At 40.5% G+C, this 72,089-nt stretch overlaps 3 protein-coding genes across 7 annotated transcripts in view; 1 reads left to right on the top strand and 2 right to left on the bottom strand.

Moving 5' to 3' along the window:
* Positions 1 to 8,906, bottom strand: part of niban2a (niban apoptosis regulator 2a) — a 34,666-nt gene extending 25,760 nt beyond the window's left edge. The window contains exons 1-5 of the mRNA XM_058415869.1: positions 8,539 to 8,906; positions 2,416 to 2,546; positions 1,113 to 1,241; positions 774 to 879; positions 30 to 197 (exon numbers count right to left, since the gene is read on the bottom strand). Coding sequence (XP_058271852.1) covers positions 30 to 197; positions 774 to 879; positions 1,113 to 1,241; positions 2,416 to 2,546; positions 8,539 to 8,593 — 589 coding nt within the window. The 5' untranslated portion in view covers positions 8,594 to 8,906. The remainder of the gene's footprint in view (positions 1 to 29; positions 198 to 773; positions 880 to 1,112; positions 1,242 to 2,415; positions 2,547 to 8,538) is intronic.
* A 3,353-nt stretch (positions 8,907 to 12,259) lies between these two features.
* stxbp1a (syntaxin binding protein 1a) lies at positions 12,260 to 49,492 on the top strand. Of its 2 annotated transcripts, XM_058415464.1 has the most exons (20): positions 12,260 to 12,418; positions 31,296 to 31,345; positions 33,122 to 33,203; positions 34,160 to 34,236; positions 34,654 to 34,732; positions 35,572 to 35,675; positions 37,221 to 37,369; positions 38,306 to 38,390; positions 38,471 to 38,601; positions 39,652 to 39,759; positions 39,856 to 39,916; positions 40,181 to 40,246; positions 40,352 to 40,432; positions 40,855 to 40,993; positions 41,402 to 41,511; positions 41,609 to 41,710; positions 41,890 to 41,975; positions 42,655 to 42,809; positions 44,686 to 44,878; positions 47,861 to 49,492. In XM_058415464.1, exons 1-19 carry the CDS (start codon positions 12,382 to 12,384, stop codon positions 44,793 to 44,795), a joined length of 1,812 nt encoding a protein of 603 aa, XP_058271447.1. In that variant the 5' UTR covers positions 12,260 to 12,381; the 3' UTR covers positions 44,796 to 44,878; positions 47,861 to 49,492. The 2 variants fall into 2 exon arrangements, with proteins under 2 accessions (XP_058271447.1, XP_058271448.1); XM_058415465.1 differs by lacking the exon at positions 44,686 to 44,878.
* akna (AT-hook transcription factor) lies at positions 42,715 to 71,640 on the bottom strand. Of its 4 annotated transcripts, XR_009207230.1 has the most exons (27): positions 71,121 to 71,640; positions 69,583 to 69,763; positions 66,122 to 66,446; positions 64,996 to 65,179; positions 63,568 to 64,360; positions 62,757 to 63,057; positions 62,037 to 62,111; positions 59,608 to 59,764; positions 59,347 to 59,471; positions 58,068 to 58,127; positions 57,854 to 57,975; positions 57,633 to 57,777; positions 57,052 to 57,227; positions 56,682 to 56,846; positions 56,334 to 56,562; positions 55,717 to 55,820; positions 55,284 to 55,552; positions 54,969 to 55,125; positions 54,234 to 54,410; positions 52,949 to 53,082; positions 52,702 to 52,830; positions 52,461 to 52,580; positions 52,292 to 52,381; positions 51,431 to 51,584; positions 50,760 to 51,069; positions 49,851 to 49,926; positions 42,715 to 42,842 (listed from the first exon to the last, which is right to left on the bottom strand). XR_009207230.1 is itself a non-coding variant. In XM_058415461.1 (25 exons), exons 3-25 carry the CDS (start codon positions 66,299 to 66,301, stop codon positions 50,829 to 50,831), a joined length of 4,287 nt encoding a protein of 1,428 aa, XP_058271444.1. In that variant the 5' UTR covers positions 66,302 to 66,446; positions 69,583 to 69,763; positions 71,121 to 71,640; the 3' UTR covers positions 49,940 to 50,828. The 4 variants fall into 4 exon arrangements, 3 of the variants coding, with proteins under 3 accessions (XP_058271444.1, XP_058271445.1, XP_058271446.1); XM_058415461.1 differs by lacking the exons at positions 42,715 to 42,842; positions 49,851 to 49,926 and having other exon boundaries at positions 49,940 to 51,069; XM_058415462.1 differs by lacking the exons at positions 42,715 to 42,842; positions 49,851 to 49,926 and having other exon boundaries at positions 49,940 to 51,069; positions 69,649 to 69,763.
* Between the last annotated feature and the right edge of the window lie 449 nt (positions 71,641 to 72,089).

The following is a 72,089-nucleotide window of genomic DNA, read 5'->3' as shown; positions in this document are numbered from 1 at the left end:
ATAAAGTGTGTGTTTTTACATGAACTCACCATTGTTGGCGTGTCTGATGCAGTCCTGGAAAACAGCAAGCCACTTGGTCTGCTCTTTCTCAGTCCTCACAGTGAAGTAATGATGGCGAGCGTAGGGGTGCCACAAGATCAACAGAAAGCTGGAGGCGTATTTCAGAAATGGGGAAGTTTCTTGTTTCGCCTTTAAGTCTACAATCCAAGAAGAATACATAACATCAGATTGGACTTTTTTTTGGTCTATTTTTGACCTTAAGTTCCATTTTATACAAATGCATAAGCATGCTATCATACACTGACGAGGCATAACATTATGACCACCTGCCTAATATTGTGTTGGTCCCCCTTTTGCTGCCAAAACAGCCCTGCCCCGTCATGCCCTGTGTGTTCTGACACCTTTCTATCAAAACCAGCATTAACTTCTTCAGCAATTTGAGCAACAGTAGCTCATCTGTTGGATCGGATCACATGGGCCAGCCTTCACTCCCCAAGTGCATCAATGAGCTTTGGCCACCCATGACCCTGTCCCCGGTTCACCACTGTTCCTTCCTTGGACCACTTTTGATAGATACTGACCACTACAGACTGGGAACATCCCACAAGAGCTGCAGTTTTGGAGATGCTCTGATCCAGTCATCTAGCCATCAATAATCCACTAATCCACTCAGCTCCGTTTAAGAGCTAGGGCGTATCAGGGTTTGTTACTCAAATTCCAGCTAGAATATATATCTTCCTCATCCTGATTCATCTCTCACACTCATCTCTCACCAGGCAGGCAGCTGCTCAGCAGGTCCAGGTACTCATCCATGGAGGTCAGGACTTTGTATCCAGCACAATTAATGACTCCTCTGGGATGCAGACCCCTTTCAAAAGCCTGAGGAAGAAGATAATGAAGATATAATATTCACACTACACATGAGAGTGTTATCTTGACTCCATATAGCACTATATACTATTTGCAAATGAACTGATATTGAAAAATGTACTTGTATGCAATAATGAAGAGAACAGATGCCTGTGCACTTTATTCCATGGAATTGTTTTGAAGGACATAAGCAGTAACACTACTATAACATCAGGTCATGTGACCCGCAAGGGTTTCCTCACCAGTCTGCTGTCGTAGAAGCCGATATTGTAAGAGTTGGCCACGTATATGAAGCGGTTCCTCCATTTCTTATTCTCATCCAAATACTGAAACAGATCTCCAGAGAAGATGGATTTGTCCTGAAGTGGATCCTGAATTTAAAAAATAAAAAAAAAAACGTATAAACAAAGTTCTTTCCATCCTGTCATTTTTCTCATAATAAAGAAATGTGACAGAAAAGCTAGGATAACATTCTTGCAAATTTTGGTCTGAAGACTAAAATAGCTGCAGTCTTGTGTTTTTTTTTCCACCAGGCTGGTGTATAATAAGAACTGGGCAGCAGGCCTAGGAGACAAATTGTATGCTATGTACAATTTCTATGTGCTTTTGTTTATGTCTGGTGCTCAGAGCTATGAATCGAGATGGAGATGACGAACGCCGAAGCAGGGCAAACTGAGCAGATCTGTGTTACTGCTGTCTTTGGCACATCTGTACATCATTCATAACAGTCACGCTGTTCCAATACTGATCTGCATTCATATACAAATTTATCATTTTCCATACTTTCCTACCTGTATAGTAAACTCTATTATTATTGAATGACTATATTCTATTTTTATGAATAAGCATAGGTACGGAGGTTTTCATATGTGTGCATGTCACCTCAACAGAATCAACTGTAACAGTGGAAAGTTCAGGAATTCTAATCTGGCACCAGTAAATATGATGGTATCTATTTGCATACTGTGGTTTATACTTTTACTGGAATACCGGATTATACTCTTAAAATAAATCAGTTATGGGATAACATCATGGCCATGGACTGGAAAGAAACCAAAACTGCAAATTGTACAGATATTACTACTGCAATGGGCTACCTTATTTCTTTAAAATACATAAATAAATAAATAAAAATAATTAGATCCCATTTTCCCCCTCAGACTTTGCATGTTCAACGTCTTGCTTATTTTTAAATGGCTTTAAGCGCGTCATTAAAATCGGGACATGAAATTTCCAACTTTTTTTTTTAGCGCCGCAAATGGGTGCCTTTATATGATTCCATATTTTTCCAGACATCTTTCCATGAACCCTGTGCTACTAGGAATAAACCACACACCCATTAGGCATAAACGGGACGTTAGGCATTGTGCTGATTCTGCCGTTTATGATTTATGCATCGGGATCTAATTGTCCGTATCAAAAGGGGGAAGAAAAAAAAAACAAGCTTTGCACTTCATTTCAATTCAGACTCACCAGATCACCACACTGAGCTGAGTGTAAATGAACCAGAGATGTGGTAGTATGGTAGGTGGATCAGGACGTTACCTTGCGGTGTAAGAGCTGCGTCTGTGTGTTTCCTCCTCCCTCGATCTCGAACCGTACGCTGTTAAAAAGAGCCACTGCATACTGCTGTCTGTAAACCCTCCCGAACTCTGTCATCACCTTTCTGGTATGAGCTAGAACACACACACACACACACACACACACTTTATCAAGTTGTAGAAGAACAAAGTTTATAACCAAACAACAAGTTTTCAATTAAAATGCAGGTGTGTATGCGTGTGATCACTTATTGTATGTAAAGAACAAAGTCCTCTCTCCGTCATGCATTTATCTACGAAAGCTGCTTTTATAACAATAAGACGAAATGACACATGCGATCCCTCTCACACGATTCAAAGCGTTTGTTTTGGCTGCACACATCCCACAGACCCGGAGTTAGACAGATATGACGCATGGAAGAGGGTCTATTGAGAGTCATCCTGGCATTACAACGGTGTGTGTGTGTGTGTGCCCGTCCTTAGGTGTATGCATCCTAGCTCAATCTTCAGACACTCTGATCATCAAAGCTATAAAACAAGTATTTAGTTAGAGCTGTTCTAATATTTATGAACCTTAAAAAAAAAAGATCAGATGATAAATCTTTTGTTTATTGCTCTGTTAACATCATGCTAGCATTAATGGCTATTTTCATGGAAGATCAGGGTAGGTAAAGAGAGACATTTTAGTAATTCGTCTAGTATTTCAACCGTGTCTACAACATCAGCTACATATATACGCAATACGACCTCCAGGATTTTCCTTGCTGAGATTTTAGAAGATTCCTAAACACATATTTTCTCTCTTAATGTCACTGCTTAGGTGAGGCTCAGGCAATCTACAGCAGCATGAAAAGAGGTGATAAAGTAAAAGAAAAGACTTCAGAATAGTAATAAGTATATAGAGTATAGAATACGCGTGGAAATTTATTTATATTCAGTATTAGCATACTGAGGTAGTTAGATGCAGATGCTTATCGTAAATGAAAAGGCAGGTTGAGGAGAAGTCTTTCATTTATAGCAGGGTTGATTTTGTGTAGTTAGGTCTAATGGTGGGATATGATAATCTGCGATGCCCATACTAAAGGCTTAAGATGATAAAACTACATAACTTTCTGAGGCACTACTAAACATGGGGTATGAAGGTGTTATTGCGTCATAAAATATCCCAGCCAATTACAGTCCAGTATGCAAACGCAGGCATTTTACTGAGCCGTTTCTGTCATCGATTATTTTTATTTTCAACCCAGGATAAAACAATGTCGCTTAAAGACACTCCCACAAACAGTGTTACACATAGAGACACAGTTAAGGCTCTAGATAAGAGGCAGAATAATGCCTGAAGGGAGAAATAAACTAAAATTTGCGTGCTTAGTGTGTCACTTATATAACTAGGCAAAAGCAATTTATTTCAAATACCAAGACAGGCCATTGTCTCCGCCCTTGATTTACGTGACGCAGTTTACGTCAGTGTACCTTATAATGGCAGAAAAACAAGTTCAACATTTCTCTCTCTGTCTTTCAATGTGACTCAGAGCTAAATCATATATTGGGGGAATGTTCTGGTTTGTTAAAGGTGGTCTGGCCAGATAGTGTGTGTATGTGTGTGTATGTGTGTGTATGTGTGTGTGTGTGTGTGTGTTCATCAGCAGGAAGGAATCAACTGTTCGCAGAGGAAGAGAAGGAAGGTTCTGTGTATATATCTGTGTGTGTGTGTATGCGTGTGTGACTCATATAGTAACATCCTTTATCCTCTAGAACTATATACCAGTGCCTTACAAGTGCACTAATCTAAACATTTTTTTTGTAAAAACACACACACACATACACAGTATAGTCGATGTTGCTTAAGATTTCTCCTGAATTGTTTTGTCAATTTGTGTGTTTGTGTGTGTATGTCTATCGTAATTCCTCTGCACATGAAGATAACATGCAGTTTATTATGTAACACAGCGGAAAGCCTGGATTTCCAAAACACCTCTTCTCTTAAAGGCGACAAACCCGAAGTGGAAAACTGAAGCCAACACACATTTGATCCAGAGGAGAAAACTCCTTGCAGGTATCGTACCATATAATGGTCCCGTCACTCTGCATTACATTATATGAGCAGAAAAGCATCTCAGAATGCACAGCACACACATCTTGAGTCTCCTCTACCTTCCTGTCCAGTACAGCCTGTGCCCAGTGTATCCTAGGGATGTGCTAGCTTAGTGGTTAAGGTGTTGGACTACTGACTGGAAAGTTGTGTGTTCAAACCCCAGGTCCATCAAGCTGCCACTGCTTGATGGACCTGAAGGCCCTTAACCTTCAATTGCTCAGTTGTGTAAAAAATGAGATAAAAATGTAAGTTGCTCTGGATAAGGGTGTCCATCCCAGAACACACTGATATAGCCAAGCCTCCTCCTGGTTCTGTATTCTGAGATGCTTTTCTGTGCACCATGGATATACAGAGTGGTTATTTGGGTGATCGTATCCTTCCTCGACAAGGTGTTTCCCTCCACAACTACAACTACCACTCATCATACTGGAAATTCTGTAATACCGGAACCAACAACCATACCGAGATCACACATCAACATCACCGAGTGTATGCTGTCAACCTCCATAATTGTGGCCATAACATTCAGCTGTACGCCTTTCCACGTTTCGAACGTCAAGTCATTCTGCCAGCCTGTAATCAGTGCTGCTGGAGCTCGCTCATTAATAACCGCATTTATCACTACACTCAAGCCCCCTAGATATTAATCAGACTCCTTCGTACCAGTGTGCGTGTGGGTGTGTTGATTCAGCTGCCCACTGCGTCATTACCTCTCTAGGGGATGCGCTTTAATAATAAATACCACTCGGTCCTGTGAGCTCCCTCACGCTTGATTAATTTCAATGTAGAAAGGGCTGACTAACCCTCCGCTCCCTCATACCTGCTCCCTGAGTCAGCACCATTTCACTCATTTACTCTCACACACAGATTTAGCCCCAGTGGGGAAAAAAGAAAGAAAAGGAAATAGCAACTATGAAGCCTTAAATCATTCCCTAACCCTAACCCTCCGTCATGTCACATTTCACAATGATGCTCATCTGAAAGTAGACACTCAGAGACTTTAAGAACTTATAGTATATTTTATACATTTTTCTGGGTTTTTTTTCCTAGCCTACTAGGGATAATATACTCATAGAAAGATTAGTTTTTGGAAGTAAATGATGACATCAAACCCATTTCTGCTCATGGAGATGCCTCAAGTGCTTCCTCATCACCACTGAAATTCTGTGTAAGGTCATCCCAACAAAAGCACTTGAAAGCCAACGACGTTCTGACTCGCTTCATATCAGACATGCGACGATAAAACGATTCATTCGATTAAAATGAAAGAAAAAGTCGACTGCTATTCAGAAAGGAACGCCGGCGTCGTGGTAGAAAAGGTTAAAATCGCTGTCCATCTATAATGTATGAAGCTGAATGGAACATGTGTGTGTATTAAGCTCCGTTCAGAAGCCTGCAGTCGTTCCTACTATTGGTTGTCATAGTAACAGTGTTTATCTGTGGGTGGAGTTACTACATTCCACTTGACAATCAGTTTCCTTGCTGCTGGTACGAAACATTCTAGAGAAAGGTTCGGCGTAATTTGGTGTTTGGGTATAAAATTCAGCAGTGTGTATATGCATCAAATCCTAGGAGATGAAGGCGAAGCAGTGTGTGTCTGTGCTTCACTCCCATTGGTAGTCACTCTATATTCGCATAAAGTTCTCACTGCTCTGGACACACCCCTGTCTTTTCGTCAACGCTCGCTGTCGCACATTTTGGTAGAAATCTCCAGCGCTCCTTTAAAATGAACAATCTCTGGTCACTGTGAGTGTGTGTGTTAAACGCAGCATCACTCTCAAATCAGGTGCAGATACTGGATACAATACAATCAGTCAATCAATCAATAGTTAACCGTTATCTCGGAAAAAGCCACTCCCATCTGAATAGAAAAGTTTTATTATTATAGGGGGAAAAACGGAGTTTCGGTTGATTTGTAGTAATGCTCTTATCTAAGATAAAGGGATGATCTGCTATATTAGTAATGCATTACTGTGTTAAAGGTTTAGGCACTCATTCATCCGTCATCCTGAATAATTAGTCAGTATTCTCTACACAGACAAAGCAGTAGCCTGTACAAAAAGGATTAACTTGTGAAAAATTTGGGGTCTGGCAACGAATATTTGTGGTAGGAACAATATGCTATTTTTCACTTGAGCAATTATACTCAGAGAGCAGAAACTCACTGCTAGAGGTCCACACACACACACACACACACACACAACCAACAGAGAACCCCGAGCTCACAGCTTGGCCACATTTCCTGCGTCTCAGACTCATGCATTCTGTAAGCTTCCTACAGAGCTCCAAGAAGAACAACTCCACTTCACTGGACAAACTCTGATGTGTAAAAACCCCTCAACTTCTCGCCAAATGACCCCCCCCTTAGTCAAGAAGCTCGCTGAAGCATGTCTGTACATGCAAAGGGTTCAGTCTGACACCCGAGAGACTCACCAGACCTTAAACACACCATAACAAATTGGGTGAAAACATGGGGTATCACCTTAACATCCGTTCCAGTGAGCACAAAAGACATTTGTGGAAGTCAATCTTATTTCAGTCCACAAAAGCACAGCTTCCCATGCTAAAGGAATAATTGAATAATAATCTTTGGAATAAACACAGGACCTTAGATATAGAGTATATAAGAAAGAAATTCTACAATCCTACATTACCCACAATGCTGTTTGACTATCTGCTGATGGTAAGAGTTAGTTCTTCACTTCATCTCTACCTTATTAAAGGGTTAGTGTTGACCAGAAGGTTGTGAGTTCAAATCTCAACACTGGGCACCATCGGGCCTTTGAGAGACCTCCTTAACTCTGTGCTCAGTTGTATAAATTAGACTGTATAAGGATGTCTGCTAGATACTATAAAAGTAAACGTAAGTGATGCAGCAGCACTTTAGTGCCTCCATCTTCCCAGCTCTCACATCTCCGCAGCCTTCAGCTTTCATGTTAATGCAGCCATCCACACGCTCATGCTTATCATCTCACAGACAGCAAACTAACTGAACTGAGACTGCCGTAAAATGGACAAATGGACATCTCTGACATTACTACTACTACACTCATATTCATGCTGTTCCACACCTTCCTGAACCCAAGCTGCAACCTTCTGGATATTTTGAATATCGTGTTCCATCATTCAAGCGCATTTACATTTATTTGTCATTTATCATACCTATCAGACGCTAAGGCTTTTATTGAAAGGGAGCGGACAGGCGAGGCAGATTTCACGTCCACTCAAAACGAGGACACAAGTGCAGACTTAAGCGAGTGCATGAACAAGAGAGGGAGCAGCAACTAAACACAATAGCTGGATTAAGGTGCAAGTGTGCAGGCGTGCTGTACATATTAGCCACAAAGCAAAAGGAAAGTCCTGCTATAAATTACACAGGATTTTATAGAGTGATCTTCCACAATACGCACTGATTAATTGCGAGAGCAGTTGATTGAAATGGGATACGAGTATAACATTTCAACATAAACACATAGGCCCAGGCTGAAAGGGAGGGGACGAGACTGTAAAGCATTTATCAGACAGGATTTCTGACAATAGTGCCGATGAAACTCAAAGCTGGGTTCTGATAAGTGTTTTAAAGTCAGAAATAATGGAAGCACTTTTCATTTTATTTTAATTTATGGCCTGGAAAGAGCTTTATCTGTTGCACCTTTAACTTTGTACCTTCATATTCGTGGGAAGGTGCATGTGGAGCAGCTTTAATGAGCTTTTAATGCTTCAGTGGTGTATTAGTGGCCCTTATGGTCCAATTATGTCCCTTGTATATTTATGTTTCCAGGTGAAAGATAAATCTTCACGGGACACCCTCGAAGGTCCGACACCAGCAATTACAATTACAAAAAATATAGTTTGCAGTAAATGAAGGGCATTTGAAGATACAGATGATTATAGGGAGACATTTCCTATTTAATTAACAAGACTGGTATATATAAATGTATGTGTCCTACTCTTCATGGCTGAATACCCCTGATGGCTCAGGAACTGAACAGCATCCACCTGCAAAGGTGTGTGTGTGTGTGTGTGTCTTACCTGTAATTATCCGTCTCCTTCCCTCGTCCAGGTGTGTAGAAACTATATCCCCCATGATGAAGATATACTAAAACCCAAAAATAAATAAATAAAAAGATTCCAGAGAAACTGGTCCTTGCAATGAGTTTAAAAAAAAAAAAAAGCAAACTGGATAATTAGTGGAAACTATTCAAAAACTTAAAATAAATCTCCTCGGCTCCTTCCATGAGAACACACCAGACACTGCAAATCAGCAAAGTCTATAAACTTCCACAGGTGTGTGATGAAGTGCAATCAAAATCAACAGCACTCAAAATTACAGCTGAGCTCGCTCACACACTCTCACACACACTCACTCTCACACACACACACTGTCTCTTTCTTTCTATGAGAGTCCAGACTAGTCTAACGTGTTCAACAGGTTGCCAAATATTGTTCCATAATTCTCAGTCAAGTATAGATTGAAATCTCATTCAGAATACTTTTTCAACTCTCAAAGCCATACAAGGTTTTGACAATTTCCAACAAACTCGCGCCCACAAAGAGATTTCCTGTAGTCCGAATGCTATCAGAGATCTTTCAGATTTTAATCATATACATAAATCTGGCAACCTTGCGGGTTAACCTGGTGTATTGCGAGTGGGCGTGGCTTGTGGGTTGTGGCGCAGTAAGCGGAAGGAAACGCCCTAATTTTTACCTCTCTGCTTTTTGTATGTATTTATATGAAATGTGTGGACGTTGGGAAAATATCTGGATTTTGTTTATACCAGCTGTCAAAATTGAATAACCTGCGAAAACAACATCATGAACAAAAATATAACATATATATATATATATATATTTTATAATATATAAAAATATAACTAAACAAAACTGGTGATAAGATGGATCACTGCATGGGTTAAGCTTAAATCATTTTATTTAGTTATAAAGATTAATATTGCCGATTTGTAGTCAAGAGGGAGGCATATAAACTGTGTAATTAAGGAAATAATAGAAAATGGCAAGAGGACGTGTTCTGGAAATAAAATACCGCCCTCTGGTGGACAAATGTTGCAATTAAAACGCTATAATCCACTACAATATAACCTAAATGCTTAATTTTAAGGCGAATTAGCAAGAAATTAAGTTTAGCTTTTTACTAAAAACACCATCACTATTTCATTTTTAAATTATATCCTTTCAGTGTATTATTAAATATGACCAGTTTGTTAATCCAAAAATAATCTAACCATCGTCCCATAAATGTCTGGCTTTGGGATGGCTTTACAGATTTGCTCATTCTTTCATGGGACAGCAGTTTAGTCAGTGTACAGAACCAGCCATCAGCATCATGGGAGAAGCAGGACAGAGCAAAGACACTATTGTTATGGAAGACCAAAGGTATCAAAAACAGCTAAAAACACTTAACCTCTTCTTCACATGCTAACTACTGTATTCATATATGTCTAAACATAGCATTTTTACATTAGAGCTACAGAAAACTAAATACATGAAACTTTTGCATTGAAAATAATTTAATAAGCTACTTAATATACTTAATAAACATTTCATATTTGTAGATATTGTGAATATGCTGTATAATTCAGTTAGTCACATGCTCAAATGTGTACTCCCCCCCCCCTATATATATACAGCTCTGGGAAAAAAAAGAGACCACTGGCCAATCTCCAGATTTGAACCCTATTGAAAACCTCTGGAAGGAGGAAGATGGATGGTCACAAACCATCAAGCAAAGATGAGCTGTTTGCTTTTTTGCAAAAAGAGTGGTATAAAGTTCCCCAACAGCAATGTGAAAAACTGGTGGAGAGCATGGAGCCAAAACACATGCTAATATGTGTTATGCTAAATGCTAATTTGTTTACAAATTATTTGCATTTAGTTTTATTTGAGTTATTAAAGCTCTGTAAATACTGCATGATCTTGGGTTATTTTGATGTGTTGTCATTTCCTTTAAATATACACTCTGCACAATTAAATAAATTAAGCATATACTAAAGTAAATCAATTTTCTCCTGCGTACCTAATAAAGCAGGTATATAGAATATGGAATAGACATTGCATGGAGCAGGCATAGAATAGATCACAACAATATTTCTATGAATCTATGTAGCTAGTGAAATAATTAACAGACAACACCAACAGTGGCTCTTGACTTTTTATTATTGCATTATTGACATTAACAATTAGTTTGTGGATTTGGTCACCTGCCAATTCCCACCCACTTACCAGCCAGCCCTCTGTTATCAAACATCTACTAGTCATAGAGGATTAAGCCTAACTCCTTGAAGCCACATGAAGCCAGCCAACAGCATCATTGCAAATTGCTGCTACATTACAGGTCGGTCCTCTTCTGCACATATATATATATATATATATATATATATATATATATATATATATACAGTGAACCCCTGTGAAGTTGTGCCTCAGTCTCTCATGGAATTTTCTTTGGAAGCAAACTAATACTGTTTGTGGAAATCCCCACAATTTTGTAGAAACTGCTGATTGGCTGCTGCCCTGTGAAGCACCTCTGGTGTTCGCTGAGTGTTCTCCATTTTGTTCTTCTTGAAGCCCTAAGATGCCGAACAAACACCCTGCACCTTCTAAGGCTTCTAGCAATGAACTTAAGCACCAGAAGAAGTTTAAAACACTCCAGGAGAAAATTGAACTACTGGATTTGTGGGTTTAAACTATTAAAATAGACATTTTTTTTACCACATATTTAAAATTCGAGGTTTTTCACAATTCACGGGTGCTCTAGGAACGCAACCCCCACAAATTTCGGGGGACTACTGTACTGCTTAGTGAATTGGATGACTTTAAATGATTATGTTTGGTTTGTAGTACCGTTTTATATTACTCCTTTTGACTAGCACCATGATTTGGGGTGAACAAATGCATTTTTTTTTGTTTTGTTCATTTGCCTTTATAGGTACACTAGTAAAATCTTCTCCCTTAACCCTGGCCTTTGCAAATGTTCATCAAGTTGCTGAGAAAATCCATTTGGAAAACTGACTCCTGGTCCAGAATGCTTGTTTGTGCTGGGATGGTCTTTTTGTCAGTCATTTTAAAGACACTCTATTCCATAAACACCAGTGATCCGAGGTGGAAATGGGCTCAAGGAGTAAAAAAATAATTGTCAAATCAGTTACACACCTAATCTTGGTATGGAAAAAAAAATACCTAATGTGCATTTAAGCAGTCTGTTTAGAGCCATGCTGTTGTGCTTAGTCAAATGGTCTCTCCCGAAATGGGCAAATGCCACGCCTTACCAAGCACCCATGCCTTGCACGTAGCCCCATCTAAGCAAAAATAAAAAAATAAATAAACAAGTCATGCTGTCACTGTGCTAATCAGACCAGAGGATGTCAAGAAAAAAATAATCTATGCAAGTCTGTGAAACCTCTCCATTTCCTGACCCAATGTCTAAGGCCTGTAACTCGTCTCTGATCTGCTGAGCATCCTGAATCTAAATCATTTAAATAATTTGAATAAACCACAACAGGTGATCTGCAAAAAAAAGTGCTGGAGTGCTGAAATAGTTTGTTGAGCCTGCATTGAAAATTGTGGTGTGCCACGTGACAGCCCTTAGTTTCTTTGTCCTGGTGGTAGTAAGTTGCACACATGTTCACCACATTGGCCTTCCATACCGTAGACAGCATCCTGTAGGGGAGGGGCGGCTGTGCAGTGACGTTTCCATCCGAGTCTCTGCAGTGAGCCGCTCTCTGAGGACCCTATCCACACACACACACACACACACACTCAGTCTCACACACAAACACAGGAGCGCAGTAGAGAGCAGGAGGAGAAGGGAGGAGAGGCAGAGAGCGGAATATAGCCTTAGCGTTCAGTAAGAGCATCATGGCACCCATTGGATTAAAGGCGGTGGTCGGCGAAAGTAAGTGGATTTGCATTCATTTCCTTCTATATCTCTTTATAAATATATAAATATTTTAAACATCAATAAATATATAAATATTTGGAAATGAAATGCGTTGCGGATGTGCGCGTCCTCCGCGGTCCTTCATGCGCATTTTGGTGGCCGCTTCCATGGATGCTGTTAAATAGTAATGTGGTTTGGAGCAGGGAAGCTGAGATATTTTGAGTTATTGCGAACAGGATGCATCAATCAATCTTTTTTAATCCTTAAAAAAATTAAAAAACAAAACAAAAACAGCAACCTGTCTACACAGAGAATACGAGAAACGCCCGTATTTCTGATAGACCTGAACGCACTAATGATGCGGCGTTTCCTTATAGCACTGTAAAAGATATATATGACCTTTACAAACCAAAAATCCTAGCGCCAATAGCACTGATCATCTCGTGCTGTTGATGTAGGGATGCAAAGTGATTAACATTATTCACATTTCAGCCTCACCCCTGGAATAAAGGACAGGGATATAGATAAGGGTTGGTCATCACCCCCATCACTATCATGTCCCATGGTGGCATGAATCCTCTGCATTGAACACATCACATGTCGTAAAAAAAAATTGCACAATTTTAATTGAGATCCCCCTTTTTTTATTTCCTCCATCCCCCCGGATGCTTGTGATAAATGGCGGTGGTGGATGGGAGAGCAATGCACAAAATGCGCATCTCTCTGATGCCTGCCTCTTTCCGCTCCCCTTATTTATCTACTCATGCATCATGCAGTGACTAATGTGCGAGGAATAATGCCACACACCGTCGATGTGGCCATTTCCACAAATGATCAAGCTTCCACTTTCAGCAAGCATCCTTAGAGAAATGAGAAATGATATCTTTAACCCCTCCCTTACGGACCCTAGGCCTCGGAATTGCAGTCAGCAACCTTTATAAATATTCTATACAATGTACAGTACTGAGAGGTCACATCAGATCATTGTCACCGATCACAGACATCTTCACTCTCAGATCTAATTCACCTTGGCTTGGCGTCTTGGCATGCTTTCACCCATCCATGTATTATTCTAATATTTCTTGCGCGTGACATTTTCAGCTGTAAATGATGTACTAACCCTGAAGCCCTTTATTATTCTGAAAGCATTCCCTAGGCTGTACACATTTATTTATATTATTATATTTAGTTACAATGCTTATAACGAGTTATAATCACCAGGCATCACGGATTTTGGAGTCTGCTTTGTGTTATACTGTGAATCGGTTTGTTTGAATCGTTGCTGTTTTCCGCAGTGAGCACCTCCACGCCTTTATTAAGTCTGTGCTTTGGATTAATGTGGTGTTTAATGTTCATTCTGGGTGATGATGGCGGTGCATATCCCCCCCCCTTTCTTCTCGTCCAATTTATTGCACGTCGCCTGGCTCGGAAACGGATCATTTCCGAAAACGCATCGGTTCTTTTTTTGGAGTGAATCGATTCTCATGCACGAGCGGAATCGGAGGGGGTTTCCACCTAAGAACAAATCAAGTAGTCTTGCTAAAGCTAAAGCTTTACACCATCTGTGTGTGTCAGTGTGTGTTTAATGTGCACCAGGGTGCTGTAATGCTCAGTGACCGTGGAGTGGGACCATCCATGCATTTTCTGTACAGCTTATCTGACCCAGGGTCCCAGAGAACCTGGAGCTTATCTCAGGGGACTCGGGGCACGAGGAGGGGTGTCAACCCATCACAGGGCATAATGCGGACAATTTAGAGATGGTAATCAGCATACATGTCTTTGGACTGGGGGAGGAAACCGGAGTACATGGAAGAAACACCTGAAGCATGAACTCAGGAACTGACCCCAGAGGTGCCAGACTAACCTTAATGTTATGGACACCAATATATAGTTTACTTAAATGAAATACCAAAATAGTTTTGAAGAATTTTTAATTTTATAGTTTTATGGGATAAAGATTAACATTGAACTGTGTTTGCCCATTTAAATGTGACCCTAGAAAGTATACACTATATTGCCAAAAGTATTCGCTCACCCATCCAAATAATCAGAATCAGGTGTTCCAATCACTTCCATGGCCACAGGTGTATAAAATCAAGCACCTAGGCATGCAGGCTGTTTTTACAAACATTTGTGAAAGAATGGGTCGCTCTCAGGAGCTCAGCGAATTCCAGCGTGGAACTGTGATAGGATGCCACCTGTGCAACAAATCCAGTCGTGGAATTTCCTCGCTCCTAAATATACCACAGTCAACTGTCAGCTGTATTATAAGAACGTGGAAGTGTTTGGGAACGACAGCAACTCAGCCACGAAGTGGTAGGCCACGTAAACTGACGGAGCGGGGTCAGCGGATGCTGAGGCGCATAGTGCGAAGAGGTCGCCAACTTTCTGCAGAGTCAATCGCTACAGACCTCCAAACTTCATGTGGCCTTCAGATTAGAACAGTGCGCAGAGAGCTTCATGGAATGGGTTTCCATGGCCGAGCAGCTGCATCCAAGCCATACATCACCAAGTGCAATGCAAAGCATCGGATGCAGTGGTGTAAAGCACGCCACCACTGGACTCTAGAGCAGTGGAGACGCGTTCTCTGGAATGAGGAATCGCGCTTCTCCATCTGGCAATCTGATGGATGAGTCTGGGTTTGGCGGTTGCCAGGAGAACGGTACTTGTCTGACTGCATTGTGCCAAGTGTAAAGTTTGGTGGAGGGGGGATTATGGTTTGGGGTTGTTTTTCAGGAGCTGGGCTTGGCCCCTTAGTTCCAGTGAAAGGAACTCTGAATGCTTCAGCATACCAAGACATTTTGGACAATTCCATGCTCCCAACTTTGTGGGAACAGTTTGGAGCTGGCCCCTTCCTCTTCCAACATGACTGTGCACCAGTGCACAAAGCATGGTCCATAAAGACATGGATGACAGAGTCTGGTGTGGATGAACTTGACTGGCCTGCACAGAGTCCTGACCTCAACCCGATAGAACACCTTTGGGATGAATTAGAGCAGAGACTGAGAGCCAGACCTTCTCGTCCAACATCAGTGTGAGACCTCACAATTGCGCTTCTGGAAGAATGGTCAAAAATTCCCATAAACACACTCCTAAACCTTGTGGACAGCCTTCCCAGAAGAGTTGAAGCTGTTATAGCTGCAAAGGGTGGACCGACGTCATATTGAACCCTATGGATTAGGAATGGGATGTCACTTAAGTTCATATGCGAGTCAAGGCAGGTGAGCGAATACTTTTGGCAATATAGTGTATATCCAGCCCACTGGAGCTGGTCTTGATCTTCAGTAGTAGCTCACTATTTAGAGTAGCTTACAAAGACGGCTGGTCAGAACGTTTTTGGCTAATCATCTTCCAGCTCACTGTAACCTTTTCTGATAAACCCTTAACGGAGAAATAAATGATTGGAATTCACAGTTATGTGAGGAGAGTTTTACTAACTTGGGGCTGTTCAGTATCAGAATGTCTTGCTATCTCTGATCGACTGTTTGAGAATGCGATTCCATGTTTTTTACACACCACCAGGGCTTGGAAGAATATGTAATGTCTTATCAAGTAGTGAAATATTTAACTAACCCCTACCTATTAGCTATAAACTTACCATTCAGACATATCAGTCAGTCAGGTTTGGTTAATTGTTAATTGGATTTGTTACTTTACTGATTCAGACCTATCTTGACATTTTAAGACGGCAAAATATTATTCTTATTAATATTATGGACCCCCTGGCTATGACTCACGGACCCCAAGGTCCCTGAATGACACTTTGAGAACCATGTGTGTAAGCTATGGACATTATACCCTGTGCTTATCAAAGAGATCATTTTTGAAGGGTTAATATTGCAGATGTAATAAACGTACACCAGCATGACTGTTCAGGACGTGGTGATTTTTTAAGTATTCTTCGTAGTATGGCTGTGTTCTTCAGGTTAGTGGTGCTTTGATTGGGAGAATCTGTTGTTGTGGGTTTGAAAATTATTTTTATTGTGAAATGTGGATCTAAGATACTATCTCTAAGCATCTCACCAACTACAGTTGCCTGATTAAGGGGGGTAAAGTTGAGAACAGAAGATCTGAGGGTGCCATTACTTTTGTCTTGGAGAAATTTTAGGTAATTATCTTAAAATGTTCATTCTTGAGTTGTGGCTTTTGTCTGAGATGAAATTTGCAAAATACGCTGTATGAAAGTGTGGCTGTATAATCAGCTATGAGGGAACAGAATGAATCTTTGTGACATTTTAAACAGGCATGGTACTCCAGGGCTAATTTGCGGTGAAATGTTGGACACTTCATGGGGCAGGACTACCAGGCGCTGACGCTGTTCAAAATGGCAGATGACACTTCTGGTGGACAAGACATCTTACAAATGTCTTTTAAATTAGCCCACATTGTGTGATTTATTTGTCAACACTAAAAAATAATCACTGTATTCTGCTAGCGGCATCACGTTATGTATATATTTGACATCATACTTTATTCATGGAGGGATTTGAAGGAGGAAGACGTTTCAGATTGCGTCTCATGAGATGAGGAGTAGCTTTCATCCAAGAACTTTGCTAGAGCTTCGTAGGCTGGCTAAGAAAACATCCAAAGTGGTAGCTAATGTAAGCTAATAATATATGGTGAGCTAGTTTGCTAATTAAGGGCATTAATACAGAGTAATCAAGTTGTTGTCCAGTGCTTTATTTTTCCTTTATATATCTATGCTTGTGATGTGAATCCATGGTGTGTTGATGGCGTTGATCCGGTCTTTGTTTTGCTATTTGTATCCAAAAATTGATCATTGGTCAGTGATTTCAGGTTCCTATCAGCACATCAGCAAACCGCTTTCACACTATATATTTAAAAGACAGTTTGTTCACATTGAACGTAATTTCCTAGAGCGGTATTGCAGTTTAATAATGAACAAATGAGCTAAGATACAGAAACTTTCACTCCCAAACGTCAAAGTAGTATGTAACATAGCCTGTAGATTTTGGTACATGATAACTTTAGAACCATTTTAGTTCCTGAGTACTACTGGATTGATTTGCAGTCACTGATTGGTCAAAGATATGATTTACAGAAGGACAGAAGGCATTTGTTTTACCTATTCAGTGTGTTTTATATAAAATCCCTAGAGAGAAACTACCTGAGAGGACCATTTCAACACCTTTATGGTCAGTCAAAACAGTAAAGAACAACAACTTTAATTCTTTACCCTCATCAGGTTTGCTTTCCTAACAGACTTTTGCTGGAAAGTGACGTAGCTGTTGTATAGTTTGTCACTTCCAGTTATTTTACATTTAGTACTGCAAGCACTGGGAAACAAAGTCATCCAGGAACTGTGCTTTTCCTTGTTCAGGATAGTTCTTGTACCGTTTGGTCCCTCAAAAAGTTCCAGTACGTTGCAGGTGTCATTTTAGAATAGTGATGCTCCTTTAATGTGCCCTTGATTCTGTAATAGATCGAGACTATGTTGTGTTATCATTGAAAGTGTTGCGTTCAGCACAGCGCTAGGGCAATAATTAATCTCCCTGCAGGATCTCTGAGGAATACATTACCCAGAATTCATTGTGTGCAAACAGATTGCCTTTCTACGAAATCAGCCTAAGCAGAGAGCCCACAGGAGAGATACATCAGACAAGCTGATAACCGATAAGAGACATGGTTGTGTCCAAGACTTTCAGGCTTTGGGTTATTAATAGATATGTCGAATTCTCTAATCTGATTGGACAGAGGTGAATTCTTCTATCCCAGCAGCTCTAGTTTTTGCAAGGTTTATATACATTTCTAATATGCTACCTATTTCTAGTATGTTTCTATAGCAAAAGCTTACACAGGGACATGTATGGTGGGCGTACTACATGATTAAGACTTAATAATAAAGACATGAAATAAGACGGATTTAAAATACCAAAGAACAGCATCTAATTGCCTCAGATGTTTAATGCAACTATTAATGGATAAAAGGTATGCGACATTCTCATTTGCAGGGGATCACGTCCTGTTTTGGATTATTTTCCTGTAACTGCACGGTTTTATTCCTTACTTACTCCGTGGCTCATTGCTGGAGATTTACAAAATGCAATACTGGCTTTGTAAAATGGATAATGCACCAGATAGCATGCAGGAAAAAGCACTATATGTAAACATTACTGAGAGTCCTGATAGCAGGCACTGAAAGCATATGGGCTTCATACATATTCCATGAGGAGTGGGCTTGGATCGAAGGATAGAAACAGCCTGGACTAGAATATCACATTATTTCCCATACACAATGTAGGTCAGATTATTAACTGTATGCATTTACTGGTTTGCTATAATTTTTGCATGACTATGATTTCTGGAAATATATTATTCAGCAAGAGGGAAGCTCAGTTGTCCTTTGTTATGCACAGAGTTTGTATTTTCTTTGCATGCTTCGGGTTTCCTACAGTACTGCGGGGTTTCTCTCTCAGTTTAAAGACATTATAGGCTGATTGGCATCTCTAAAATTGTCTGTATATTGTGAATGGGAGTGTGAGTGTGTATATTGTGTGCCCTGTGATTGGTTGGCACCCCATCCAGTGTATCTCTTGCCATGTGCCCTGAATCCACTGGAATAGACTCCGGGTTGGATGGATGTATGGATGTATGGATGGAAATCTCCCCAAATTAAATGGTTACCTGTTACGTCAGTTTAAATTTGAAGATATACCTATATTCAGAACAGCCCATCATGGCCTGAAACAGCTGCTGGATCCAGGACAGACTTTAGTTCCTAGTCTGTAATTCAATGAGTAGAGGTTAGGCTTTGGTGTTCTCACCACCATGGCCTGGGTTCGATTCACAGCCAAGGAAGCGGCCACAGACACTGGGGTCGCATAACAGACAATACAGTGTACTCAGAGTGCTGGTAAACTGTGGAGAGATTGCATCAGGAAGGACATCTGGCATAAAACTTGTGCCAAATTAAATACGTGGATCCATCATCTGTCATGGTGACCCCTAACGGGAGCAGCCAAAAGAAGCAAAAGTGTTTTGGCAGACTAGGAAATACTGTGGTACTGTGGTTTGGCATGTTGACCAGAACTAATTGGTCAAACACAAACAAAAAATTTTGTTTGTCTATGATTACTAAAGCTTGTTTTATATGTGATGCCACATAGCTGGCAAAGCTAAACTTTCCAGACATCACTGTAGTGGTTGTTGTACTATTTTGGAGAAAAAAAGGTTCAAAATCTGGAATCTGTGTGGACATTAAGTATGATAAAAACACAATAAGGTTGAATCATACAACAAACATCATGGAATTTAAGATGTTTGTGATATTCCTTGAGCTTATGTTCTGTTATGTTATGTTCCTGAATTCTAATTCAGGAGAAATCTTTACTTGTCATGTAAACACATCTTAATGTAGAGGAAGTGAATACATGATGTCAGAGCCACAGTGTTTTCAAGTATCTGCTTCTACTCAGGTAATGACTCAGCATGAATCTACAGAAACCTAGCTCACTGATTGTGTGTGTGTGTGTGAGAGAGAGTGTGTGTGTGTGTGAGTGTTCTGTCCTTGGACTCTATAGGGCTAATTCGAGCATCCTCTGTTATATCCCTTCTCAAGGGCAGTGTTGCACAACCATAACAGGACAGTATCTCACACCAGAGCACACACTACAGTGGTGCAGTAGATACACCTTAAACCAATTACCTAGAATATAACCTTCATATACATCACAGCAGGTCATCTGCAGGACTTACTGTCCGCCTGCTATGCAGTGATACAGGATCTATAAATATACAAGCAGCTGTCGGAGCTGAATTTCCAAGCAGTTGCTTTCGTATTGAAACGTGCGATTTTATTTATTTATTTATTTATTTATTTTTTCAGTTTAATACAAAATTAATGTCACAAATATGGATCTAGAAATAGCAACAGAAGTTATGGGATGTCTGATGTGATGAATGCAGCAGCTTGAAATCACCTTGGAGAGCTGAACAGTGGGTGTACAGCACATATTTTCTGGAAATTTCTCTTCTCTTCTTTTGTCATCATGATTGCGAAAGTTTGTGGAATACAACCAGCACAACAAGTTCTGCAAGATGAAGAGAGAATTATATAATTTACCAAGTTATAATGATTTTATAAAGAAGTTTTTATATTTAAATCTGTCCGGGAGCCGATCAAAACTTGTTTGCATCAGTGGAAAGCCAAGCGAAGCCAACCAAAGTGAATTTTATGATTTTTATTCCAGTCAGCGAAAGCTGTTTCAAAAGAGTCAACCCACAATACCAAAATTGCCTTCGGCATGTGTTCAAAAGCTACGTGTATTTTTGTTGACAGATTGGTGATGTGGGTGGTCTGTTCTATTTTTAGCCCAAGCTTGGTGGCACGACTTCCTGTGAGGACCCTTGACATGGAATGCTTGGCTTGGGTCAGATCTTTGTAAGCAGCTATACAGTGCTTCTTATTGGTAATATTGGTGTTATTTGTGGCTGGCTGGAACAGATTACCTGCATTTACATTATTTGTTATGGGAAAATTCGTTTCTCAATACAAATTTTCGCCTTAGGAACTCGCCTCCAGAACGAACTACATTCATATGCTGAGGTTCCACTATAGTTCTCTAGCTGCCATTACAGTGTCTCCTCTAATCAGCCTACAGGATATTGCTTTTCTTAAAGCAATGCCAAGAATTTGGTTGTTTTTAAGCATTGATTTTTTATTTCAGGCGATGTTTAATATCTGGTTGAGTGTCACTGATATGAGCACTAAGAGACTAAATAAGGCAAGTAGCAGCAGGCGGACATCTTTAATTCCAGTGCAAGGTGACATCTGCATAGAAAATCATAGCCTGGTGTGTTTGATGGACATAAAATTATCGGACGGTGCTGAGGTAACAAATAAACACCACCATGGCCGATCCAGGAGGAAATAAAATCACAGAGTAGCATAGGTAAAATAGGAAAATACCCCAGAGCCTCATGTAAAGTTAATCCTGTTCGAATAGGGCTTACATACTTTATGAACAGAAAGCTCACACATGTCTACACTCCTGTATTAAATTCTTCTGGTGTATTAGATTTTCTCGTCTTGCAGAGACGCTAACATCTAGACTATAGTTTAGCTGTAAGAGTTAACATATTCGACCTCGAGGAACAGCAATGCTGACATCTTGCAGCTACTAAAAGCAAAGTTTCCCAGAACACACCATGGCCTACAAACACAAAACACACAAACTCTATCATGTTCAGGACTTTTAATCACACACACCTGCCAGATCTTTGGATTTAGATGATGATCGATTTAGATTTGTCTATCTCTGTCTCTGCAAAAATAAACTCTCTCTGCAATTCATCCGTTTTCCGCCTACATTACCTGACAAATATGGGAAACAGGAAACCTGAGTATTTGAAACTTTCTTGGCTACGCAGCAGTCAGAGCAAACATGAATAAAAATATCACTGAAGGGAAAAAGGACGTGGGATGTGGAAGACGTGCATTTGCTGCTGGACTGTGATTTCACCAACCAAGAGACACACAATGCAATAATAATTTGTCCTGTTTTTCATTTATGCAGTTAGTGTGGCATTGGTTAACATGTACCTTAATGGATTCTCTGGGGTGAAATTCTGTTGTGTCTCTTTGCCTGAGGATTTTTATATGCTTTATATTTGCCATCACTGCTTCTGGGAATTGATTGAGATTCGAACTGCCTGTGGCACGTCAATGTTTCTTCCCCCAGTCTAATGTGTGAATGAGTGTGTGTGTTTTTTTTCCCCGCCTTGTGCCCCAAGTCCCTTGAGATAGGCTCCAGGTTCCACATGAGGCAGTGTAGATTAAGCGCTACAGATAGATGGATATGTTTTCTTTCTATTGTATATTTATGGTATATGGTATTTTATCATTCCAGTTTTAAGTGCTTTGTATGTTGTATTTATAAAGTAACCTTTCCTTTTTCCTTTCTTTTCCTTTCCTTTCCTTTCCACTTAACCATACTCTTTCCTTTCCTTTCCTTTCCTTTCCTTTCCTTTCCTTTCCTTTCCTTTCCCCTCCCTTCGCTTCCCTTCCCTTCCCTTTCCACTTAACCTTACTCTTTCCTTTCCTTTCCTTTCCTTTCCTTTCCTTTCCTTTCCTTTCCTTTCCTTGCCTTTCCACTTAACATTACTCTTTCCTTTCCTTTCCTTGCCTTTCCACTTAACATTACTCTTTCCTTTCCTTTCCTTTCCTTTCCTTTCCTTTCCTTTCCTTTCCTTTCCTTTCCACTTAACCATACTCTTTCCTTTCCTTTCCTTTCCTTTCCTTTCCTTTCCTTTCCTTCCCTTCCCTTCCCTTCCCTTCACTTCCCTTCCCTTCCCTTCCCTTCCCTTCCCTTCCCTTCCCTTCCCTTCCCTTCCCTGCCCTGCCCTGCCCTGCCCTGCCCTGCCCTTCCCTTCCCTTCCCTGCCCTGCCCTGCCCTGTCCTTTTTTCTTACAGTGTTCCTTTCCCTAACATTTACTCTCATTTCCCCCTCCCTTCCCCTTCATGGGGTTTGTTATATGACGTTGGGCACTGTTGAATTTCATAAGAAAACAAAAAAGCCTTACTTAAGAGACTTCTTCTCCTATTCTGTGATTAGTTGTGATTAGTAGTGATAAGAGTTGTGTATCATCTCGTCTAATCAAATTGACAACACCAGTCACAAATTACCACAAGTGACTCTTCAGCTCTACAGCATAAATAGCTGGCTGTCTTTTTAAGACGACAGACATGAAATCCTCCGAGACGGCGTGAAAGTGGGTCGTGAAATCAGATTCAAGTGCCCCGAGGGAGCATGAGTGAGTGTGTAGGGGGTTAAATCTTCAGTCCTGTGTGTGATAGTGGAATATGAAGAGGAGAGATCAGTGTCATACTGTCGTACTGCAGTTATTACACCCAGCAAATCGAACAACAGAGCAAAACAGCGATGGATGCAGATTATTATGCGGGGATATCAATCCGAGTCATATGTGCTGTATTTCATTACAATGTGCAGGTTTATTTGGCGTATATAATGTGACAGGTGTGTGTGTGTGTGATAGAGAAAGAGTAGGTGGTGGTGAGAGAAGAAGCGAGACAGCTGGACGGTGTGATAACATCTGCACCTCTCTCTTAATGCTAGGAAAGCTGTGGTTACTAGAGAAAGTGAGTCAGGTTGCAGCTGGGCGTGTTGCGTGAACGCTCGTATAGCAGCTGATTAAAATGTGCAGACAGCATTACATAATGACGCAGTGGTTCACTCGGAGAGCTGCTCCGTCTCGAGCGTGAGCTACTTCCTGTCCACTGAGAGCTCAGAGCTTTGTGTTTGCTCAGGTCTCTCCTCTGCACACCCACGGCTGTTTAGACTGTGAGGCTTTGCATTGTACTGCTGCTCCGAAGAGGAAGAACCCCTACAGAGGAAGACTGGCCCCTACATCTGTTCATTCAGTCCGTGAACGTGCTGACCCCTGCTGATGTCCATTTTCTCTCTCTCTCTCTCTCTCTCTCTCTCTCTCTCTCTCACTTTCTCTCTCTATCCCTGTGTCTTGCTCTCTCCATCTCTCTCTCTCTCCATCTCTCTCTCTCTCTCTCTCTCTCTCTCTCTATCGCTTTCTCTCTCTATCCCTGTGTCTTGCTCTCTCTCTCTCTCTCTCTCTCTCTCTCTCTCACTTTCTCTCTCTATCCCTGTGTCTTGCTCTCTCCATCTCTCTCTCTCTCCATCTCTCTCTCTCTCTCTCTCTCTCTCTATCGCTTTCTCTCTCTACCCCTGTGTCTTGCTCTCTCTCTCTCTCTCTCTCTCTCTCTCTCTCTCTCTGTCACACCCTCTCTTTGCTTACTCACTCACTCTCACTCTATCTGTTTCATCCTTTCTCTCTCTCTCTCTATCCCTCTCTCTCTCTCTCTCTCTCTCTCTCTCACACCCTCTCTTTGCTTACTCACTCACTCTCACTCTCTCTGTTTCATCCTTTCTCTCTCTCTCTATCCCTGTCTCTCTATCCCTCTCTCTCTCTCTCTCTCTCTCTGTCACACCCTCTCTTTGCTTGCTCACTCACTCTCACTCTCTCTGTCTCATCCTTTCTCTCTCTCATACACTCTCTTTGCTTGCTCACTCTCACTCTCTCTCTCTCTCTCTCTCTCACTCTCTCTCTCTCTCTCACTCTGTTTCTCTCCCTCCCTTTCTGTCTCACATTCTCTCTCTTTCTCTCTCTCTTTCTCTCTCTCTCTCTCTCTCTCTGTCTCTCTCTCTTTCTCTCCCTCCTCCCTCTCTGTCTCATGTTCTCGTTCTCTTTTGCTCTCTCTTTCGCTCTCTCTCTCTCTGTTTGACTCCAGGGCAACCTCTCTCTTTTCCTTTGCTTGCACATCTATTAAGAGTTCAGAGGAAAAACAAAGGACATTGAAGTCTGCGTTCACACCAAGCATTTAAAACAACAACAACAAAAAAAACCATGTAATCCCATAGGAAATGACTACAAGGAGGGAGGAATGTGGGCTGCGGATAATAGAGATTTTGTAACCGACTCATAAACAAGAGAGAGAGAGAGAGAGAGAGAGAGAGGTAGTGGGTGGATCTGTTTTATTTGCACAGTAATTTGAAGTTAAACTCAGACACATTGCCAAATTAGAAGTATTTCCTTTATAGTGCTAAAGCTGAGAAGTGAACTGAACTGAACTACAGGGAAAAAAATCTCGCTAGTAGCTGTTTGTGTCTCACATGCATGTCTGCAATTCCCGCCCTTTGTGGGTGGAGCTTGCATGTCTTCCCTGTGCTTTGGGGGTTTCCTCCAGATACGCTGGTTTCCTCCAACAAGTGTTGTAGACTGATTGTGTGAGTGTGTGTGATTGTGGCCTGTAATGGTTTGGACCCTGTCCAGGGTGTCCCCCACGTTGTGCCCCAGGGTGCCATTTTTTTTTACATTTTTGTCTCCTTGCCATGGTCACATGTTAGGGAGAGACGTAAGAAAAAGTTATGACAAATATTTTGTTGCTAATATTCCAGTCTAGTGATAAGAATCACTTTGTCTATTTTAGGAACATCACTGATATCTGATAACTTTGATTAACTGTGACTGTCTGTCAGTTAAGCGGCTCAGATTCTCTTGATCTTTAGCCTCCAAAGTTACAGCTACGACAACCAACCTTCACACCAGATCTTTATTTCATCTTTATTTCTGACAACGATCAATAAAATCTAGCCTATAGTTGATTCTAGCTAGGTCTCGGAAACATCTTCTGCTGTAATCTCTGTCTTACTGATTAGAAATAAATCTAAACGTACACTGATCAGGCATAACATTATGACCGGTCACAGGTGACGTGAATAACACTGATTATCTCCTCATCATGGCACCTGTTAGTGGGTGGGATATACTGTGCAGCAAGTGAACATTTTGTCCTCAAAGTTGATGTGTTAGAAGCAGGAAAAATGGGCAAGTGTAAGGATTTGAGTGAGTTTGACGAAGGCCCAAATAGTGATGGCTAGACCACTGGATCAGAGCATCTCCAAAACTGCAGCTCTTGTGGCGTGTTCCCGGTCTGCAGTGGTCAGTATCTATCAAACGTAGTCCAAATTAGGAACAGTGGTGAACCGGTAACAGGTTCATGGGTGGCCAAGTCTCATTGAAGCACATGGAGAGTTAAGGCTGGCCCGTGTGATCCGATCCAACAGACGAGCTACTGTTGCTCAAAGTTAACGCTGGTTCTGATAGAAAGGTGTCAGAATACACAGTGTATGACGGGTCAGGGCTGTTTTGGCAGCAAAAGGGGAACCAACACAATATTAGGCAGGTGGTCATGCCTAGTCGGTATATATCTGTGAGGCTGCTTTGTGACAAATAAATGCTGAATTGAAAAATGATTTGTTCTGAGAATGCGTATATTTATGCGTCTTGATTAAAAATTATATCATGAAACACCACAATGAAACAAAATATCGTTTGGCTTAAACACTGAAAGGCAGAGGAACCTGGAGCTGATGTCTGAGGCTGTAATTCAGACACACAGGATGACGAATAGATGAGAACAAACAAAGCATCGCATCGTGATGCTTCCTTTTTTTTTTTGTAATACGCAGCTGACACGGTAATATGAGAACACGCCTTTTTACCACACAATACAGGAGCCTTTTCAAACATGTTTATACAGGAAGGCCTTTCACTTCGACAGGAGATCACGGGGCGTGACGTTTTGAATAATAGGATGTGTAGATTGATCACTAGCTCATTATTTCATTGGCAGGAAAAATAGCCTCCTGTCACACAAACCAGTGGAATAAACCTGGCTGCGACATCAACATCAACAGCTATAATCCATGTGCAGCCAGCTGGAGGGCTTAACTCCGTCTGTGTCAAAGAGCCTGAGATTATTTATCGTAACACTGCAGCTGGATGGTCAGTGCAGTAATCAGGCTAATTGTGGTTTTAAAGACGACTCGGTTAAATCCCGGACTCACAGGATTACGAGCGAATATAAGAGCAAATCGTACAAAGAGACAGCGAGATTAGACAGAAGATCAGCTACAGAAATAAGCATCCCCTCTATTTAAACTAGATTAACTTTCCTTGTCCTCTGACCTTGTCCTGTGACACTATCTCAGGCTGATGATGAAGATAGCACGCCTTTCTGTGTTTATATAACGCTGCCTTTTAATGTCCTTGAGCTTTCAGATCTCAGCTTTTCCTCTTCCAGGCTGCAGCGTCGCCAGACACCGACATCGAGCGTGATGCCTGAAGCGATGGCACTGAATGATTTGCCGTTTTTAGCAACACGGGGCTAGCGTGGCTTTCCGTTTCATTTCTAAATGCCAGGCATGAAATATTCATTATATTTCAATACTGGCCAAAATACAGTGATTGAGTTATCTAGCATGTAAGAAGATTACTGAGAAGCTTGTACTGAATATTAATTAGGAATAAATCAACGAATTCGATTCAGATTATTCGTTTTATAATGGATATTGTCAAAAACAGCTTTCGAGAAAAATATCAATTCAGGATATACATTTTAATTCATTTCTAATGAGCAAGCCAGAGGTGATGGTAGCAAGAAAACCTTCAATGATAATGAGGAGGAAAGCTTGAGAGGAACCAGATTCACAAGGGATAGTTTACGCATTCTCTTCTGTTACTACAGGAAATTCATTCTAGTTTTAACATGAAGTCAGTTTTGTTGAAGGTATCAGCTCTTCACTCATGGAGTTCAAGCCATCTTCATCCACAGCTATCCCGTGTATCTCCAGGCCGGTCATGTGGGCCATCCTCCACAGCAGTGATTTGATTTATATGTTACAGTGGAATTTAATTCGTTCTGGAGTTCTTCAGATGAAAATTTGTATTGCAAAATGAATTTTCCTATAAGAAATAATGTAAATGTAGATAATCTGTTCCAGCCACCCAAAAATATTACCAATACGAAGCGTATGTACACCGTATGGCTGCTTACAAAGAAATGACCCAAGCCAAGCATTCCATGTCAAGGCTCCTCACAGGAAGTCGTGCCACCAAGCTTGCGCTAAAAACAGAACAGACCGCCCACATCACCAATCTGTCAACAAAAAAAACGCACAAAATAATCACGTAGCTTTAGAACGCATGCGGAAGGCAACAAAAAATATTATAAAATACAAATGCTCAAATTTGTAGGTTGCATGAGCACTCACTCCCCTGGGGCTTGGTAGAAACATCATTGGCTGCAACAGCAGCTGGAAATTTTCTACCATATGTCTTCATCAGCTTTACACATCTGGATCCTCATACAGCATATAACTAAGCTGGATTTAATTATTCAAGAACGTTCAGATTTGTCATATCTCCCTTTAATCTCCCATTCATCATTAAGAGCCTTATAATAGTAAAGTCATTATCATGGTTATTTTCATGTCTTATATACAGGGTTATGATCATAAAGTCATAATCCTGTTCACATATCGTGCTAATGTTGTTTAAACAATGGCAATGCTAATACTTAGGCTTCTAACACAGTACTGATTGCTAGAACACCAACCAGAAGGCACCAGGATGGATCAGACAGGTCTAGAGAGCAGATGGGGTCAGGAGCAGAGGTATCTCAGGAGCTTAACAGAAACAGATAGAGAGAGAGAGAGAGAAAGAGAGAGAGAGAGATGGAGGACAGAAAAAGAACGAAAGAGATTGAGAGAGAGACAGAGAGAGCAAGAGAGGGCAAGAAAGAGACAGAGAAAGAGCAAGAGACAGAGTGAAAGAGAGCAAGAGAGTGAGAGAGAGACAGAGAAAGAGCGAGAGAGAGAAGAGTGAGAGAAAGAGTCAGAAAGTGAGAGCAAGAAAGAGAAAGAGCAAAAGAGATCGTGACAGATCGTGAGATAGAGAGAGCAGGAGGGAGACAGAGTGAGAGAGAGACAGAGAAAGCGAGAGGGAGACAGCAAGAGAGAGACAGAGAAAGCGAGACGGAGATAGAGTGAGAGAGAGACAGAGAAAGAGTGAGAGAGATAGAGTAAGAGAGACAAAGTGAGAGAGAGACAGAGAAAGAGCAAGAGAGTGCGAGAGAGAGACAGAGAAAGAACGAAAGAGAGACAAAGCGAGAGTGAGAGAGCGCACGAGAGACACAGAGAGAGAGAGAGAGAGACGAGAGAGAGAGAGAGAGAGAGAGAGAGAGAGAAAGCAAGATAGAGACAGAGCGATTATCCAATAAATGATGTCTAACTCTTGGAATAAAGCATGCACCAATAACCTCATATAAATATACATTTATGCTCTTTTCAAGAACAGACTTTTCTATTATTTATACATTTGAGCAGTTGAGTGTTAAGGGCGTTGCTAGCAAACAGCTTGAGCAGCAGATCAACAGAGCTAATGTAGGCCGTGTGGAAATATTTGACAGCAAATAATTTTTGATCGCTGTTCACACTAATGACGAGATGAGAGATGTTGCTGCTTCACAGCTCCAGCCTCCCTGTTTTCCTCCCAAACTCCGGTTCAGCCTGTGTACTTTCTCCATGTATGTGCAAATGCTTCCTCCAGGTTTTCCAGAGTGTGCTTTCTCCTCTAGAGGTTTGGTACATCAAAATACTGCTAGATACACAGGATTGCTATGGATTGGACCACCTAGAAACCATGAGGATGGCTTTGGGCTATGAATAATATAAACAGATTTATACTCAAGTCATCATCAGTGAACAGCTGTTATCTTCAAGATAGACTTCAGGTTAAAATGAATGAATTTCATGGTTACACAATTACACTTATTGTACATAGTTAGAGAAGGAAATGATTTATAATCACATCTGGTGAATTTATCCCTTTGCGTCTGATTCCTCTCAAGGTTTCTTCCTCAAATTGTCTCATGGGGCCTCACCACCGTCTCATTAGAGCTACATTTAAATTATAGCATTTATATTCTGAAATTTTATAATAAATAATAATAATATATATAAAAGCTGTTTCTTGACAGCACAATATTCCGAAAAACTAATTAAACTTATGAAAAGTAATTAATTAACTAATATTAATGAACGTCTTTGAAAAAATAGGAAATAAAATTGACAAATTAAAATAAAGGAATTTATTGCACAGTATATGATGTTCATTTTGACCCTTTATTTATTTATTTATTTTTAATTTCTAATATATAAAATATAACATTTGTAATTGGACTTTTGGTGCGTTGTTTCAATTAAATTCTTTCTTTCTTTTCTTTTTTTTTTTTTTTTTTTTTACCAAAAATGTTCCTGTGGATGACATGAGCTGATCATTTTAAATTACATGCAAATAAATGATTAGGTATTAAAATCAGTCATCAATCAATCATATAAAAAAAAATATATATATATATATATATATATATATATATATATGTATATATACACTTTTTTTTCCAAAATTGCAACTTGCATATTTATTTATTTATTTATTTATTTATTTATTTATTTATTTATTTATTGAAATGCCAAATTTTGCTAGCACAGTATTCTTCTTTTAAACTCCTCCCAATGGAGACACATACGTAATTACTTTCTGTGATAGCTGTACTCATGTTTGACGCATGTGAGAGCTTTTGGCTGAATGTGTTGTGATCTGGGTTCTGGGTTGTTGCCTGGAAGATCAGGGTTCAAGCCCCAGCACTGCCAAGCTGCCACCATTGGGCCCTTGAGCATGGCCCCCAACCCACCCTATGCTCTGACCTCAATCCCCAAGAATGGACTATGTAAAGAATGAATTTCACTGTGCAGTAATGTATATGTGACAAATAAAGACAACTTAACTAAAATTAAGTCAACTTAACACTACATACATTCCCTTTTCATTGTATTGTAGTTTATGACAGGGTGTTAATAAATATGGTGATAAACTGAATAAGGAGCTGAAATAAAAAATAAAAAGGGATAAGGGTTTTGCATAGTTAAGTATACAGATTATATGTAAATGCATATGTATATAAGGGTGTATGTGTCTGTCTGGGCGGGTGTGTGTACCTGCAAGAGAGCAGATCAGACACATGTGTAACTGGATAAGCAGGATAATATGAACAGGTGTGTGTATATGTTTAAAGGGGATGTCTGCATATTGTCTCGACATGACTACCAGAATTAATGTAATATAACCCATGTGTGTGTGTGCATGTGCGTGTGCATGTGTGTGTTCTTGTTGGGAGGTGACCACTATCCTCATTTTTCTCTCAAACCCCAGCGTTTATACTCATTCATGGGCCATTAGGCACGAAGCTTTCTGTTCCATGGAGGTGGAGGCTAATAGAAACTGTGACTAAAGTAACATCTTACTGCAGCTGAATGAAATCTGTGTAACATCTAAATGTGTTTACAGCACCGATATATCACAACATGTCATACTTGTAATGATGGTCATGAAGAAAGGATTTCGAAAATGACTGTGCAGTGAGTGAGTTTTAAAGCATTTGTTTTTGTCTGATAGAAAAAATTATGACACATGGTGTGTTTTTGTTTTTTTACAGAGATTATGAATGATGTGATCAAGAAGGTGAAGAAGAAGGGAGAATGGAAGGTAGGTGTGATCGTCTCACTAAGCAAATGAAATTGAGCATGAATGTCTGGATCACATAATAGTGCATTTCTTCACCTCACAGTCAGGTTCATTCCTTTAGTAGCTAAAGGTTAAAGACTTCATTTACTTAAATGTTCTTTCCTGCATGTTTCATCCTGATAATAAAAAAAAACCTGAAATGCTAACTTATTTTTTTCCATCTACTACATTAAATATTTCTGATTATTTGAACCATCTTTATAGTTATTTCACTTCTTGCACGTCATGCATAATTACATTATTGGCAAAAGTTTTGGGACGTCTGCCTTTACATGCACATCAATGTAATATGGAGTTGGCCCACCCTTTGCAGCTATAACATCTTCTGGGAAGGTTTTCCACATGGTTTAGGAGTGTGTTTATGGGAATTTAGAAGCGCATTTGTGAGGTCAGGCACTGATGGTGGACGAGATGGTCATCCATCTTCATGGACCTTGATTCGTGCACTGGTGTGCAGTCATGTTGGAACAGGAAGGGGTCATTCCCAAACTGTTTCCACAAAGTTCGGCGCATGAAATTCTGAAATTCCCGTGTAATTTGGTCTGACATTTCTGTTTAGTTTGTGTTTGTGATTTGGTGAACACTTGATTTTGCAAATTTTCTCAAAAAATTGTATTTGTATTTTTTTGTATAAGATTTTTCTTGTAAACTTGAAGCAGTTTATACCTGTACTCTTGTTCGAGACACGTGAATTGAAGCTTGCTTTGGCTGAATGTTTGTTGTGGTGAAGCTACACAATGTGTCTTGCGCCAAATCTGTGGTAATCTTTTAAAATATTATGTTGAGTTTGCTTGATTTTGTGTTACTATCACAAAATCGCTAAGTTCTTGAGAAATTTTTAGTTAGCACATAAATGGAAGAAAAAGTTATGACCATGTTTTAAGCTTGCCTTCTCATAAATGACATTTCATTAAACATGTATAAAGACATTAGAAAGAAAACTAAAGCTAGAAGGAAGTAGCATAGATCATTAGCACCACCTGAGTGTACATAGCAAGTACAGTTAGCTTGTTTTGCTAGAATAAAGTGTGGCATGTAACAAACAAATAAAATAACCAGTTCTCATACTGATTAGTGTGCTGTTTCATTTGTTTGTAACACTTCTAACCAGTACACTGGTGTTCCAGTCCACCGACAGAATGGAAATAAACTTGTTTTTCCCCTCTGTTGGATAAGCTTACACAGAAATTTAGTGGTTGAAGATTGTATGAACAAGCACTTGGGGTATCTCAGAGAGCAGAAATGGGTTTGATCATCATTTACTTTGGAGATAGAAACATTTGCATGTGTAAAAAAACGTTTTTGTTTTTTGGGAACTTTTCTATGAACATATTGCGCCCTAATAGTTGTTTAAGTATAAATCTGTTTAAGTACAAACAGAAATACGTATGAAAAATACATAAAGCGCTTAAAGTGTGTCTACTTTCCACATGAGCCATTAACCTCAAATTTGACCTGATAAAGACATTCAGTGCTGAACACGGACGCAACAAAACAGGCGCAATTCCCATTTTGTAGCCTCTGGATAAATAGAGTTAGCTTTAGAAGTTTACATAGCTCCTACTATTGTTCATTGAAACTTAAAAACATAACGCAGTGCACACCCAGAAGCGATAATGGTAGCCACAAAAAACAAGCAACACAAGCGAAGCCTGCTAACATGAACATTGGATTGATTTGTGGCCAGGGTTATTAACCGTTGCGTTTCTCTGGCTAACCTGTATGTTGTGTCTTCAGGCCTTGGTGGTGGACCAGCTGAGCATGAGAATGCTTTCTTCCTGCTGCAAGATGACTGACATTATGACAGAGGGCATCACAAGTACGTCCTTCTAATACATTACTGTAACACTGTCACTTATTATGCATATTGTCCCACTGTATCTGCCAGAATACTACTCTCAATAATCTTTGAATTGGTTAAAGATACAGAATTAGAGCTCATCTCAATAATTTCTTTGACCTAGAAGAATTTAAAGTTTTGCATATGTCTTGAGCAAACCTGTTAAGTATAAGCTTTGGAACTGTATAAATTATATATTTAATTAAACTTCAAGAACCATTTTATGGGTCCATTAATAGTGTATTTCTTTCAAAACTGGGCTTATCAGTACAGGGAAATGTCTTAAAAGCCTTGTCTGTATTACATTGCCAAAAGTATTCGAACAAGAAGGTTCACACTGAAGATATTTTCGTATGAAAGATTATTTCTGAGAAACTTTATCATGCAGCAAGACAATGATCCAAAACACAACAAAGAACTTCATCAGGAGGAAAAAAGTGGAATGTTTCTTTAACCCCAAATAAGCAACATTTCACCTCCTGGAGAGGAGACCCCTGAAACTGAAAAGAATCTGTGCTGCAAGCCTCTAAAAGAAACACAAAACAAGAATGCAGCAGTTTGGTGATGTCAGCAGGACACCGGCATGAAACAATTACTGCATGCAAGGGATATGCAAGACTATCCATTCCAATACTTTTGCTCAATGGTTTGGTCAATCACGAAAGGTATCATGCTCTACATTGTTTCACACATCTGGATAAAAATATCAGGAAATGAAAGCTATCATCTCACATATATTGTTTGACCTCAAATTAAATGTTTTCAGCATGTAGCAAAGGCAACAGAATTGGCTCTGCTGTTCCAATACTTTTGGAGAATGGGATTGAAACTTTAGAGATTGCATAGAAAAGGGACTACAAAGAAAAAGTATGGCAAATGTATTACATCATGCAGTCTCTCCATCATGATTGTCCTGTAATTTTTCTTTTCTTCAGTTGTGGAGGACATAATGAAGCGGAGAGAGCCTCTACCCACCTTGGAGGCCATTTACCTCATCACCCCTACTGAGAAGGTATGAGCCTTGTCTCTCCATCTGCTAAAATCCCTTACATCATCAAGGCAGGACCATCATAAAAAATTGAACTAAACAATAGACATACATGCAGATGGTATACCCCCCCCCAACACACACAGCTACACTACATCAACCAGTCTTAAAAGCACTTCAGCTCCTGTCTATCTTTAGTCACTCAGCAGGGAGAAAGTCTGTTCACACGGCTCACACTGACCATATGTCACATGCTGTATGAAGCACCACATCACCAAACACAGTATTGACTCAGCCTACACAAACAATCTCCGGTTCTGCATTACCATGGGCTACCGTGGCTGCCATGGCAACATGCACGCTCACGTCTTTACAGTGCATGCTCATACTCACGTACTCGCGTATTTACCCTTAACACTTATTTTCTTGTCTTTTTTCCAGTCTGTGCAGACGCTCGTCAGTGACTTTAAGGATCCCCATTCGTCAAAATACAGAGCAGCTCATGTATTCTTCACCGATTGTGAGTGTCAGAGCTCAGTGCACAGTAAATTTACTATCTGAATACCTTTAGGAACAGGAAATAACAATTTCAACTCATTTTTTTTCTTTATATCCCCATTAATAATATACACTTTTCCAGAAACCAATTACTGAATAAAGAGAGTTTCAGACAAACAGTGGAACCTTGGCATATGAATGCCCTCCCTTACAAATTTTCACCTTAAGAAATGAAATTTTGCAAGAAATTTGCAAAAAAAATGCAATACGAAAAACTACGTCATACGAAGCATTTTTGGCATACGAACGAACCGAAACGAACGATGGCTAAGTTGCGCGTACCTCCAGGAGCCGTTCAAAACTTGTTTGCGTCAGGGGAAAGTCAAGTGAAGCCAACTGACGCAAGTTTACGAATTTTTTGAGATTCAATCCATGATATCAGCGTTGCCTTCAGCATGCGTTCAAAACCTAGGTGATTTTTTGGGCGTTTTTGTGTTGCCAGATTGGTGGCGTGGGTGGTGTGCTCTATTTTTAGCTCAAGCTTGGTGGCACCATTTCCTGTGAGGACCCTTGCCATGGAATGCTTGACTTGGGTCAATTCTTTGTAAGCAGCCATACAGTTTACATACGATTCATATTGGTAATATTGGTCATATTTTTGGTTGGCTGGAATGGATTATCTGCATTTACATTATTTCCTAATATTCCCAATACAAATTTTCGCCTCAAGAACAAATTAAATTCGTATGCCGAGGTTCCACTGTATTATGTTTTAGAGATGTTGTGTTGTGGAATGTGTTGTCATTTGTCACTACATAAAAATGGAACGCTGTAACCGTAAATGTTATGATTGACCTACAGCTTGCCCAGATCCGCTCTTCAATGAAGTGGTGAAGAGTCGCGCTGCAAAGTGCATCAAGTCCTTGAATGAGATCAACATTGCCTTCTTGCCGTACGAGTCACAGGTGAGAAGAGATTGAAAACACTGTCCTCCATGTCTCCCAATTTAGTCACTCACAATTCACCCCCAGTAAGTACAGATGAGTTGGAAAGGCCTGGTACCTACTAATGCATAAGTGCTAGCAGTAGCAGTAGTAATAGTAGTAAAAGAAATAGTAGACATAATCGCGATACAAAAAAGCAACATAAAAGCTAAAAAAAAAGATCTAAATAAAATATTCAATGATGGCCGTTATTGCTTAATACTAAACAGGTTACTTATTTCGGTGTCAAAAAAAACAAAAAAGTACCAAAAAAACATTTATTCTTTCTGAAAAAAAAAAGGTATAAAGTCTATATTTCTAATATTAGTAGTAATAATAATGGTAGAAATAATAATATTGGTAGTATTAATAGAAGGAGATGGAATGGTAGTAGTCATCAGTTACTCCAGGATTTCGTGATTTAGTGATCATAGAAATGAACAGAAAATCTGGCAAAAAGATGACCACAGACTTTCCACAGACTTAGGTCAAGTCGCGTCATGTGACTTCATCACAACGCTCCATCGGAGATAATTACATGTGCGTCTTCACTGGTAGGAGAACGAGAAGAATCGTGTGCTGGCAATTTTGCAATCGAGTTTTCTGCAAATTTTGAGAACACTTTTTTTGTTCTCACAAAAAAATCTCAGCGAAATCCTGGAGGAACTGAGTAATAATAGTAGTAATAGTAACATGAAGTGAGAAATGTTATATCCTCTATATGTAAAGAGGAGAATAGACTTTAATACAGACAGTGACTCATTGGGAGAGTTGCAGAGCTGTAAGGCTATAACACTGTGAGGCAGTCTGGCCCACAATGCTTTGCTTCTGATGCTGTCTGCAATGATTAATTCAATGGAGTCAGAGGAGCTCTGCCTTGCTTCCGGCGTGATGCTGCACCTTATGACCTAACAAACCAGCCTCCTAAGAGACACGCTATTGGCTAATGCTCTGCCTGATCACCAGCAAGAGAGGGTTAATGGGGAAAAGACGGGCATCAAGGAGAACTCATCTGAACAGAAGGGCGGTGATCTGAGCGAACATGGTTTGGGGGAGGGGATGGTGGAGAAGCACAGCACACTGCTCCTGACAGAGAGAGAGAGAGAGAGAGAGAGAGAGAGATGGAGGGAGGGAGAGAGAGAGGGAGGGAGGAAGGAGAGATGGCAGGAGTTCAGGGGAGATAAAAAAAAAATCTGAGAGGTTTAGGAAACACAAAGGCAGGAAGGAAAGGCTGTGTGTCACTGCTGTCACTGCATTGTGTGTGTGTGTGTGTGTGAGAGAGAGAGAGAGAGAGAGAGAGAGTGAAAGTGAGACAGGACAGAAGGAGTGCGAGAGAGAGACAGAGAGAGAGAGAAAGACAGAGAAACAGAGATGGAGAGAAAGAGACAGACAGACAGACAGTCAGAGAGAGAGAGAGAGAGACAGACAGAGAGAGAGAGAGAGAAGCTAATCACAGCAGTTCAGTCGTTCATTCTATCATTTTCATGTGAAGCATATAGTGATGAATATTTATGCCTGTGTATCCAGGTGTACTCTCTGGATAACCCCGATGCCTTCCAGAGCTTCTACAGCCCCCACAAGACTCAGATGAAGAACCCAGTGATGGAAAGGCTAGCTGAGCAGCTGGCCACTCTGTGTGCCACGCTCAAGGAGTACCCTGCTGTCCGATACCGTGGGTGAGAAACTAATACCTCAGTCCATCCTGCTGCTTCGAGCCGTTAATATTCAGCCTCAGAATCATCCAGACTGAGAAGCTTTAATGCCTAAGGCTGTTCAATTTAAAGCTTTGAACAATATGTGAACCTATAATTTTATAACACTTTCTTTCCTTCCTGACTGCCTACTTTCTTTCTTTCTTTCTTTCTTTCTTTCTTTCTTTCTTTCTTTCTTGCATTTGTTTGTTTGTTTGTTTATTTGTTTGTTTTTGTTTGTTTGTTTCTTTCTTTCTTTCTTTCCTTCCTTCATTCTGTTCCTTCCTTCCTTCCTTCCTTCCTTCCTTCCTCCCTTCCTTCCTTCCTTCCTTCCTTCCTTCCTTCCTTCCTTCCGTTCCTTTCTTCCCTTAGTCTGTTCCTTCCTTCCTTCCTTCCTTCCTTCCTTCCTCCGGTCTGTTCCTTCCTTCAGTCTGTGCCTTCCTTCCATCTGTTCCTTCCTTCCTTCCTTCCTTCCTTCCTAAATCAATAAAAATCCTTACAGTAAACAGTTCACCATATATCTCTTTACATAAACAATGTTTTAATACGTTTATTAGTCTTTGATTATAAATAGGTGTCTGTAAATAAATTGTTATAATAGAAATAAAAACACATTAGAACTAAAAATCCTCATAAATCTGTGATTTGACACATTTAATTAATCTAGTTACAAATAATGTACAATTTAAAAGTATGTGCAAATAAAGTAGGCTTTAAATGGCAAATAAAAATAAGACATTATATAAATGGCATTTAAAAGAACAAAATAAAATATGGCATTAATAGCATGCATTTATTTAAGGGATCATTTACTTGTGAATACAGAGATATAAATATTTTGCGTCGCGTTCTTATTAGGAGATTCTTCGTTGTTATATCCTACAGTCTGAGTGTCTGTTATCTCTTTGTCCATCAATGCAGCGAGTACAAGGACAATGCCACACTGGCTCAGCTGGTGCAGGACAAACTGGATGCCTACAAGGCAGATGACCCCACGATGGGAGAGGTGAGGATCTCCACTAGTGGCCTAAGCTGAGGCTTGATGTCGCTGTTAGTTCTTGTAGCTAAAACTGTTTCTGTGCACAGGGTCCTGACAAGGCTCGCTCGCAGCTCATCATTCTGGATAGGGCTTTTGATCCCGTCTCTCCTGTCCTTCACGAGCTCACCTTCCAGGCCATGGGCTACGATCTGCTGCCTATTGAAAACGATGTCTACAAGTAAGAGTTTGATTTTTTAGGAAAGCTGGCTGAAATCTGTTTACGATAAAGATGAATGTGACAGTATCCTGACCTCAACCCAACAGAACACCTTTGGTGATTATTCCTAAACCTTGTGGAAAGCCTTCCCAGAAGAGTTGAAGCTGTTATAGCTGCAAAGGGCGGGTCAACTCCATATTAAATTCATGTAGATGTAAAGGCAGACGTCCCAAAACTTTTGCCAATATAGTGTAGCAGCTACATACTGTAAATAAGGGCCATGATGGCTTACTGGGTAGCAAATTAGCCGTACACCTCTGGGATTGGGCATTAAATGCGTGGAGTTTGTATACTCTCCCTGTGCTTCAGTGGTTTCCTCCGGGTACACCGGTTTCCTCCCACAGTTCAAAGACATGTGCCGTAGGCTGACTGGCATCTCTAAATCGTCCATAGTGTGTAAAAGTGTGTGTGTGTGTGTGTCTGAGAGAGACAGATTGTGTTCTGCACCCTGTCCAAGGTGTACCCTGCTTGAGGCTCTAGGCTCTCCAGAACCCTGTCTTGAATAAATGGTACAGAAAATGGATGGATAGGTGGATAAATGTATATTTAATATAAATGTTGAACCACTAAATCCAACAAACACTGCGTCAGGCTAACTATTTTTATACTGTTGAGTTTTCAGTTTGGTGGGTAGTCGTTTATATGAAGTTACGATGATGTGTCTCATGAGCATGTATACATATACACACATTATATACATAGTGCTCTATATACTAGAACAGTCTAGTATATATAGAGTAAATAGTGAATGAGCGAGGGAATGATTTAAGACTCAGACGTTACGCTACCTGAGAGAATGGGAGTGTGTTGCAGCTGCTCACACAAACACACAATAGGACAGGATATCTTTGTATGCTGTAGCATTACACTGGAACCAAGCTGATCGGATTTCGGAAGCAAATTGGTGACAATGTTTGTGAAAATGCCATAGCGACAAATCGACTACAAAATTCAATTTGGAGTTTCTGGTTCTACCTGATAATGGAGTGATGTTGATGTGCTGTACTGCAGGTATGAAACCAGCGGAATGGGAGACTCTCGGGAGAAAGAAGTGCTGCTCCACGAGGACGATGACCTCTGGGTGTCTCTGAGGCACAAACACATCGCCGAGGTGTCTCAGTGAGTAGCCGTCCTCTCGAACCTTCTCTAGTGTTGGATCTTTTCTAGAAGAAGAACCAACACCACTTGACTAAAATGGGCTTTGTTCCTTCACAGGGAGGTGACGAAATCTCTGAAGGAATTCTCAGCCAGCAAACGGATGAACACTGGAGATAAGGTACAGGAAGACAGGAAGAATACAGTATGTAGGTGAATGTTCTGTAGTGCTGTGTGCGATGAGCTGAGCTGCGCTGTAATGGCTGACTCATCTCAACACAACACTCTCCCAGGACCCAGCAGTTTAATATTCCTGACAGCACACACTCCCACACACTCATGTTCATGCAAGGTTGCTATTTGCACCAGGAACATGATGGACTATTTTAGGCTTGTGCTTCCTCTACTAAAATGCAGGTATTTAAGTGTTTATTTTGCATTTCAGACCACGCTGAGGGATTTGTCTCAGATGCTGAAGAAGATGCCGCAGTACCAGAAAGAGCTCAGCAAGGTGAGAGAGGACATCGACGACTAATACGGGACGAATAGAGGGGGAAAAAAAGAGCACAGTGTGAATCATGTTGGTATTAACACTTAAACGCTCGTGTCTCCGCAGTACTCTACTCACCTGCAGCTGGCGGAAGACTGCATGAAGCACTATCAGGGCACTGTGGACAAGCTGTGCCGTGTTGAGCAGGTAGCACATGCGTCAGAAATCATAACTGCAGCCCACACACACTGACTCGGGTTCTGTTTATTAGTAGTGTGTTCGCACTTCGAGAACACTTAACCGTGACTGATTATTTTCCCAGGTTTTATTCCTCTTACAGCAGCTCCAGGACCTTGCTGATTATTTTCCTACAACAACAACCTAATCATGGTTTATGTTTTACGTGGTAGACGTACTTCAACTTCTCTATTTTTCTACTTCTCAGTTCCTTAAGCTGCGAATCTGCTCCAGTGATGATTCATAGACCTGACAACCCCCCACCCCCCCACCGCGCTCCCATGAAATGTTTAGTAGTTAAAATGTTTTATAATGCTTAATGTGATTTGGTATGCATTATTTTTCCTATTTAAATAGTGTTAACAAACACTTACACTCTTGGTGTTGTGCAGGACCTGGCCATGGGAACAGATGCAGAAGGGGAGAAGATTAAGGACCCCATGAGGGCCATCGTGCCCATCCTGCTTGATGCCAACGTCAGCACCTACGACAAGATTCGCATCATCCTGCTCTATATTTTCCTCAAGAATGGTGAGGGAGACACAGACATACACACACGTATGCACACACATACAAGCACACATACACACGCAAACATGCATACACACACACACACACACACATATATATATATATTATATATATATATATATATACACACACATGCACACAAACATACACGTACAAGCACACACACACACACACACATATACATACAAGCATATATGCACACACTTTCACAAACACACACACATATACACACGCGCACACACACATACTGTACACACCCATACACATACAAGCACACACACACGCACACACACACACATACAAGCACACACACTACACACTGTTGTGTTTCAGTAGTAATCCTTTTAATTTTGTGTGTGTGTGTGTGTGTGTGTGTGTTTGTATTGCATGTATGTGTGTGATCACTAGGAATCACAGAGGAGAACCTGAACAAGCTGATCCAGCATGCACAGATCCCCCCTGAGGACAGTGAGATCATCACCAACATGGCTCACCTGGGTGTCCCCATCATCACAGACGTGAGACGCTCGCTCTTCCCTTTTTGTCTTCACGCCTTGCTCGCTGTTTTTCTGCTCAGTGCTCACCTTCTCTCCCATGTGCTTTCTTCTGCTCCAGTCCACTCTGCGCCGGGGGAAGAAGATGGACCGCAAGGAGCGTGTGAGTGAGCAGACCTACCAGCTCTCTCGCTGGACCCCGCTGGTGAAGGATATCATAGAGGTAAAAACACGCCCACTCTTCAGCCTGGCTGTGTATAAAAGCAATAACCCACATGGGGGTGTGTGTTATTGTGATTGTGTCTTGGGGGAGAGGAAAATCAGTGCAACACACACCTTATTGCTTTCACTTTAATTCTACTTTTCTGTATCACGACTATACACACGTCATGGATTTCACAGGATGCCATTGATGACAAGCTGGACACCAAGCACTACCCTTACATCTCGACTCGCTCATCCTCCTCGTTCAGCACCTCAGCAGTCAGGTACACACACACACACACAAACACACAGAAGCATTCACTGGAAAGGCTGAAGCACGACGGATCAATAGTCATCTCTGTGCATAGAGGGAGAGAGAGAACAGAAATCAATATAATGTGTGATGGACCATGAGGCCTGGACCATGAGAGGACACAAAGGCATTAATGTACCTTTTTTCCCCTGCATTTATGATACACTCAAGAGATTTTTCTATCTAATCGTTTTCCACTGACAAAACTGTGACACATTTTAGTAATAAGAAAATGCTATGTAATGACAAAATACATAGCATAGAGTAAAAAGGCAATAAAAACGGCAACGAGAGCCGAGAGTCGAGCAGAATAATGATCGATTCGTGCTTATTTCTTCACACACACACTGCTTTTGAGTGATAGAGTGCAGACATCACTAAGCGATCACTGATGCTTCGAGAAAACGTACTGCCCGTGGAATTCATTATTGCACACCTTTCTTAAATAATATTACTTAAAATAGGTGACACTAAATGAAATATTCATGTGACCTGATTAGAGATAGCCTAAAGCTTCACACCATAAAAGGATTTTTTGGATGTGAGTAAAGATCAACAGGTTTAGACCATCATTTTCTCATCTGTATTTGGTGCCAGATGATTACTGATGTTCAGCTTCTTGCTTGTTAACACGACCCTTTTCCTGGCAGTGCTCGATATGGCCACTGGCACAAGAATAAGACCCCTGGAGAGTACCGCACCGGGCCACGTGTCATTGTCTTCATCATCGGTGGCGTGTCTTTCAGCGAGATGCGTTGCGCCTATGAGGTCACACAGGCCAACGGAAAATGGGAGGCCATCATCGGTGAGTGTGTAGCCTGGCGGTGATCCTGGCTACCTGCGGAAACACCATTTACACACATTAACCTTTATATTACAGACAACCTTTTTGAAAGTTTTTAAGGTCTTAATTTCCAGTCACATACGAATCGAAGGCGTCTGAGCCCTTTTGAGATTAGAAAGTGTGTTTACACCAGAAACAAATGTCTTCTTACTGAAACACGTTCTCTAGCACACAGTATGCACCTTTGACTTTTTAGGCTTTAAAGCAGAAACATCAGCGGATCAATAATCTGCTTTGTGTATTTCTGCTGTGTCCATGGTGTTTTGGGTATTGTAAGACGAAATCATAATCAGAAAGCAATCAGAGCCAATACCGATTTAACCCCTTAATCCAGGGGCTCTCAATTTCTTGTAGCCAAAAAGTTCCATGGACCTCAAAGCTTAAGGCTGGATAATCTGGATAAACTATTCAGATATTAGGCTCTTTCTTTTAATGTGTCTGATTTAAAAATCTGGCTGTTTATTAGAGTTTTTTTGTAAAAAAATATATATATATATCAATATACATAGCCTATTATGTCCAAAGTGACCCTGCTTACATTTACATGGTTAATAATAATACTACTACTACTACTAATAATAATAAATAAGTGACCAGCTTAGAAGGCAGTAATAAATATCAGGAATAAATATAATAACTTTAATAAAGCTGGGTTGTGATTTCCAGCACTGTCATGAACTAAAATTAATAAATTAATAAATTAATGGAAAACACTCCTGGCCATCAGATCCCAATTTTTGGGGGGACAGCAGGACCAGATTTAAATACTCCGCTCTTGCAGCTATTGTGTTACTCACTGTAACACAATGCCATTACCTGTGTCTGGAAGAGGTTTTCTTTCTGAAATATTATTTTTTATTTGTTTCTGCCTAAACAAAAAGCCCAAAATTGAACCTGTCTTGACCCTGACCGGGCAGTTACTAAGGATAAGTGAAAATGCCTTGTCAATGTAAATGCAGTGTTAAAAACCTTCTGCTTTTTGGCTTGTTTTTCGGCACATTATCTCTTCATTCTGAATAATGTGTTGATATTTGCTTCTGGTTAACTTTACTTTAGTGAGTACTTTCAAGGAACGAACAAGAATCAGAGTTTGAGGGGTCGATTAATATTTTTGCACCTTACGGTTATGCTGAATACCAGGAGTGTGATATTGCATTTGTACAACAGTTCTACAATCAGGGGATTAATATAGCATAAGTGGAATTTTAGACCCAATAAAGATTAATGTGTTAACGGAAATATATCTCAAAGAATCCACTCACTTTATAGCAGATCGGCTACTGGTACTGGTACCTTATAGCAGACTGGCTTGCTCACACTGATTAGTACACTCCAGTTAACAGTAGGCAGACACAGATAAGTAGACAAAGATATATCTTGGAACGCTTCTCGACCAATTGTATTAGTGAACTGAAGTTAATATTTAATAAATATTTACCAATTTTGGAAATCAACCCCTTTATACCGATATGTTCAAACTTTCCTCAGCTGATTCATTTCCTTTTATGTGTTTAGTTGTTAATATGACTCTATCTGTGTCTTCTCTCAAATTTCCTTAAGTTGTCAAGCTCAAAGTTTCCTTCCAGGCTTGAAGAGATCGTATATGACTTGTCATGTACACGGTTTCTAGTCATGCTGTTCAGACAGAACACAAATAAACATTCTATCTAAGTGCATAAACGCTGAGCTTGCTGAATATGTTATGAGAAATGGATGCATTGAAATGGTTGCTTAACCCCTGTTTTCTTCAAGACGACTGAAAGGTGGCTAAAGAGAAAATGGGGATGCTGTGTTTTGATGATAACCCGAGCGTGAAGCCACCTTTGTTCCTCCGCAGGTTCCACCCACACGCTCACCCCAACCAAATTTCTAAAGGATCTGCAGCATCCCGACTTCCGAGAGTCCACTAGGGTGTCCTTTGAGGACCCCGTTCCCTCAGACGATTGAGAGAACGAGGGAAAGGGTGGGAGAAAGAGAGAGAGAGAGAGAAAGAGAGAGAGAGAAAGAGAGAGAAATCACACTCTGACAAAGTAAAGGCAGCCGCTCGAAGAAGCCCTTTCTGAATCCCCACAGCACAAGGGTTTCTTTTTTTTTTTTTTCCTCCTTACTTCCAGTTTTACTCCCCTCCTTGCAGAGATGAGCGGTTGGCCTCCGCCTCAGTGCATGGACAACCTGCCAGTCTAAAGAAGGCTCCACCCACTGCTCACTAAAGACCAATCAGTGGCCAGATCAGAGTTGATGTTGGTCATGATTGGCGGATTATTCTGACTGCAGCGAGTGGAGCCTCTTTGGAGCAGCCATGCAACGGGTGCTGACTCCATCCCTGCCGTTCCCATTCCTCTCAGCCGGGTGGATTAACCTGCATTTTTCCTAGCATTCGCCCTCTAACCCAGTGGTGCCTCTTCTTGTTTTTGTTTTTTTCGGGTGACGAGGAGCTCCTACATTTGCACACCCAAAAATTTCATATCCGTCATGTTTGATTTTTGTTTTGTTTGCAGATTAATCTACCCTAGAGATTAATCGTAATTCCAGTTTTTTTTTTTTTTTATATATCTCTATGTATGCATAACAACCCGAGAAAATCATTCACATCCAAATTAGCAACAGGGCTCCTTTCTTTAATGCTGAATTTCAGCAGAATAACTCGAAGGATATATATTTTTCTTTTTGCCTTTTTATTCCAAACGAATCCACCAAACATCACTCCCTACATGAGCAAGTGGGCGTCTGCGCTGATCGCACAGCAAATATACTCTCCATTTGGAGAACTGCCATATTGCCAATTTCCATACTGCTGCATTTTGAAACTGGAGCAATTGGGCTAAGTAACGTGTGACCCGTCTGCAGATGCCAAAGCTTGAAATGTAGCTACGTTCTCTTGATATGCTTTAGCACTACGCAAAAATATTCCTTTTCGTTCCTGCTTTTTGCCAATTGTCTCGCTAATTTGTTAATACCGCTTTAAAATTGCAGCATGGCCTGTGAGAATGTTTAAAATAATACTTCATGTACAATATGGACAGCATGTGACTATAATGGTTAAGAAAAATCCTACAAAATTGTGTTTAAAAAAATAAATAGGATTCTAAATGGTATTGGGTGTGTTTGTGCATCTTTCAGGAAAAATCTCAGTGGTCAGTCTTGTAAAAAAAAAAAAAAACCTCCAGACACTTCATTGCCCAATGCTGAAATATTAAGTATAATTAGTCATTTCAAACTCTGAAATGATTTAAATTCATTTTAGTGAGGCTACTACTTATTATTTCACGATGCTGAATAATTCTTTGAATTTCCTCATGTTTAATCATGTGGATTAATTTCCTATAACAGCAGCTGAAGCATTAGTTCTAGCTGCAATTCAAGCCACAGTTTTTCATATTAATATCAATATTAATACGTTCCCGTCCTGACAAAAAAAAAATTCATATGGGAATACAATGATCTAGTCCTGATAATATAGAGATTTTAAAAAAATGTGCTGATATTTCGCAAAGAAAAATTGTTTAACTGTTGATATGGGAACGATTTCTGAAACCTTAACGTTTATGGAAGGAGTCTCCAGTGCCAGAGCTTTGTAAAGCTGTAACTATGGACAGAAAACGTTCCACAAAAACAAAGCCAATTATTTATTTTAAGAGAACGATGGTGTCTAACTGTTATAATGTAAGTGATACAGAAACTAATGTTCCACGATATTAAATGTAACTATGAATGGATAAAAATCTAGTTGCATAAAATCTCATTTGTTTTGAATGAATTAAAATGAATTGATTTTGTCCTGATTTCTCATCATCCTGCAATCAAACTAAATATGTAATCGTAGCTGTACGAAGCTAGTTGATGTGCTAAAGCGATATTCTCTTTCTATATCCGCCTCCTTTTTTAAATTGGTTTATCATTTTTGGATTTTGGAAATGATAGCGATCACACCATTTGCAGTATGCCAGCCCTAACCCATACTGCTTACATTCAACACCTACTGAACTATCTGGTCATTTTATACTCCACATATATATGTATATAAAGTTTGTTTCTGTTCTGGCGGTTTATGACACTCGTTACACTCATCTAGCTGCTGGTAGAGTTCATTGTGATTCTAGCCAGAGCTCAGTAAAGCTGCATGTTTATGTTAGGTGCTCCAGGTGGATTTAGTGGACTAGTGACAAAGATTCAAGCAAGAATTTGACTCTTGACACGTACTTGGATTTATTTAAATCCTGTAACACAGATTCTTTATGATTTTTTGGCGAGCTGTAAATAAAAACAACCCCACTGAACTGTCTGATGTTTTAACCTGACTATTTTAGAATAATATTTACAGTGAAAATCTTAGGATAGAGGAAACGATGAAATGTGCAGCTTTGCTAAAGAAACAAACAACTGTAATAAAAAAGGATGTAGAGAAATAAATCAAGCTTTTGTTCCAGCTGGGCTCGAAGAATATTTTTTGAGAATCATTTTTGAAATGATTCGGACCACAATTAAAAATAATAATAATAATAATAATAATAATAATAATAATAATAAAATAATCCAGTTGGCACAAATGTTTGATTAATTGTGAACTTGTTATATTTTCTTCTTTGGAAGAAATGTGTCTTCAGCTTTTTTATCTAAGATAGATTCAGATCTGAATAAAAGTAGAATTTTTTTTTTGTTTTCTTTTATTTTTATTTTCTGAATCTCATAGGCCTGCCTTAGTGTGCGGTGCGATTATCCCTCACATTTCAATTTAGCTGACCTACATCTGTTGTCGTGCCTTTGCTAAATCCGCACACATCATCTGTAGAAATCGCGACGTTGTTCACAAGATACGTTTGTATCAGATGATTCGTTTAGACCGCCGTTTCCTCCAACGTTTACGTCCGTTCGGTTTGCCATGTCTTTACGTGGAATTAGATACAACAGCTGAAAACACATTTGGAGGTGAACTCACTTGCCTGTACTTGCCTTCTGACGTGTGCATATATTTTCTCTCTTTCTCCGCGGGTGCTGTCCCTATACTCCTGCAGGCTCGACCCATATCTTCACCCCTACCGTGCTCCTGGACGCTCTCAAGGCCATGAACAAACCAGACGAGGATCAGACAAGCTAAAACTCTCCCTCTCTTCTCTTCTCTAGCTGATCACCCAAATCCCCTGCTCCTGTATTAATGTGTATGCATCTTGCTTGAAAGAAAATGTAAAAAAAGAAAGAAAAAAAAAGAAAATAAACAATGGAAACACTGACTAAAAAAATATGAGATATATATATATATATATATAAATATATATATAAAATATGTTGAAAAGCAAAAGAATCATTGTAAGTATTCTCATGTTTTCCAATGGATGCAAATGTTTAAACTGTCAAAAGAAAATAATAATAATATGGTTTAAATACTCAAACGCCATTTGAAACAGAAAGAACCAAATATTGATATTGCTATTGATATTGGATGCTCAGAAATGTAAATGTGAACGGTAGAAACTTAGATCGTCGCTGTGATTTGTCATGGTCGTGGGCGGGGGAGGGGCAGGCGTGTGGATGCGAGTGCCACTCGAGAATCTATCCTCGTATCATTTCTCTTGCTTTATGGCGAACTCCTTGTCGTTCGTCACGCTGTACGCCGAGAGCTCCGATTTTAGATTCATAGTCGTGCATGCCATGGAATCTTATTTGTGGCCATTTTAAAATCCGAGGTGGGGGGGAGAGACACTTTTGACACTGACTGAGCATCTGCTGAGGAGAGGAAGCAAAGCGGTTGATGAGGGGGAAAAAATATGAGTCAAATTGTAAATAGCTCCAGAATGCAAATAACAGCCCTCGTCAAGGCCTCGGCTGCGGATCTACCCGCCTGGACTGTTTGTTTTGTTGCTCTGCAGAGAATTTCACGTTTTAGTGTCGAAAAGGCCATTGCTTGCAAATGTTTGAAAAATATTCTCAACAGAAAAAAAAAAGGGCCAGCTGTACTTCAGTATTGTTATCCTGTCCGATTAAAGTCTCATCATTGGCTAGTAAACCGGGCCATGCACTGAGTAGTGTGATGTTATATATGCCATATGTTGATGTTAAAACGTCTCCCTGTTGACTTTCTAACTGTGAAGTAGTACTTTTATTTTTTTCGTTCAATAATAATGCGAAGCCAATGTGTTCGTGATGTTTGAGCTGTAGTTGTAGTAGTAAACAAAAAAAACAACAAAAAAAAACAAAAACAAAACAAGAACAACTAACTATATTTGGTTCGTCTGTTTGTTAGTGCAACGTAACTCTTCCACTGGTGAATGGCTTCGCAAAGAGATGTAATCCCATCTTCTTATTTCCTCCTCCCCCCACCCCTGCTTCTATTTCTATTTAATTCTATTTTATTCCTCTGCTCCTGCAACCAGGTTGTATATTGCACTATTGAGTTTTCTGTGATGCGAATGCTTGTTTATTTTGGATTTATGTTTCGGTTCGCTGTTGTAAAAGCTCCGAGTGTGTCGAGTAAATTTATATCAAATTTATTTATCAGAGAAAATATTAAGAAATAAGAAGTTAGTCTGTCTTTAAACCTGTTTATCTTTGCTGGGATTTCATGTTTGCAAGCGTTGAAGCACAAACAAAAGTAAACTCGATGTGTACTGATGTAATAAAGACTGTCCAATAAATTGGCTTCCATTCCAGGAACGAGTCGGTGGGGTTTTTTTGTTATACACACATATCAACAGAGAGGAAAATGAAAGTTATGTATAAAAGGGTAATAAGGGCAGTTCTGGGATGGTAGGGTGAGAGTAGGGGTGGTGGTGGCTCAAGTGGTTAAGGCTCTGGGTCGTTGACCGGAAGATCAGGGGTTCAAGCCAAAGCACTGCGAAGTTGCCACTTTTGGGCCCTTGAGTAAGGCTCTGCTCCAGGGGCGCTCTATCATGGCTGACCCTGTGCTCTGACCTAAACCTCCAAGGATGGGATATGTGAAGAAAGAATTTCACTGTGCTGTAATGTATATGTGACAAATAAAGGCTATTTCTATACAATTCATCTTACCTACACAAGTGTATGAAGTTTCTGGAAGGCAGCCGTATACCTGCAGCAACGAGGTCGATAAAGTGATGCTGAATTACTGTACAAAATGATTGAAGGATGTGTTAAGAGCTATTTTAATATCTTCGAAATACAAAAGTACAAAATTTCAGGATTTTGTCACGAAAAATCGAAACAGCAATGAATTCTCAGAATCGTGGTAGATTTCTCCCAGCATGATTATTAATTAAACTGCATATGGATCAATGCTGCTCTGATGACAGACTATCATACTTCCTAACTAAACATTATGCGCTGTTGGCTTATTTATTGTGGTCTAATCCGTAAATTTTCTTGCTTCCACAACAACGCTTTAAACAGCTTCTCATGCGGCATCACAGAGCAGTGCGAGACACTTGAAGGAAAGTGCTATCGACCCTCTTCCGCATACCTGAGCTCACAGAGTCACTCTGAATGACAGCAGCATGATTAACACCACATCAGGTTTGCTTTTATGGGACTGCGTCATTGTCAGGATTCAGAATCTGTGATACTCTGGAGCTCCTGCATTTTCAAATCTCAATTTAAGGGCACAAAGCTTATAAAAAAACCAATCAAATTCCCTAAATTGTTCATGGGCCACTAATTTTAGCAGCATTTTCTATTATGAAAACAGATTTAGATTATTTATTACAAAGACATTTTAAAAATGAAGCGCTGTGCATAACTGCACTAATAAAACCTAGTGCAGAAAGGCAGAAGAATATTTCCCAGTACAAAATCTTACACACACCGACACGAACCCTATTTCCAATATCTGAAATTATTACAAAATTATCATAAAATGGGCGTGTAAACTAACGTAAACAGTGCGATCACCGCTCATCACAGTACAGCTGCCAAGGTTAAAATGTGAGTGTCTAGAGATCTCACGTCAAGAACTGCAAGCTGCAGTCTGGTTTCTCTAGAAGTCACACGGAAGCATAGAGTAAAGCTGCAGCATCAGTAGGTGCAGGATTTTGCGAGTGGATGCAGTCCTGAGGAAAGAGAGTGCACCATGCGCTCAGACATCTCTCTCACGCTGCTGACGGCGGCGATGGCGCGGCCCAGAGAACGGTTGAGAGAGCGCTGGGCATCTACAGAATGCGAGCGCCTACGATGACCCATGTAGCCTTTCGCAGCACTTGGTGAAACATAAAGAGGCTTTTGGTAGGAGGCTGACACCACGGGGCTGGAGTAGTAGCTGCAGGACAGAGGAGGTCAAAGTATGTTAAAGACAAATTTGTAACAATTAATTTGACATGTTTCTAAGATGGCTGGACTTTCTACCAGAATTATGTTCTGTATGTTCATGTTGATACAGGTAGGTAAAGAAGCTGATGATTTTTGGAAGCTTTTGCCGATTTGCTGATTTATTCATGAACAAAATCTGGATTTAAGGTTGTCTTTAGACTTGGTTATAGATAAGAAGGACTGATTAAATACAGGCCTCCCAGGCATCTTTCTGATGGGACAAAACCAATAAAGAACCAATGCCTACTAGCTAAACACACTATAGTCTCTGACCTGATTTAGAAAGCTGATGCTTATTCTGAGCTACTCACAGGACTGAAGGAACTGAAGCAACAGGCACACACTGGAGAACAGGCACACTACCAATCACTGGAGTGGGAGGTGCTACTGCCAGGTACACGCCCCCGGTCTGCATGTGGGTGGACCTCACTGGCTGAGTTTCCTTCTGCATGGTGCATTGGTATGCTGAAATCGGACACCAGTCATGATTAGACATATATACATTTCAACAATGCATGCAAATCTTATTCTGCTGGACCTGGAATGAAGAATCAATAAAAATAGATCTGGTGCCTTTCTACAGCTATGGATTTTCACACTGGGCTCTAGTCAATGCCTGATGAAGCACAGTCCTCACTGGGTGTGTACTGGGAAGCTTGCGTATTTCTGCCATGGTAATCCAGCCCACCAAATGATTTTACAAACAGACTTCCAAATTAAAACTGGATCCTAATTAAATAAAAGCTCCAGAGCAACTTAGATTTTTTATCTTTTTACACCTGAGCAATTAAGGGTTAAGGGCCTTGCTCAGGGGCCCAGTAGTGGACCTGGGATTCAAACTCACTACCTCCCACTCAGTAATCCAACACCTTAACCACTAAGCTACCACATCTCCTCATCCATCTTTAATATTATGGGCTTTTCTGTGTAAAGACTCTCAGTCTGTTTTGTCAATCTGCTTTGTAGTCGATAAATTCAATGAATAAATACGGATAAATGAACACCCTTAAGAGATGCTGTTTATTTTGTTTGTCAACTAAAGTAGTCCTGCTCACTTGACATTAGACCATGAGTAATGAAGCCCAAGTTTGACGCCTCTGATGATGAAGAACTTTTATTTCATACTTGCAAAATGCAAAGTATAAGTCAGAATAAATAATGTAATTTCTCACCAGATGGAGGGACTGTCTCTCTTTTCTTTGCTCCACACAGTGGACAGTGATTAGAGTAGTAACGAGGTGAGCTGATGTTTCTATCTTGATCTGAAATAAATAAAATTGTACAAGTGAATAAACAATAGACGAGTAAAGCACTGCTCACATAATGAAAGAAAATTCTTACATCCAGAGGATCTGTTGCGTCGTGCCAAACAGTTCAAGCACAAAGGTACCGGCCTTCCTCTGCCTTCAGCCTCAGCATTTCTCACATCTGATCTGTCGGCTGATACGCTACGCCTCTGGCCTTAGGGCAAAATACACTATTATTCATTTCATTCTGTGATGTAAAAAATAAAATCTTTAACAAAAAGCATTACTACAAGCTCACAGATACAGTGTGTGCGTAAGCTATATCAGTATCTTACGATATGAGTGGGTCTTTGGGATTCGTCGGGTTTCAGCCCTCACTCTCCGGGTTGTCTGTGTCATCACGGGTGATGTTGGGATGTGCTTTGGTGTCATGTCTTCAGACTGAGTATGCTCCGAATCCGTACCTATATTTTTAACATGATATAGCAATAACATACAAATAATACATAACCATGAATTATTCCCTAATAAGTGTGTAGATATATATATTGTAGATAGTGTATATTCAGTAAATGTACACACTGGCATCTGGCTCTGGTCTGAAGCGGGGCACAGATGCTGATCTTCTTCTTGGTATACTTCTTTCATGATCACTCTTCACAGTGCCGACAGTCTCTCTTGGTTCTTTCTTGCTGGCTGTCTTTCTCTCCAAAGACCTGCAAAAATTCCAAATATAGAAACGGAAGGTTATGTGTGTTACCTCGGATCGGCTGCTAGGGTGGCTTCCTTCAGAGTTTTCCTGCTTCTTTTCTGAAGACCAATAGCGAAGTCATCGACTTGTGACCATGACCCTGTGTGGGTAGCCTAAAAAGCATGCCAGTTATGCCATGCTGATTCTCTGGCCATTCTACTCAACCCGAGGGATCCATGGAGCCTGGCATCCCTTTAATTAATCCTTCAAGCCTTCTGTTCTATTTGTTTACTTTCAGACTGCTAGGGTGGTTTAGGTTGAATATGAAAGTCTTTCTGATTAGCACATTTCACCAGATAATAACACACAGCAAGTGTTAATACTGCTTCCTACTGAGAGTGAGGATTACTCAGACTCACCACAAAGCACATGAGCTGCAAGAAAGCAATATTCAGTCTATAAAGTAGAGCAAGGTTTAGCAGTGTGGTGTTTTGCTAGTGCATGCCCTATTCTGAGATCCTTATATGCACTTTTGAGGACACATTTGGACTATACCACAAAACAGGTTACGCAATTGATTAGCTATGTCGAATACCAGTCTGCAGCACATTTACTGCTGCTGCTGAATTCAACTCCTGCATTACTCTCTGCTCATTAGAATGCTCAAACAGCAGCACATTTCTCTCCCTGCCCTGACAGCACAGCAAAATATTTGACCTTTTTTCTGCCTAGAGGGCACTGCACTCTCTAAGTGTGTGATAAAGCTCCCAGACAGGCAACAATGGCAAGAGTACATCCATCCATCCATCTTCTATAATCGCTTTATTCTTAATTAAGGTCATGGGGATCTGCTAGGGCCTATCCCAGCACACATGGGGCAAAAGGCAGGGGTACACCCTGGACAGGTTGCCAGCCCATCACAAGGCCACATACAGACAGACACACACAAGCACCTATGGGCAATTTAGAATTACCAATCAACCGAATATCCCTATGGGAGGAAACCAGAGTACACCCACACAAGCATGGGGAGACCATGCAAACTCCAAACCTGCCTGTTCGAACCCAGGACCTTCTTGCTGTCAAGCAACAATGCTAACCACTAAGCCACCGTGCTGTGATATAATAAGTGTGACATATCTAACTTCTATCTAAAATGTTTCTGAAGACAGGTACCTGAAATCACGCTGCCGTGGATGAGGTGTAGATGTGTGAGGACGTGTATGCTCTCTAATATCTTTCGAGTGAGAAGGGGGCGCTCTCATGCGATGGAGAGGACTGGATCCCCTGAGAGTTCCCTCTAAGTGCTCCTTCAGTTTGTGCACCTCTGCCTGAAGAGACTCGATGGCCTCACTAAAAAAAAGAAACAAAACAAAACAAAAAATTAAGAGTTTATATAAGTGTGGAATTGAATGATAGCCGGTGCAGAGGCCAAGCAACATTTGAAGTAGCTTGTGGTACAAATGCATTAACCGTACACAGCATGCTTTATTTTTAGGGTCCACACAACACCATGCAATTTCACACAACATGTGGTAAAGGCAGTTATAAAAATACCTCCCAAATTATGTTCCTCAAGATTATCAACTCTCAATGACTGTAAAAAACAATAGAAGACGTATCATTTAAAATTACAGTCCTTGTGCTCACGTATGTCAGTCAAGGTACACCCCACATACCTAATATCATAAGATATTATTTTAATAATGTTTGTATCAGATATCTTTAAATGTTCAGATTGAATATAACTTTATGCCACTGCTAAAACAATATTTTCTACTCCACTGGGGACTTTACCCCACAATAATATACTGCAGTGCACACAGTCCTTTCAGTGTGTCCACTCTGCAGCAGGCATAAATCTTGGCTTGTTTGCGCTACCGTGCCTACGGCAGCTACAAAGAGACTCACTGGTGATTCGCCAGCTGCCCAGAACTTTGGGCTTTGAGGTGGTCACCATGGTGATAGGGTGCAGTGAGGGAGGAGCTTCTGAGATAAGAAGGATCCTGATTGGACAGTTGTGTGTGTCGGTCACCCTGTCGTGTTCCATCTTCCGATAAGGAATGGGCTAAAGACAAATGGATGAGAGAAGCAGGGAAGGAAATACGATGATATAAAACTCAAAATCCACCCAATTATATGCCCCAAGGCGAGCTCTTTTATCCCTGACCTGTTCTTATTCGGTAAAATGTACGAGCCTCAACACAGAATGTGCGCAATATTTACCACACTCGCTCTGTTGCTCCAGCTCACTAATGCCACTACTAGGCCAAGGCTGGAGAGGTGTACTAGGCCAGCGCAGGGGGGAGCTGGAAGCAGATGAACTTGGAATGTGCCGCATCCTTGCCTCTCCTCTTCTCCCCAAGGACCCTGGAGCACCTCCAGAGGCAATGGCATGGGCTCTAGAAGGATCTGAAGATGGTTGTGTGTGTGCTGGGGCGCTAGACTCAGGATTTATTCGGCACTTTTCCTGTGCGACAGATGGCCTTGTCGCCCTGGAGGAAACAGGAAAAGAGGGTGGAGTAAACATACACACACACACACACACACACACAGTGCAATCTGCCTGAAACATGCAAAATCAACAGCAAACAGAAAAAGAAGGTGCTGAGTGAGTGAGGACAGAAATAGATGTCGAGAGAACTGCAATGGAACCCACCTCACTGCTGACCTCTGCTGGACAGGGCTCTGTACTGCAGGTGTGAGTCGACTGCTCTCTGAGCCCACGAATCCACTATCCGTTTCCGGAGTGACCACACCATCCTACGAAAATCCCAGAAACACAACAAACTATATCTTTCTAAAAGCGTGACTTTCTCTGAGCAGTATAATATACTGGAATACAGTGAAAACATTCAGGAAAACAAATAAAGATGAATATATGACTTCAATAATGTTGTAAAAGGTGTGAGTACAAATGTGGGTCCTCAGTTTAGGCGCGAAATGTAGATATTTAAAACCTTTTACTCTGGCCAGATTATGCTTGAGTATAATTTTCACTTCTTATGTTTTTATATCAGTTATAGGATTTGTGGCAAAATCTATCTGCATCTTCTGCGTGTAAAGGATGTGCAGAATCAAAGACAGCTTCTAGAGACTAATTAAATAAAACACTTTGTTTTCCTGTGATGTGAATTTACCAAAATATTAAAGGTAGGTAGTCTTTAAACAGGGTTTAAGCAAAACTTTGCCTAACATTATGCACTTATTCTGAATTATAATGTAACAAAAGGCTCACATTTATACCCCACTGTATTTCTGAAGTCTCTTACTGACCTGAAGCTGTGCCCTCAGGGCCCTGTCATTCTCTTTAGAGGCCCTTCTTCCCATGGCTGCTCTCTTTCCCCGGCTGCTGTGGGACTTTATGCTACCTGCAGCACTCCTTCCACTGCCCTGTTTCCTTGGTAATGCTGAAGCTGGGACTGGGGCCTCTGGGAGAGTTTCCATAGAGTTACACACATATGAGCTACAAGAGGGGCCTGAGAGAGAGTCTGCCACTGGCAGCCTAAGAGAAAGACGGAGACAGTGAGAGTAAACAGACACGTGAATGAAACAGAAATTTTCATTTCTTGTGGAATTGAAGAGGAAATGCATTAGCTTTAATTATATAATGACCAGACTCACGGCTGGTGAGGTTTGTCTGTGTGCTGCTTGTTTTTACATCTCCATTGCTGTTCACTCTTTATCCTATCAGGGTGAGGAGAATGATTTCCTAACTCCATGGAATTTCGGTCCACCTCAGCTTGGTCTCTGTCCAGCAGCTTGGAGAAATCTCTAAAGTCCTGGTAGCTGAGTATGAGGCAAAAACCAGTACAGCATCATAAATGTATAAGATTCAGATCCTGTTTGTATAATGTCCAGAGTGAATTAAACTACTTTTCACTTTATTCTACTTCAATAGAGTTGAGGATAAAAAATAAAATGCCTGGATTAAAATAGAAATGCTACATAAAGAGTATTTGTTTGTATTTGACCAGGTTCATAAAGCCCTTACTGGTCCATCAGCTTGCTAAAGTCTTTCTCCACACGTTGATGTTTGTGGTCGAGGGGACGGAGGACAGATGGAAGCATGTCTTCTTCACCCTCCTCTCTCTCTCCATCACTCTCCCCACTGACAGAACTCACCTCCAAGCCAACCATGACCTCTGCATGAGCTGCACAGGCGGGGTTCTGTTCAGAGACAGATGAGGAGGTTATAGCAATCAGTAATACTAGTAATAAAGCATACAGCATAGGGTTACAGGATTTATCATATTGTAAATAACATTCATCATAAATTCCCGCTTCATGAAAGATTATCTAGTGTGATATTACTAATCTTAATTTAAGGTAAAGCTTGGATAATTGGATAATATAATATATCATCAGGTGTGGATTCAATCAAAAGTAATCCTGAATGTTGTTGTCTCTCCACACCACCACCTTGTGTTCACACTGAAACCTACATTTCATTTTCTTGCCTCTCTTTCAGATGCAAATTATTCAAGACATGTCTAGTGCCCAGAGGAAGGTTATAGGTCTCACATTTGTGCCCTATAGATGTTTGAGAGTAGGTCAGTGACAGAGATTAAGTACCTCAGGCTGCGGCTCTGTCTCTTTCAGAGAAGCACAGGGCTGAAGGGCATGATGGGGGTCTCTTGGAGTAGCTTCTGGCTGTTCAATCCACTCCTTCAGTTCCTCCAATTGTAACCCTGACTCAAATATCAGACTTTCGAGTTCCCTAAAATACAACAAAGTGAATGACTTATGTGCTCCAATATTTTGCTGCATATCTACAGAAAGTGCTCAGTATTCACCTGTCAGGGTCAAAAGGTCCGGACTTCCCTCCTGTTTGCCTCTGCAGTTGTTGATGCTTTTCACGAGCAGCAAGGTAAGCCTTTTCTATCGACTCCTGTCCCTTAGTCAGCCGAGACAACCCCTGTTTGCAACAGTAAAGTGTTAGAAGGCACGCAACATTGCATATATATACGCATTTACTTTCTGTTAGGAAAAAAAAATGGATAATGATACCTGTGTCTGCTCAGAAGGATTAAGTTTTCTAGTCTTTAGTAGCTTCTCAAACTCATTAACCTGTGAAAAACAATCATTATAAAATTTACACCAAATAGAAATTAATTATTTTCAACAATTGCAAAGGTGCATTTAGTATTCTTTATAGTTAATATAAACTACAACTAATACTGTCACTTGTCACTGCTGTATGGTATTACATAGAACAGCTGGGCAATTATATAAGTGCTATAAGGAGAGTGTTGATGGGTATGAGCTTCCATGCTGCGCTCTCTCAGGATGAGTTTCATTCAAACAGCAGGTCATGCACATGAGTGCATTAGTGCAAAATGATTATGAATTATGTTTCCATATGAATTCTACCTGGAAATGCAATTTGTATCTAATTGATATGAAATGTGATATGTTCTGTATTAGCCCTAACCCGTCATGCTGCCCTAACCCGTCTGTGTATTCTGACACCTTTCTATCAGAACCAGCATTAACTTCTTCAGCAGTTCAACAAAACGTTCCTGTTCTTACTTATGTTATAACAACTAGATACAGTGTTAGTGAAAAGTCCTGAAGACTTTATTGTGGACTAGAAATAAAGTTTCTTCCTCATGGCCCGTCAATATACACTGATCAGGCATAACATTAGGACCACCTGCCTAATATGGTGTTGGTTCCCCTTTTGTTGCCAGAACAGCCCTGACCCATCATGCACTGTGTATTCTGACACCTTTTTATCAGAACCAGCAATTTGAGCAACAGTAGCTCGTCTGTTGGATCGGATCACACGGGCCAGCCTTCACTCCCCACGTGCATCAGTGAGCCTTGGCCGCCCATGACCCTGTCACCGGTTCACCACTGTTCCTTCCTTGGACCACTTTTGATAGATACTGACCACTGCAGACCGGGAACACCCCACAAGAGCTGCAGTTTTGGAGATGCTCTGATCCAGTCGTCTAGCCATCACAATTTGGCCCTTGTCAAACTCGCTCAAATCCTTACGCTTGCCATTTATCCTGCTTCTAACACATCAACTCTGAGGACAAAATGTTCACTTGCTGCCTAATATATCCCACCCACTAACAGGGGCCATGATGAGGAGATAATCAGTGTTGTTCACTTCACCTCTCAGTGTTCATAATGTTATGCCTGATCGGTGTATCACAGCATTAAAAAGCATTTTTTTGATACAGAAAAGATAAAATGGTGAAAATGAATAGCGGTCTGAACATGAACTCCTAGTCTACACTGTAAGGTCGAGGGAAATGGAGGTTTTATATGTCAACACCTGTAGCTGAAATCTCGCCATCTGTTTGGAGAGTGCTTCAGTTAGTGGAGTTGCAGCAGGAGATTCCCGCCAGCTGGAAATAAAAGAGTCCACAGAGGATGGACGAGTGGGTGTCCCTCTGGTAGCTTTCGCGATGTAATAAATAAAACATAATCCAGTTACTTATATGTTCTCTTTACTTTAACAGTAATTTAATTCAGTTCAATTGGATAAATGACCAATCTACAGTTTAACATGCTTGTGTGGTGAGGTTGCTCTCACCTGAGCTGAGCCTTGGCTGAGTCGGCTGGACGGCATTGGTGCCCAGCTCTGCCCTCTGAGCCTGGGGGAAACTCAGAGTCATAACCTTTGACCCCTCCTTCAGAAAACCTGACAGAGCAAGCTGGCTGGGTTTGGGAGGATCTGAGTGTAGGGATACCTGACAAATCACACATATAATAATTCACATTCATTTTAGTTGCTGACAGCTGTTGCTTTCATTTACAGCGTTATTTGATCAGAAGATGTACTGATGCATAGGTGCCAGCATTGCTAACAAGAAGATCCTAGCAGGATCTTAGCGGAGGGGAAAAAATAATGATAATTTTAGGTCAGGTTAGTGGCTTTATGCTGATAGTATAAATAATAACAAATATATATAAATAACATGGTCTAGCTGCACTTTTACTGCTTGCTAGGACAAAACTGTTATGTCTGTATATTATCCAGAAGAGCCTTATATACAAGCCTTTATGCATAAACCTTCTTGTGCAGATTCACTGCAACCTAGATTGCTGAGATCATGGAATATTTGTTTTCAGAAATGGTCTGCAAATAGGAGGGACTGAAAGCTGTCCAAACACAGGACAATATTTGTACACAAAATGACACACACAAGTGTCCAGATATTGTGTGTCTCTGCGGTCAATCGTGCCTGAACAGAAACGACAGAATAACTGCTCCTTGTCGATAAAACATTCAGCCACAATATTACACCAGCGTTTACCTCTATGTGACCCCTGTATCTGTAATACACCACCCTTCTACTCCCCATTACATATGTTACACAGAACAAATACCCCGGTGCAGGAACACTACCAATTTCATTCACATTACTATTTACAGAGTTCACTAATATATACTTTTCTTTTAAACAAGTGTAGAACAGAGACCATTGTTGTGTCTCGTTAGAACGTGTGACACACTGACGCCTACCTCCTACATCCTTATACCTATAAAAGGAAGGACAGATGGCCAGGGCATGAGGGGGTAAGCTCCTTGTAATTAGCACAACAATAAACGCAGCCAGATGGATAAACAGCAACTGGGAGACTGAGTGCTATAAAATCCAGAATTACTGCAAGCCTGTAAAATGGAACCACTGGATCAGATCCATAATCTATCCCCGTATAGTGCACTTTTTTTCCCCTTGCCAGTGAAATTCCTAAATATGTTTCAGTACCTTAGGTTAGTGCACAGTGCTAATTTATTCATTTTTGTAAGGAATAAGAATAGAAAGGAAAGGAAAGGAACGGAAAGTAAAAGGTAAAGATAAGAAAAGGGGAAGGCAGTGCAGCATTTCAGACACAGGGTCAGTCAATGACATGCTAAATAATACTGTCAGGGAGAATGATGTCACGTCCTGTTTCCATCCTATTAATCACAGCGTCACACAGCAGTGGAGAGCACAGAGTGCCTTAAATAGATATTCACTCCTCTTCCACATTTTGTTAGTGTAACAACCAGGAACCAAATTTCACTGCATAGTGATTGTGATTTCATTTATATCTGAAGGTACAAATTTCACTTCTAGGTTGTAACACTGAACTGTACGGCATGTGCACAGCAGACAAACAAAAATAGTAAAACATGCAGCCTGTGAACGACGCTATGGACCCAACACACAAAACATGACGTCAGCAGAAGCTCGACGGTAATAAACCGAAATTAAATGGAGTGGGTGGCTTAGTGGTTAGCACGTTCGCCTTACACCTCCAGCGTCCTGGGTTTGAGCTGTGTGTGTGGAGTTTGCATGTTCTCCGGGTACTCCAGTTTCCTCCCACAGTCCAAAGACATCCTTCTAGGCTGATTGGAGTCTCTAAATTGCCCGCAGTGTGTGAATGAGTGTGTGTGTGTGCCCTGTGATGGGTTGGCACTCTGTCCAGGGTGTATCCTGCCCTGATGCCTGATGACCCCTGAGATAGGCACAGGCTCCCCGTGACCAGAGGATAGATCGGATAAGTGGTACAGACAATGAAATAAATAGGAGTGTTCATCAGTGTGAAATGGCACACTGATTGGGTCATGTGACATGCAGTGGCTGTAGTCCAGTGCTGATTTATTTACAGCCCCTGCAACTGTTATTAAAAAACCTCCTATTGGAAATGCTTGCTGCAAGAAATGACAGAAATCATTCACAGAATAAATATGAATGCGTAAATGACAATAAATTCTTTTGTCAGTGTTAAAACGAGACTGCCATTAAAATAGAATATATAGCAGCTGCCTTGTTCTTGACTGAACATTGAGCACGAGACGTAATCACAGTCTATATATAAAGCCTTCGGACATGAAACAGCATACAGGATTGAGCATCTGACTGTAACAGACAGCTACGGTTAATAAATGCAATCTTTTATTCTCTTTCCTACAGGTGCCAAAAATAGGTTTTGTCTGTGTGTGTTAAAACCTACATAAAAGAAAAATCATACCTTGGCTTCCAAACGTAGCCTGTCAATGGTATTCTCAGCCTCTGCATACTTTGTTAGAAGCCTATTGTAATCCTCCTAAAAGAAGACAAAATGCGTGACATCCCTATTGATTCGCATTGGCTGTGTGGATGCAGCAATCTACAACTGAATAAATTTAGTTTTGATGCTACACAATGAGATGCTTGTGGATCCTATCAGAGAGGAAAAACTGGTCATTTTTTTTTGCCTCTAGTCACATCAGGAAAAAATAAAACACAATAATAAGTGATGCTTTAATTGGAAAATAATCATAATGTTGACGTGTTTTGTTCAGTGTGAATACCACAGCAATTCGTTAGCAATGACAATTTTAATTCAGTTAAAGAGATGCTACATATTTAAAACAGTGTTGTTGAATGGTGAACTCTGATTGGTCAGAAGGTCTGGATTAATTTCCTTAAACAGCAGCTCAATGTTTCTGTTATTATTATTATGATCATCATCATCATCATCATTAAGATGCTAAATGAATATAAACATATTGTTACTTAACAAAGTGAAATTTATAATTGGTGAAGCTCTGAAAGAAAGGTTTTGTTAGCCTTTTTGGGAGGAGTGTCCATTGTCAGTGCTTTGTAACAGTTTCTCAGTGACATGACAATGGAATGGCAATTTATGGTTTATAAACTTGTCTACTAAATATTTAATTGATTAATTAACAGATGAAAATCCTTGCTACACCTGAAGCTGTTGCACCATAGTGCTGGCCTGCAGAGGGCATCGGAACTCCTCGGGCATTGTAGTGTTCGAGGGCTTCTGGGAGTCAGTGGTGGCTATGGAATCTGAGGGCCCTTCAGAATTACTCAACAGAGCTTCCCTTACAATGTCAGCAGGGGACTTGAACATGACAGGAGCTTCAGGTTTTGCATCTTCTTTGGGAGGGGGCTTCCGACTCTTCGGGGGGGTGTATCTGCTTTTAGGGAAACGAACTCTGGGCTCCACTTTGGAAAAATCTGGTAATGGATGACTCAGCTGGCCCTTCCTGAGAACGCAGAGACAATACAAAACAAAATTCAATGTGGATTTAAAGTAGAAGTTTTTAATCACTTGTGAGACCTTCTCTGTTGAAACGAAGTGTGCGAGGTGACTTTTAAAGCAGCAAGACATGGCTGAGATTCTGTCCAGCTAAGAGCAGAGCTAATCTCATGGCTTCATATCCACTCCTGTGGCCAAATCCTGCTCTATCTGATTCATCATGATGTGACTGGTCTTCTGCTGCTGATGGATATCCTGAAGATCTGCACTTCCTAAAACAGTTTAAGCCTTTAAGGTCTCACCCTTGCTAAATAACCTCACCTAGATATGACAGATTTGTGCCTAATGACTGCACTTAATCAGGTGTCACCCATTAGAGGATGGGTTCCCTTCTGAGTCTGGTTTCTCTCTAGGGTTCTTGCAGCACCGTCACCTCTGGCATGCTCATTAGGAATCTACAACTACATCTGGATTTTTTTGTACGGCTGCTGTGTGTTACAGAAACCTCACCACTTACCTCACATCTCTAAGGTCAGTGTAAGATGTTTTAGAGGGTCTGTGATGTCTCCTGTGTCCAGATGTGGAGTCTTTAGCTGTAGACTTTGCAGATGAGTTGAAAGACGAGTAATTCACCTGTGGTGAGGAATTGATCTCTCGAAAAGTGGAAACAGGAGGCTGATGGTGACTTTGCCGAGACCTAGCAGACTTTTGCTTGAATTCAGGTGAACCATTTTCTGACTCAAAGCTCCTCAGTGCAGAAGCAGGCTGTTCTTCCTCCTCCTCAGCTACACTGACAGGTTGGTAAGTCCTAGGGCTGTGTCTGAGTCGACTGCTGTAAGACCCAGCTAGCTCTTCAAACGTTTCACCTTCAATCCCACAGTCACTTGCCTTGTCTTGTAAAGTCAGTTCGGGGACGTTGGGATGGATATGGGTCTGAGGGGCGCTTTTGAAGGAGGGTGAGGAAGACACATGGCTCCTCTCATCACAACTGTTCTGGGAGGGTGCGCAGGTTTCTAAAGTTACTATATCAGATTTGTTATTATTATTCATTCCTTCATGACTGGTGACATCATAACTTTCCATCCAGTTATCCTGGAGAACTATATTCATCTCAAGAGGATGCGACTCGTCTCCTTGCATCTTAATCTCCACGGTCTCATCATTCGGAATTTCTGAAATGAAATCTCTGTCTGGACTTGAATGTGGGATAGGTCTATGGATGTTGAAGCTCTCCTGATCTTCCTCATCAAGTTTCTCTTCATCATCATCATCACTCCAGTCCTCCAGAGAAACACTATATTCAACATCATCTAAGAAAAAAAGAAAAGAAAAGAAAAGAAAATGATGCACAGGAATGCACAGTTAACAGTAATTTAATCACTATTTTAATTTTTAGATTCCTCTACCAATTATACATAAACAACTGGATTTATTTATATTAGAAAATAAGCTTAGTTATATTAGGAGTTTTTATTGGGTCTGGTGAATGACATAACAAGTTACTGCTTCTGAACTAACAATGAAAAGTACACTAGGTTGCCAAATCATTGAATTCAGGTGTTATTTTTCAGGGGTTGGGCTTGGCTACTTAGTTCCAGTGAAAAGAACTCTTATTGCTTCAGCATACCAAGACATTTTGGACAATTTTATTCTCCCAACTTTGTGGGAACAGTTTGGAGACAGCCCCTTCCTGTTTACTTAACAGTGATTTTTGAGGAAAACTGCTATAGTAAAACTATTTAATTCGGTAAAACTGCAAGCCCAGGACTCACTTAGGCCCTTATGTGCAACACCAGAAAACAAGTTCTCAACTGCAGAAAAAGCTTTTCCTCTTTACACGTTTATTAACATTTCATCTCTTGTGAGTATCAAAATTTCTCACCACAATAAATACATTTTATCTAAATAATGTTGTAGTAAGTAATAAAAAATAAAAGGCTGGTACTGTGTGCAGGTGAGAGACAGTCATCTCCTATGGGTTGGGAGAGAGGCTCAGAGTCCAGCAGCTCACTCAGGTGAAAGCTGACATCTCCCAGTACAGGAGGAGGACCATCTTCAGGCTCTGGAGTCCCAACATCTAAAAACATATCCTCTTCTTCCTCTGATACGACCTCGTCTTCTTGCTCCAGCTAAGTGGGAGAAATGCTGGTTACAGATCATTTATATTCACAGAGCTTCATGATCAACCACTGCATGAGGTACACATATCCTAGGTGCACTTTTCAGGCATACAGAGACTCATTATTTGAATGGTGGATGATTCTTAACATCGTTATTAGTGTATCAGTGTATCAGTGTATCACAGCTTCGGTTTCTAAACACTAATAAATTTTTATTTGTGAGTACGATTTGAAGGTGTAAAATTTGTGTCGGCATCAGTGCCAGTTTCTGGCTGGAGGTCAGGACCACTTCGGTATGGAGGTGTATATGTGTATGCATACAACAGCTGTATGCTTTTTGGTTAATTTACTTATAAATTAAATTTAAACATTGTATAAAGGTTCATCGATGCATGTGGGGAGCGAAGGCTGGCCCGTGTGATCCGATCCAACAGACGAGCTACTGTTGCTCAAATTGCTGAAGAAGTTAATAGTGGTTCTGATAGAAAGGTGTCAGAATACACAGTGCATGATGGGTCAGGGCTGTTTTGGCAGCAAAAGGGTTACCAAAACAATATTAGGCAGGTGGTCAAAATGTTACGCCTGATCGATGTACACTTACACTATGCACTACATCCTCTAGTATGAATTTCAGAAGGGTAGTATCGTCTCAGATTGGACTACCAGACTACCATCCGGAAGTATAAAACATTTTCCGGTTGGTGACAAATGGGGTCAAATGCATGTAATGCTAGGCCGCTAGGTTTAGCAGAATAGAGTGGTTAAAAAATAAATCAGATTAGGTAAGCTAATTTAATTTTAAAGATGTTTGTAAGTGCTTCATGAAGTCTCCAACATTCCACACTTCATCATCCGGGTACTTAACGTGCACTTCTTATTTTCTACACCCACTACTTATACTACATAGTGTGCAATTTGGGACTTAACTCCAGGCCTACTAAACATTCGTACCTCCCCTTGTGTCTCTCTCAGGCCAATGATGCCATTCTCATCCATCTGGCTCTGGAAATCCTCGTCTCCGCCTTCGTCCCAACTGAGCTGTGAGCTGACTGGGCTCGGGGGTGAAGAGTATCCTGAGGCGGGGGTCCATGCGCGCACACGCACTCTAGGGGTGTTTCTTTTACCCTCCATTTACTTCGTTTCCTCCTCTGTCTCTCACGCTGCATCGACAAAGTGCATTTGAAGCTTACAGGTCCACTTACTTACTGATATATCAGAGTCTGTCTTCAACATCACGGCTGAGATCCTGGTGTAGCCGAGGTGATGAAACACAAATCTGGAAAGAAAAAGAGAAGAAGCCACACAAACATGAATAATACCACTGAATTACATTTCATCTTATTATCATTGTCGCCTGCACAGACATAAAGTACAGCTTGTTAAAATGAAAAAACAAACGTAGTGGATAACAATCGTCATATTCACAAGTGTCACGACGCAGAGTAAACAAATCCACCGAGCATAATTAAACAGGTTTGAAGAGCACCAGGAAGAAAACAAACAGTCGCCTCGCAGGAAACCAGCGCAGCCCCAGAGATATAGCTGTAAAAGCACAGCTCCTTGAAATTACCACTGCCAATCATTCTGCAGTGAGCGGCACTAACAAACTACGCTGAAAGACTACACACGTGAACGAGATGTTCGCTTGACTGTAAACATCTGTTCCTGTACAAATGTTTGAATAAATCCTTTCATCCTTTTTACGGCTACACTATGATGTCAATATACACTGATCAGGCATAACATTATGACCACCTGCCTAATATTGTGTTGGTTCCCCTTTTGCTGCCAGAACAGCCCTGACCCATCATGCACTGTGTATTCTGACACCTTTCTATCAGAACCAGCAGTTTGAGCAATAGGAGCTCGTCTGTTGGATCGGATCACACGGGCCAGCCTCCACTCTCCACGTGCATCAATGAGCCTTGGCCGGCCATGACCCTCTCGCCGGTTCACCACTGTTCCTTCCTTGGACTTCTTTTGATAGATTTTGACCACTGCAGACCGGGAACACCCCACAAGAGCTGCAGTTTTGGAGATGCTCTGATCCAGTCGTCTAGCCATCACAATTTAACCCTTGTCAAACTCGCTCAAATCCTTATGCTCGCCCATTTTTCCTGCTTCTAACACATCAACTTTGAGGAGAAAATGTTCCCTTGCTGCCTAATATATCCCACCCACTAACAGGTGCCATGATGAGGAGATCATCAGTGTTATTAACTTCACCTGTCAGTGCTCATAATGTTATGGCTGATTAGTGTAGATATGATAAGGTATTAGAACATCCATCCATCCATATCCTATGCAGGCTCATGGGAAGCCTGGAGTCCACAAGGCAGGGGACACCGTGAACAGGGTCCCAGCCCATCACATGATACAATCTCACTTATACACACATAAAAAACAATTTAGAGATGCCAATCAGCCTACAATACATATATTTGAACATGGAGTACCTAGAGGGAACCCCTAAAGCACTAGGAAGAACACACAAACTCTGAGCACATGAAGCGGAGACAGGAATCGAACCTCAGATCCCTGGAGGTGTGAGATATAGGACATACAAGTTTTCGAGTTTCGAATTTCATAAATTACTGAAACTAAATCAGCAATCAGAATCAAGAATCAAACAGTGCTGTCTTATACAACTAAATAATAACAAACCATAAGCTTTATTGTGATAAAGAAAAAAAATGCTTCTAACCTACACTAGCAGCATGATCAGGGTATTCTCTAGACCTTTGTATAATGCTCAATAATGTCAGAGCAAGAACCGAAACATAAGCCTCTTACTGATTCACCATTGGAGACAGAAATGCATCCTTTGACACACCCTTTTACTATGTAAGCTACTTAAACATACCAAATGGCACTCATTTTCATTTCATTTCACTGAAACTCCAGTGAATGCCATCTTTAAATGAAGAATGTAAAGTATCACATAAACTCTCCCGAAGTGGGTACCAGTATTTTTAACATCAGTATGCTATAATTATGGATCTCTTCACCACAGCATGTAAACCACACAAGCTAGAAACACACTAACACACACACATACCCAAACACAGCTAATTCTTTTCTATGCTGAATAGTTACATGCTGGATGATGATACCCCGCTAATTACACGCTTGTTAACACTCTCCAGGCTGCCTGGCAGGTCAAAAGACTTCTGCGGTTGTGGCTAGAACGGTGAACGCTGTATCCGACAGCGCTGGCACACAGCGAATGCTGAGAGAGCCAGTACGTAAGGCTGAGCGGCTACTTATAAGCTACTTATGTTCCAGGGTCACGGCTGAGGACGCAGACCGAGACACAAACCGAAACACGGGAGCTGAAATGGCTGCTTTGGATACTGTTGTTTTTTCTGTTGATTTTGATTAGTCACAATGTGTGGATTCATTTTGTGTAACAGCCGTTCAGGCAGCAGCGCTCGCTGTATAACAAATTACACTAATACACCGAACAGGCATAACATTATGAGCACTGACAGGTGAAGTGAATAACATAATATAAGGGATCTATTAGGCAGTGAATGAACATTTTGTCCCCAAAAGTTGATGTGTTAGAAGCAGGAAAAATGGGCAAGTGTAAGGATTTGAGCGAGTCTGACAAGGGCCAAATTGTGATAATTGTGATGTTCTCAGTCTGCAGTGGTCAGTATCTATTAAAAGTGGTCCAATGAAGGAATAGTGGTGAACAGGGTCATGAGTGGCCAAGGCTCATTGATGCACATGGGGACTGAAAACTGACCAGTGTGGTCCATTCCAACAAACGACCTATTGTTGCTCAAATTGCTGAAGAAGTTAACGGAATGGATGTATATAGCTGCTATAATGCAAGCAACAATAGGAACTAACTTGTTTTACGGATGTTACACAACGTACTTGAATCAATAAAAAGTATTAGCGATGGCGAACTGCTGTGTAATAAGTGGAATAAAACACTTTAGCACACACTGCTATAGGAAAATAATCAACTTCGGCTGCACTGTATTTGTTATGTGCTTACAAATGGACTATGACCCTACACCATGTTCAGCATTAGCCTCTTAATGCCGTTTAGATCATTAAAACTCAATCAAGCAAAGTGCGGCTAAGCCTTAAGTTAATCATAAGAAAGTGCTTTCTCCCTCTCTAGTGAGATGTAATGTACGTGATACTGAGCTTCGTGAGACCATTTCTCCTTTATCCAATAAAAGCTCACTGATACGCCTGGAAATTACGGATATACTGTATATTACGGATGTCTCCATAGTGCTACAACATATAGACAGGCCTTACTAATAGATGAAGCTATTTACTTAAAACATACTGTACATAAGGGGATGTGAAATCCACTTTACAAGAGTCTGACATGTGTTTGACCTTCACTTTATATGAGTAAATCTACGTAAGTCAAAAACTACACTGACCTATTAGTTCCTCAAGACCTCTGGGTGGATGTTGTAGAAAGGACATTATTTACTGTCCAGTGTCACCTAAATAAGGATGAGGTTCCCTTCTGAGCCTGGTTCCTCTCACGGTTTATTCCTCATATCATCTCAGGGAGTTTTTCCTCGCCACCGTCGCCTCAGGCCTGCTCATTAGGGATAACTGTTACGGAACAAAATAGAAACTTAACTTTAAACTTTATCATTTTTTTCTATGTTTCTAGACTACTATAAAGCTGCTTTGAGACAATGTCCATTGTTAAAAGTGCTATACAAATAAACTGAACTGAATTAATATCAGTGGGATACTATGGCAGCCCTTATACACACTTATACATTGAAACATCGAATGACTACAAGATTCATCTTTGCATTTTTGCCATCTGCATACGATGCTCTTAATAGATGACTTTTTTGTTCAGATTATTTTGTGGAACCAAGTATATCAAACACTAATGCAAAGCTTGGAAGAAAAACACACAGAATAGTATTAAAGGAGTGATGCTGGGGCTGATTTCATTCTAGCCCAGTCTGTAGATTCATCAGTGACAGTCAGAGCAAAACAACTCCTGGATTTGGGCTACATTTAGGTTGATATTTTTTTAGCAGGGATTCAATGAATGCATGTGAAATATGAGTAGGGAATTTAAGGAGCATAAACAAGGTGGATTATTTACCCTATCCTTATTTTTTCCTCCTTAATAACTTCGGTGGAGAAATTAAAAGTAGACACAGTTTATCTAATCAATGTACACATTACAGAAAGTGACGTATAACAGACGTTAATGGTTTGAATGAAAGGGTTGCCATGTTTCAGTTTTCCAGGTTTGGTAAACAAATGAAATAAAGTTCCACCCAATGTGTATTCCTGTCTGTCACCAGGTGATCCTGGGATAAACTCCGGACCAGGATAAAGTGTGAACTGAAGATGAATGAATGAATATTTAGCAAAAACCTTGGAAGTGTTTAAATCATGAATCGTTCTTATCATGCAATTGATGAGACCATGTGAAATAATGCATTGCTCAGCCTTAACAGTTGAATTATTGATAGATTTTAGATTCCATTTAACATCACCATCGGGCGTCACGGGTAATAACCATAGTTACAATAAACCCTTGTGGAAAAATCCAGCTTGGCTTGACCAGGTACCAGTTAAACTGGTCTTTACCAGTTTGGTAAGTGGCAGAAGAGGGAAAAAAACCTTATTTTAAGAGAATAACACAAAAATTCATTTATTCAAGAAATAAGGAAGCTGGTAAAAAACTTTTCAGCTCACAAAGATCTTCTACCAGTTTGATCAGCCTGGCATGTGTAAGTTTTTCAACTAGTAGCCAGTCCAACTAATGGTCAAAGTGTATAGAGCATTACTTACCATAATGCACCATGGTCAACAACACGATACTAACTATAATTACCGTAAATCACCACATATAAGAGCAATACAATCCAACCACATAAAAAAATATAATACCTGGCTGCAGTAAGCAACAGCGGAACTTTTTAAAAGCTTAACTTACCCTAATTCGGGTATCCAGAACTATGCAAAATTTATTTTAAAAAGAAAAGTCTTCTTTTATTTTAGTTGTTCGGTTCCTCAAAATCAGTGTAGTTGATACCGAGGCCTCGAGTCTCCGTTACCTAGAGAACAACAACACAAGCTGCCTCGCGACTCCCTCCCACCATCACCAAGCGACCACAGGAACACACACTTTCACCCAAACGCCTCTTCTTTCACCTTCCTCATATTATACACACCACTATATATACACACACAGTACACCATGATCCTCTCTACACTTTTGCTTTTCTTTTCAAGTTTCCACTTGTTTCGGTAATCGCTTTCCCGAGGCGCTCGTGCAGATGTGTCGACTCTCGTCTTCAACCGAGTCCTTTCACTTTTTTCCTCATACTTTTAGGAAGTAACGTTACAGCTACAGCTCTGTCTTCTAAACAGTTCAATTTGTTAACAAATGAATAAAAAATATATACGTATATAAATCTTTACATTGATTACGGCTAAAGAGCATGCCACACTGATTCATATATTTGCATAATAATAATAATAATAATAAAACGTAACGCTGAGGCGAAATATAATTGGCTGAGACGTGAAAAGGGGAGGAGCAGACAAATCCGAACCGTTGACTTTAGTCTTTAGTATAATAATGAACAGTGCTTAATGAATCCACAGTGTTTATTCATTTATCAAGTTTTTAGATAAGAACTTAATATCCATTTTTATTATTTTTTTTTATTCTTGTTTTCTGTCTAGTTTGTGTGCTTTTAAAGCTGAAAAGAAACATTCGTGAGAACTGTTGAAGAACTGACGCATTACCACAGATAACCACAAGATGGCGACATATTTTGTTTTTTATTAATACTTTTTGTTTTCACTTCACCTCTTTGCCACTAGGTGGCAGGAGTAGATTAAAAATCAGAAACCCTCCAAATTGACTATGATTTCAGTGACAGCATTAAGCAACAGC

The sequence above is a fragment of the Hemibagrus wyckioides genome, linkage group LG18 (genome assembly GCF_019097595.1).
Source record: "Hemibagrus wyckioides isolate EC202008001 linkage group LG18, SWU_Hwy_1.0, whole genome shotgun sequence".
Classification (NCBI taxonomy): domain Eukaryota; kingdom Metazoa; phylum Chordata; class Actinopteri; order Siluriformes; family Bagridae; genus Hemibagrus; species Hemibagrus wyckioides.
Note: the sequence above shows the minus strand (reverse complement) of the source record. Positions and strands in the feature narration are given on the sequence as shown.

Coding starts and splice junctions, on each gene's coding strand:
- stxbp1a (XM_058415464.1), top strand. CDS start 12,382: ATGGCACCCATTGGATTAAAGGCGGTGGTCGGCGAAA. Junction 40,994..41,401: donor CTATATTTTCCTCAAGAATG/GTGAGGGAGACA, acceptor TGTGATCACTAG/GAATCACAGAGGAGAACCTG. Junction 41,512..41,608: donor GTGTCCCCATCATCACAGAC/GTGAGACGCTCG, acceptor CTTCTGCTCCAG/TCCACTCTGCGCCGGGGGAA.
- akna (XM_058415461.1), bottom strand. CDS start 66,301: ATGGAGGGTAAAAGAAACACCCCTAGAGTGCGTGTGCGCGCATGGACC. Junction 62,112..62,756: donor CTATGGTGCAACAGCTTCAG/GTGTAGCAAGGA, acceptor GTCTTCTTTTAG/GAGGATTACAATAGGCTTCT. Junction 59,472..59,607: donor TCAGCCAAGGCTCAGCTCAG/GTGAGAGCAACC, acceptor ACATCGCGAAAG/CTACCAGAGGGACACCCACT.